The sequence below is a fragment of the Arvicola amphibius genome, chromosome 3, assembly GCF_903992535.2.
Source record: "Arvicola amphibius chromosome 3, mArvAmp1.2, whole genome shotgun sequence".
Lineage (NCBI taxonomy): Eukaryota > Metazoa > Chordata > Mammalia > Rodentia > Cricetidae > Arvicola > Arvicola amphibius.
Genome location: NC_052049.1, coordinates 105,868,731 through 105,940,819, shown reverse-complemented (window position 1 = coordinate 105,940,819; position 72,089 = coordinate 105,868,731). Strand labels below are relative to the sequence as shown.

General features: G+C 35.9%; 4 protein-coding genes and 2 pseudogenes across 4 annotated transcripts; all 6 read right to left on the bottom strand.

Annotated features, from left to right (window-relative positions):
- Positions 1 to 2,240: 2,240 nt before the first annotated feature.
- Positions 2,241 to 3,189, bottom strand: LOC119810040 (annotated as a pseudogene).
- Positions 3,190 to 11,703: 8,514 nt separating this feature from the next.
- LOC119809800 (olfactory receptor 147) lies at positions 11,704 to 12,678 on the bottom strand. Its single transcript, XM_038322937.1, has one exon. The coding sequence runs from the start codon at positions 12,652 to 12,654 to the stop codon at positions 11,704 to 11,706; it is 951 nt and encodes a 316-aa protein (XP_038178865.1). The 5' UTR covers positions 12,655 to 12,678.
- Positions 12,679 to 23,270: 10,592 nt separating this feature from the next.
- LOC119810032 lies at positions 23,271 to 25,085 on the bottom strand (annotated as a pseudogene).
- Positions 25,086 to 38,674: 13,589 nt separating this feature from the next.
- On the bottom strand, positions 38,675 to 39,631 carry LOC119810192 (olfactory receptor 143-like). Its single transcript, XM_038323554.1, has one exon. It carries the CDS (start codon positions 39,623 to 39,625, stop codon positions 38,675 to 38,677), a length of 951 nt encoding a protein of 316 aa, XP_038179482.1. The 5' UTR covers positions 39,626 to 39,631.
- Positions 39,632 to 48,794: 9,163 nt separating this feature from the next.
- On the bottom strand, positions 48,795 to 49,745 carry LOC119810052 (olfactory receptor 143-like). The gene has a single exon (XM_038323352.1). It carries the CDS (start codon positions 49,743 to 49,745, stop codon positions 48,795 to 48,797), a length of 951 nt encoding a protein of 316 aa, XP_038179280.1.
- An 18,247-nt stretch (positions 49,746 to 67,992) lies between these two features.
- Positions 67,993 to 68,949, bottom strand: LOC119810143 (olfactory receptor 143-like). Its single transcript, XM_038323483.1, has one exon. It carries the CDS (start codon positions 68,941 to 68,943, stop codon positions 67,993 to 67,995), a length of 951 nt encoding a protein of 316 aa, XP_038179411.1. The 5' UTR covers positions 68,944 to 68,949.
- Positions 68,950 to 72,089: the final 3,140 nt, after the last annotated feature.

The window sequence follows — 72,089 nt, the reverse complement described above, 5'->3', positions numbered from 1 at the left end:
GTGTGTGTGTGTGTGTGTGTGTGTGTGTGTGTGTGTGTGTAATTCAATACTACTACTGAAAACACCAGGTCAGAATATAGCAGGTTGGGTGCTGGAAACACTGGAATTGTTTTCTTTACAGGGTCAGTTTCTACACAGGGTTTCATTATTGACAGCTTCTCTACTTGCTTTAGGAATAACTACCTTTCAACTGTATATGAATATACTGAATTCATAATTCCTCCAATTATAAAGATATCAAAATAAATTAGATCAGAACTAATACTATAAACCTGATTTTTAAATAATCCCCACATTAATAACCCTGTATCTATTTGTTGATGTTAGTTTACTACAAAGAAGTAGTTCAACTGAGATTTATTAATACTAACCATCCTTAATAAAGCAAAACAAAAATGATACTTAATTTTCTTGAAACACCAATGTCATTTATGTTTGAGTTAATATCCTATTTTGTATCATTAAAAGAAAATAAAGTTGCCAACTATATACTGAAATTGCATCCACTTATACTTAATTTAATGAATCGAGTCAAAAGTTATTATTAACTTTTAAATACTCCGCCATAACTAATAATTAAACAAAGCTACTACATACATGAATTTGAATGTAGAAGTCATTATTTTATTTTAAAAATAATATTTTTCTTTGAAAGTTTTGTATATACAGTCATAATATGTGTATTAATCATATCCACCCAGCATTACTTTTCTCTACATTCTCCTGGTGACCCTGCTCAATACTCCCCCAACTTCGTGTCTTCCTTTTTATTGTTATTAAGTCAAACACGTGAATATTAGGGAAATAGCTGGCCCTGCATGCAGAAAACAGCAACTCTGTATTATTATGGGCACATTGTATAACAAACTTCACCACAAATTAGCACTTAAATGCTTACTGTATCTGGGGAGTGTGTACACAATTAACATAGATAGGACTTCCATGCAGTAAAAACAATGTAATATGAAATGAAATAGCCCTTCGCGTGATTAATGTCATAGGAAGTGTTATTGTCTTTGAGCAGCACTCATCTTTTCCCTTACAGATACTTAAGACATCAGCTTTACTTCTAAGTTATTTTCCATAGATCGTACATATTTCTAAATTTGTGTCTTTACACATTATGTGGAGCTGAATTCATGTCTTTTTTCCTTCTATATGCATCAAAGTTTTCATTGCCTGTCAGATTTTGTGCCATCTACAACTTTTGCTGGAAATGTCCTCTCTGTGGCTGTCACTTTGTGCTCAATGACTTGTCAGCTCACAAACCACTGCTTAGTCAAGCCCATCCTGATCACTAATTCTGAAGAAATAACAGGGGCTCTCTATACCACTGATTTCAGAAAGACTCTAATATAATCTGAATTATTTTTGCCATATACACCTATAAAACACAAATAATACAATTGAAATATTCACCTGCTAATTAATCAGTATTATAAAATTAAATTTTTCAAAGAACTTTTCTTCAGAGCATTGCTAGAATGAGTAGCTAGACATTTCGTCAGTGAACACACAGCCTACCAGCATATCCACCGTGTTTCTGAAATCAGAATTGTGCACTCAGAGTTAGGTTCCTTTCCTTTTGTACACTGAATTGCTATTTAGTATCCTGTCCTTGGGAATTAGAATAAGGAAATTTGACTTTACTTTGCCAAATTCCCTTGAACTGAAAGTGGGTAGAAAATCATATTGACTGGGACATTCATGCTTTTCCTCTTCGCTTAGAGAAAGAAAGAAATCTCTCCCAACAGAAGCTTGTTTAACACTGAACAGAGAATTTCTAAGTTAAGAAAGATTAACTCTTAGACGTCTGAATTAGTTCATGTCCATCACATCTCTACAGAATTCTAGATGTTTCCAGTTTAGAAAAAAAAAAAAAAGGAAAACCTTGTCATTTCTCAATTTATTAACTCAGAACTTCTACTTAAATCTATACAAACCATATATAGTTGTATATGTCCACTTAAAATTCTAGCACTCAGGAGGCTGAGAATAAAGAATCACGAGTTTGAGAAAAATTATATAATGAGACAGAAAGAAATTAAAAATTAGAAAAAACTGAAAGTAAGCTAGAGAATCAAAAACTGAAGTACTCACTTTACTATTTCAGAAAGTATAAAGGACTCAGTCTTTGCTTCACATGTCTTGATCTGTGAACTGATTTGAACAATTAATTTTCTATATTATTAAATAATTGGAATTTCCTTACAATTGCATCTATAAAAAATAGTTTCTATTTATATAAGCATGCTTTTCCTCAAAGTCTTACTCAGTGCAACATGGACATCCTTGTTCCTCAAACTGTAGATGAAAGGGTTCAGCATTGGACCAACAATGGTATAGAAAACAGTGGACACTTTATCTTCACCCAGAGACCCAACAGGAGAAGGCTTAAGATACATGAATGCTGAGGCTCCAAAGAAAATAGAAACAGCTATTATGTGAGAACTACAGGTACTAAAAGCCTTGGACCTGCTCTCTGTGGAACGGATGTGGGAAATGTTGGAAATGATCAATGTATAAGTAAAGATGATCAAACTAGGTCCTATCACATTGACACCCACAACAATGAAAACCACCAGCTCATTGATGTAGGTACTTGTGCAAGAGAGCTTCAGGAGAGGGGGTATGTCACACATGTAGTGATTGATGATGTTGCCATCACAAAAGGAGAGTCTCAGCATGCACACTGTATGCGCCATGGCACCAACAAACCCCATTGTATAAACACTCATTGTCATTGTGAAACAGACCTGATGGGACATGGTGACCTTATAAAGCAGTGGCTTACAGATGGCCACATATCTGTCATAGGCCATGGCTGTCAAAATACAGCATTCATCAATAACAAAGAAGGCGAAAAAAAAAGAGCTGAGTCATACACTCTGCATGGGAGATAGTATTCTGCTTCACAAAACTCACTAACATTTTGGGGGTTATGACAGAGGAGTAGCAGAAATCAATGAAGGAAAGGTTGAAGAGAAAGTAGTACATGGGAGTGTGCAGGTGAGGGTTCAGAACAATCAGAACAATCAAGCCCAGGTTTCCCACCATGGAGACCACATAGATTCCCAAGAAGAGGAAGAAGAGGGGCAGCTGGAGCTCTGGCTGCTGTGTCAAGCCCAGCAGGATAAACTCATTCACTGTGGTAGAATCATTGCTGGAGGCCATTCCTTGTCAGGTCATCCCTATGAAAAGGTAAGAAATGGGAACATTAAGATAATACCCTACCTTTTTCCAGTACAGCCACTGTAATAATACTTAGAATGGAAAATTATTCTCAAATACACCCTTCTGGGTACTTTCCTTTTCCACTGACATTTTGATATGTTTTCCTTATAATACTAAGGGAATGTATAATAATGGGTCAGGAAGACAGTAAATCACTTGCCTCCAATCCTGATAATCTTAGTTCTATCCCCAGGATCCATAACTGGGAAGGAGAGAGCCCATTCCAGCAAATTGTTTTCTGACCTTCACAAGCAAGCTATGTAATGTGTGTACCCACACATATAAACACATTACCAAATACTAAAATATATTAATATCCTTAAGGATTAATAGTGAATAAATTTATATTTGTGTATTAAATATATATTTTTGAGGATAAGGAGCAGACTGCTCTAGTCACTCTGCTTCCCTTCTACCTTGGTAGTCTAGCTCCTTCCTCACATTCCATGGTTGTTTGGATGAGGACATGAGGCATATCAAAGATTCCTTGGCTTCCTTAGAGGAAATTTCTAAAAAACAAACAAAAACAATCACCTTTTTGCATAGAGACTGCAGGAGTGGACCTTTTTAAGTCTCCTTTCACAACAGTGATCAGGTGTTCCAATAGCTCTGCTCATCTGGCCAATTTAGTGGCATACGATGCAGACCATCTTAATGCTAATCTTTTAGTATGGAATGAATACTGGACTGTGAGATTCAGAACACACTGTTTGCTCTCCAATGTTCTGAGAAATCATTAGCTAGAGATCATAACTAATGGAGAGGCTTTGCCCAGAGGGTCTTCTCTATCCTTGGGGAGATAAATAAGATCTACTGATGCCAAAAGAGCCACCTGTCACTATGACCCAAGAGGTTTCTATGACCATGAAAATCCTAGGGACCTGATTAAAAATGGAAAGACCCATGCTTCTCCAGTTTTTTCTCTGGGGAAACACTATGGAGAATTAGCTGCCCTGTATTACATACCTATTCACTGCAGTGATATTGCCTGTATGGAAATACACCATTGTATATCCATTTGAATTTCTTGTCAAACAGAATATCTCAGAGAATAAGAAATTAAGTAAAACATAGTCTATGTCAAAAGAAGTCATCCTATCTTCTGGCACTACCTGAAAGCTATAGTGTGTGTGTTTGTGTGTGTGTGTGTGTGTGTGTGTGTGTGTGTGTGCGTGTGTGTGTGCAAATATGCTCATGTACTTGAACACTTGATTCCAATTGGTAGTGCTGTTTAGGGAAGTTATGGAACCTTTTTTTAAAAATTTCATTCTATTTTTATTTTTTGTTATCAATATATTCTGACTACAGCTTCTGCTCCCTCTAGACCTCTTAGTCCCCTCCGCCTGTCTCTATTCTCTCCCATACCCACTCTTTCTCTGTTTTCCTTCAGAAAAGAGCTTCTTGATTCAGTGTTGGACTTCATGTCCACTTCCCCTTCTCAGTGTTGGGATTTTGACCAGTTTAAATTTGTTCAAGTCCTTTTCTCGGGTATGTAATCTGTCTCTGTAAGCTTGGAAGCATCAGTCCTCTTGTGTCCAGAACGCATTCTTTCCTTGGAGCCATCCACTACCTCTGATTATTACAAGCTTTCTGCCTCCTCTTTCACATAGATCCCTGAAGCTTGAGAGGACAACTGGGTCTCTCTCGAGGAGAGATGAGAAGATACCAGTTACCTTCCTTAACCTGCCAGGAAGGTCCTATTTCTAAAGGTACCACTTGCTTCTGTCATTGAACATAGGGAAATTGAGCTGCTGCCCAGATAGTAGCTTCAGCCCCTACTGACTAGTGTTGTGGTGTCAGAAGGTGCTTTGCATACTACAGAGAAGCAAAGTCATCAACATCTCCAAGTTACAAACCATGTGATCTACAGCAGTGACTTGCCTGCATGATATACCGCTGCCATAGGAGCACAAATTTCCGTGTGAATTTGAGCATGAGTCAGAGTTAAATGTAATAGCATGTAAAAAATGCAAAATTCAGGGAAAGCTCAAAGTTTAACTTTTTATTTTATTTTAATATTTTTATCCTTTTTAGCTGGATAGTTTCTCTTCCCTCTACTCCTCTCAGTTCCTCCCTACCTGCTCTCCCATCCAGATCTATTCTATTTCTGTTTCTCATTAGAAAGAACTGGAGATAACAATCAAACATAACCAAATAAAATACAATAAGATCAAACAAAAAACATCATATTGAAGTTGAACAAGACAAGAGAAAAATAAAAGAACCCCAAGAAAATGTACAACAATCAGAGATCCACTTGTTTACACATTCAAGAATCCCCAAGATACTAAACTGAAAACTATAGTATACATGCAGAGGACATTGTTCAGATTGATGAAGGTCCCATGCTTGCTGTTTTAGTCTCTCTGAATTCATAATAGCTTTGCTCAATTGTTTTAGATGGGCTATTGTCCTGGTGTCCCCAGTCCCTCTGTATTTCCTATTCCAGTGTCCTGACCCATGCGTAAGTCAACGGAGACCCTAGAGGGGGAGTGAGAATGGAAAGGGACAAGAGACACAAGAGATGGAGACAAGTCATGAATATGATCAACTCTCATTTATTCAAGGTAATAAGCAAGGTAAATATAGGGTAAAGGAAATGAGGAAGTTCTTCTTGTGTAAATCTCTAATTAGGCAACTTACTAGCCAACCTAACCATGGTATAATGACCAGGCAGAAAGTCCCTATCTGCAACATGCAGAAAAGTCAGAATGTTCAGAACACAGGAATAATGGAGCAATAACTCCTGGCAGGGTGAGTATTTGACAGATCAGAAGAGTAGGACAATCCAAGTGCAACAGGGTGGGAAAAACTGATCCAGGGAGCAAAAAGCCTCCCACACCCGAGTTTTCCATGGAGTTCCCTTACTTCCAAGGAGAAAGATTTGGTGGAGATATACCATTTAGAGCGATGTGTTTCAGTGTTACTCTGTGTGTAATATCTAGTAGCACAATTGTTAAGAGAATAACCAAGTACTTTTTAAAATTGAATTTCAGGGTTACTCCATGAATCTTTGTATATTTTAGTCACCAATTCTCTGCAAGATGTTTATTTGGCAAAGATTTTTTTCCTGCTTTATTGGCTATCTTACTCAGTTAGATAGAGAGTTTCCAATTTCCAGAGCACAACTTTAAAAAATCACTTGCAGTACCTATAAATTGAATTGTGTACCACTGCTGGAGCTACATAGGAGAAAGTATTAATCTGGTGGGTTGACCTGCGGAACACTAGTTGTCACCTGCTGTATACCCCCACAGCAACTCTCACCACTCCACCCTTTTTCCTCTAGCAGTTTCAGGTTTACTGCTGTGTATTTCCAGGAAATAATGTATACATCAAAAAAACCTCAAGGATCATTCAACATAATACCACAAAGGGCAGTATAATTTTCTAGGTTTCTGTATAAATTGTGTTTCTAATAGAGAGAAGTAAGGTAAAGTACTAATGATTAATTTATACATTCAATGTCCAAGAACTAGACATAGAAGTATAGTATGAGAGAAAATGTGTAAATAAAGTAAAGCTTCAAAGAAGTCAAAAACCAATATGAATGCAATGGTATACTAGGAAAATCAAATTTTAAGACATGCAAAACCATCCTAATTAAGTGTTTAGGTTTGCAGCATCTATCATTTTCAAAACAGTCCTGAACAGCATGCACCAATGGGTAAGAATTGTTTCATTAAAAGAAGTGAGGAAAGGAAATATGTTGTACACAGCCAGTTAGAAAACTTCAAAGTGACAGGGAAGAAGTTATGTATAGGTATGTGCATATAAATGCTGCTAGTGATATATGGACTTCAAATTTTTACAGTGTGGTTTGTTTTAAAGGAATGCTGCATATGCATTGCTCTTTATCAAATGCCAGTTGACCATCTACTGAGTCAATTTATTCAATCTATATTTTTCATATTAATCATTTTACAAATAGTAAAGTATGGAGGCTCTTGTAGTATAGTTTTTAAGTTAGGTAATGAAAATTCACCACTGTTCTTTTCTATTTTTGCTTGAGGATTTTGTACATATATATACTGTATTTACCTCCTTTCTATTCCTCTTTTCCACTTCTAATTTCTTCCTTGTCACCTCTCTAACTCATGACCTTTTCATCTATATTAAATATATATATATGTAATATTATACAATATAAATCTCATTAAGTCCAATAACTAGCATTGACCTTACTTGTATGTATTTAGGGATGACTCTTAGGATTTTAGCCTCATTCCTGAAAAAAAAAAGTTCACTTCCCCATTGACTGCCTATAGCTCTTCATCTAGGAGAGAGACCTTGTTAAAATTTTCTCCATCCATGTTGACATGTTGACTGTTATGGTTTATGTAAGTCTTATGCAGTCATCCATGTTGTCTAGAGTAAAAGGGAGAAAAAGCCCTATCCCTTATAGAAGGAACTTATAAAATCCTTTTGGGCTCTCCTTAGTGATGATCCTTGAGCCTCTGGTATAGGGTTTGTGTTATTAGCCTCATTTATGTCTAGACAGTGCATGGTTACTTTTTCTTTGCATTTACACAGGCTGGGAAATTTACCTTATACTCTTCATTTACTGCAAAAAGAATCATCAAACATATAAGTATAAGGATGAATATTTAGGAGGCAGTGGGATTTACATAGCAAAGAAAAGAGCCATTTTCAAAAGTATATTATGGATTGAGGCCAATCAATTTTGAAGTAGAAAAAATTCTTTGAAGTTGACAGAAACTCAAATTATAAACAATTAGATAAAATTCATGATATTCTTCTATTCTCATGGAAGTTTTGCCTCACAAATTCTGTCATGTATTATAGTATTTGTGTTTCTATCAACAAGGTAAGGATCAAGATTCTAGCCTTATTGCTTTTATTATAAATACAATTTAAAAATGAGTAAATATATTCTTTTTTTGGGGTGGGGGGGGAGGAAAGGGTTTATTTCAGCTTACAAGTCCAGGTCGAAATTCAGCACTGAAGGAAGTCAGGGCAGGAACTCAAGGCGGGAACTAAAGTAGGGGCATGGAAACAGCTGCTTTTTTTGGCTTGATCCTCATGGCTTTTTCCTCATGGCTTGTTCAGCCTGTTTTCTCAAAGAACCTAGGGCCATCAGCACAGGGGTAGAAATACTCCTCACTATGGAATAGGTCCATTCACATCGATCTTTAATAAAACAAAAACCGCTGCCCCTCAGTTCTAAAGGCAATCTGATGGAGGCATTTTCTCATTTCTCATTAAGGTTCCTCTTCCCAGACATAAACAAACAAGCAAAAAACAACCTGGACAACTGAGCCCCACTGTTTACACACACACACACACATACACACACACACACTACTGTTAAACCATAACCTTTCCTTTTTGGGCCTCAAGATAACATGTTAATAATAATGATGATAGCCGGGCGATGGTGGCGCACGCCTTTAATCCCAGCACTCGGGAGGCAGAGGCAGGCGGATCTCTGTGAGTTCGAGACCAGCCTGGTCTACAGAGCTAGTTCCAGGGCAGGCTCCAAAGCCACAGAGAAACCCTGTCTTGAAAAATGCTTAGAATGCAAAAAGAAAATGTTCAAGTTGAAAGACATAGGTCTATCATCACTCTATACAGGATTCTGAGGTAGAAAACATCAACATTAATGCCAGTCTAGGTTACAGAGCAAAGCTCTGTCTGGGAAAATATTTCACATTATGGTTGTTAGAATGGTGCTTTTGTGGGACTCCAAATGGTGGGAGTGGAGGCATCTCTGACTCTTTTACCTTCATTGGGATCCTTTTCCTTCCACAACATTGCCTCATCCAGCCCTGATATTAGATTTTGTGCCTATTCATATTATATCTTATTATGCCATGGTCAGTTCATACCCTTTGAAGGCCTGCTCTTGTCTAAAGGCAAATAGAGGAGCTGTGTATTTTGGGGAGAGGGGAGGTAGGAGGGGTGTATTATATGAAAGAAAAAAATTAGAAATAAATAAGATAACACTTGACCAAAACAAACAAGTAAAAAGGTCTCATATTTATCTTCCAGGTATGCAAAATATAATGTTTGGAATGAAAACTGTGCTAACTCTAAATACACATGTTTCCAGCTTAATAATAAGGCAAATGGAAATTGGAATTACTCCCAGATAAGATAGAGCTTTGAGGAAAGTATCTGTGGTCTTGGCTAGACAGCCAACTCTCTAGGCCCAAGCTCTGAGATTCCATTCTGCACCGAACAGAATGGCAAAGATCCAAAACACTGATGACAGCTTATGCTGGAGAGGATGTGACGTAAGGAGAACCCTCCTCCATTGCTGGAGGAATTGCAAACTTCTGCAGTCACTTTGGAAATCAATATGGTGATTTCTCAGAAAATTTAAAAAAACATTCTACCACAAGACCCAGCAATGCCAATTTGGGGTATATACCCAAAAGGTAGCTCAATCATACCACAAGGACATGTGCTCAATTATATTCATAGCAGCATTTTTTGTAATAGCCAAAACAAGGAAACAAACTTAGATGCCCATCAACTGAAGAATGGCTAAAAAAAAAAAAATGTGGTACATTTACATAATGGAGTGCTATTCAGTGCTAAACAATAATGACAGTTTGAAATTTGCAAGCAAATGTATAGATCTAGAGAGAACCATATTGAATGAGGTAACCCAGACCCAGAAAGAAAAATATAATATGATATGTACTCACTCATAAATAGTTTTTAGACATAAAGCAAAGGAAAAGCAGCCTACAATCCACAACACTTAGAACCTAGACAACAAAGAGTACCCTAAGGGAGACGTACATGGACATAAATAGGATGGGGAAAAAGACCAGACCTCCTGAGCAAATTGGTAGAATGGGGTCATGGGTGAGGGTAGAATGAGAGAGGGGAAGAAGGGAGGGCAGCAGAGAAAAATGTATAGCTCAATAAAAACAATGAAAAAGAAATTGTAATTAAAATTATTATTACTATTTTTTTTTTTTTTTGGTTTTTCGAGACACGGTTTCTCTGTGGCTTTGGAGCCTGTCCTGGAACTAGCTCTTGTAGACCAGGCTGGTCTCGAACTCACAGAGATCCGCCTGCCTCTGCCTCCCGAGTGCTGGGATTAAAGGCGTGCGCCACCACCGCCCGGCTATTATTACTATTTTTAAATTATTCACTGACCTGCCTACTTATGTCTTATAAACTTTTAAAGATCATATTACTTTTATGGCAAAAATCAGAGATTATGATATATTCAGCATATAGCATATTAATAAAAGTATTCCATTTGGGGACAGGGAGATGGCTTAGTATGTTGAAGTGTTTGCCACCAGAGCCTAATGACCTATATGGATCTTCAGAACCCATACATACCTGGACTTAGTGTTGACATAGCTATAATCCCATGTACCTGTGGAAGGTGCAGACTAGAAAATCCGTAGAAGTTCATGTCCTTTCAAGTCTGGATTACCTGACATTGAATGTAGTTTGCTCTGAACAACTTGGGAAGATGATTGTAACACCTACTTTTGGACCTCTAGTCTTCAAACACACTTAAAAAATTTAAATATGTATAAAAACAGCCAAATTTTAAAATATCCCAAGAAATACAAGTTATTTTTATTATTATTAGATATGACTTTAAGTAAAACATTATATATATATATATGTGTGTGTATATATATACGTATATATATATATACATACATACATATATATACATATATATATTTGTGCTAAAACATAATCAGGCCTTGTTCTTAAATGTGCATGACAATGTTCTTATTTTTCTTACAATCTACATTAATTAGGAGTTATGTATGCAAATAATGAGTTTTTCTGATATTATTTGTAAATGAAAAGTAAAATTCTACATATTTTGTTTATGAATAACAATGATAATTGCATAGACATCCACTGTGTGGTGATTAAATTGAAGAAAATACACATCATCTGACATTGCAATTTCTTTTTAGCATGAACATGCAAAATCTATTGCTTTATAAATTTAAAATATAAAAATATAAAAAATATAAAACATAGTCTCAATGAGAAGCAATGAATTCAAATACAATATTCCAACTAAAACCATACAAATCAAAAACCTTTTTGTCATCTCCTACCCAGCTTCCCAACATTACCATAACCATATTATACAATAAAATGAGAATGCACCCGTTGTTTGCCTTTTTTAGTTTTAGATATGAAAGATTTCAATGTTTAGTAACATAATATTTGTTGTGCTTTTATAGGTGAGAAATAGCCAATAGCCTAGAATAAGAAATAGCAATGAAAAATACCCGTGTACATTTTTTTTCATAAAAATGTTACCAACTATTTGGAGTTCCTGTTAGATTTACCCGAGTTACAGAAACAAAAATGAAATTATCCAAATAAGATATTACAAAAACAAGTCTACAAAATTACACATATTTTTATAGGCAAATTCTCATTCACAAACAAAAACAATAGCAAAAAATTTAGCCTTCCAAATTCATACAGAAAGATTGTTTCTAATTAAAATATGTTTTTCTTCTGAAACCTAATCATTGATTTTCTTAACGCCACTTTGACGTCCTTGTTCCTAAAACTGTAAATCAGGGGGTTGAGCATGGGCCCAACATTAGTGTAGAAAACTGAAGATATTTTTCCTTGTTCCATAGATCCAGAAGAATATTTAAGATACATGAATGCAGCTGATCCAAAGAAAAGAGAAATTGCCATGATGTGAGAGCTACAGGTACTGAAGGCTTTTGATCTTCCTTGCGTGGATTTGATGTTTAAAATGCTGGCCAGGATGAAAATGTAGGAAATGAGAATGGTAAGACTGGGGACTGTGATGTTAATACCTACAACTATGAGTACTACGACCTCATTGACATAGGTGCTGGTGCAAGAAAGTTGAAGGAGGGGCAGAATGTCACACAAGTAATGGTTGATGACGTTGGCTTTGCAGAAGATCAATCTGAGCATGCATCCTGTGTGGGCAGAGGCTCCAGCAAACCCCATCCCATAAGCAGCAAAAGATATCACAGAACAGACCTGAGGGGACATGGTGACCTTATATAGCAATGGGTTACATATAGCCATATAGCGATCATAGGCCATTGAGGTCAACATGTAGCATTCAGAGATGACAAAAAAGAGAAAGAGAAACAGCTGAGTCATGCACCCTCTGTAAGAGATGGTATTCTTCTCACAGACAAAGTTCATCAACATTTTGGGACTGAAGACAGAAGAGTAACAGAGATCAATGAAGGAGAGGTTGAAGAGGAAATAGTACATGGGGGTGTGCAGGTGAGGATTGAGGCCAATCAGAGTGATCAAGCCAAAGTTTCCAATCACCGTGACAATGTAGATTATAAGAAACACATAAAAGAGAGGTAGCTGGACTTCTGGACGATCTGTCAAACCAGCAAGAACAAATTCACTCACCAAGGAGCCATTTTCAGCCAGCATGCTTATCATTGAAAATCTAGGAGTGAAGAAAATTTTAATAGTGAACAAACCAGCTGTTTCCACGCTTTCAACAGTAGCAGAATTTAAAAAAATTGGCAAAAGTTCTCTTTTGTCATATGAATATATTATCATACTCTCAAATTATGGCAAATTTGAATTACTCTTGCCTATGTTATCTTTATAATCTGGTTATTATAATAATATTCTTCTACCCATGCTTCAGCCTATGGACATAGATTGTCTGACCTGCATGCCTGTCTTGCATACACCTCACATGCATATAACACCTATTTATATAATTAACTTATTTTGTTTAACATGATGATCTCCAGTTCCATCCATATTCAAACAATTAATATAATTGTAATACTGCTTATTAATTAAGTAATTAAACCTACATTATGTATGATGTCTCATGAACTTTACACATTGATAAACTTAGCTGATGTGATGTATCATACAAAATGCATGCCCTCTTCTGGTTTATCAATTCCCATCCATTAGTTCCGTTAGACAATCTAGTTTTTCTGTAATAAACAAGAGAATTTCTGTAGGACATCATTCACACAAATACTCCTTATGAAAAGAAATTACTTACAGTCTGTAAGATTTCCATGGTGCTTGTTATAAGACTCTATGAAGTTAACAATTGATATAAGATATGAAGACTATCCACAGAAGCTTAATATTTTCACTAATTATATTCTTCCATGTCCCTTCACATTCTTTTCTACTCTATCCTAGATTCACAGAGGATGCAAAAAGGTTTACTTTCAAAAGTCTGTAAAAGCATGGAAGAGAAAATAGTAACTAATATAGGTGAGGGTTTCATTAGTAATATTTTAATACCCACACTGTATTTTATGATATATAAACTATTTATATGCATAGTACATAAGTATTTTGTTTAAAACAGAATAAATACTCCCATACTAAGAAAGCTTTGTATTTCATGTGGTACCTGGACCTCTTCTGCACATCTTATTATTAAACTGAAGAGGAAGCCAACACAACAAAGAGAAAATACAAGCAGAAAGACAGTAGAGTTTGAGTCCTGCCCTACTGATTTGTTCCTGTTGTTTTTGACATTCAGTGCAATAATTATTCTCCTTTTTACCCACAAGAGGAATTGGAAACATGAATAAAGAATGAACTCACTCTTTCTTGTTTCCAAATAGATTTCTATATATGTCACTCCACTACTATCCTGAAGGTAGAATTGGCATCAAAATTGGACAGATGTCATCATAAAGTTCTGCATGACAAAAGTGTCATAGCACAGTTCTCGCAACCTGAAGGTTATAGATGTCACTGTGAGATATGCATAACACTTTTAGGTAGTCATTTTCCCAAATGCAGTAAAGAAAAGCCACAGACATCCCTCCAGAGCCGCTATATCAATAGAGAACATGGCCTGCTTATAATTCTTTTGGACCTGATTAGAAATCCAGGAACAGGTATCCCTTAAGGCACACTCTATGGAGATCAACAAAGAAAAGAAAAAAACAAATCTATGTTTTAATCCCAATTTGTCACAGCAGGCATAAACTTTTCACCAGGGATTGTCTAGTCCACTGGGCATAGACTTAAAAAGATGAAAATACAATTTATATCATTAAAATTTTCAATGGCATGAATCTATTGTCTAATCTAGTTGTAGTTAATAAATCTGTATATAGTTGAAGTAAATTTTGTTATGCTCAATTTTAGTAATTTTATTATATATGAATTATAGTAAGTAAGGGTTGCATCTAATTAACTTTGAACATATTCTTCTCATACTAATCTCTTTATTTCACATATTTCCATTCCTTTCCTCTTCTACAACCCTACTAGTACCCATTTTATATTTCAGAATAGATCTCACATATAAAAGAAAACATATAACACTTACTATATATATTTAGATTATTTTGTTTAGCATGATGATCCCCAGTTTCATCCATTTTCAAACAAATAAAATAATTACAATACTATTTATGACTTAAGTAATTAAACATACATTGTTTAAGATGTATCATGACTTTTTACATGCTTCAATTGATGGGCAATTCACTTGATGTGTTGAATTACACATATATCATATAAAAATGGAAATTTATTTTTAGACCTTTCTATTTTAAAAATATATAAAAATGGAATGGATCTTTACTTCATAGTAGTTTGTCTTCTATTGTTTAGAGTAAACTTTACACACAATAGAATAAAATTAAATCCCAAAATAAATTGATAGTTATGAGCACTCATTTCAAGAGAACATGACTTCATCATTTTCACACATACATGGAGATACACTTAAGAAAAAAGGTAAAATTTTAGATAAAAATTAATGTGTTTAATATAATTTAATGTAAAACTTTTAATTTAAAATTATTTTACACAATAAGTGTAGTAGGTGTTTGCATTTCATTAAGAATTTCGAAGAAGAAAAAAGAATTTTTGATGACTGAATAGACTATGACACATGTATATTGTACTTCATGAAATCATATTGGAAAGATTCAATGGGAAAGAGAAAAGCATCACATGGTAAAGGTATTCAGGATGGGCAGTAGTGCCCTGACTCCTTGGGTTGATAAAAGATAAGAAAAAAAATGTGTAGGTGATGTTTCTCTGTGTCCCAAGAGCCAGTTGCAAACAACCACTCAGACACTTATCATTAATTTGAAATGCTGGAGTGAGAGCTCAGGCTTGTTAGTATCTAACACATTTTAAATTAACACATATTTTTTATTTATTCTTTGCAATGTGGCAGTGTCTTCTTTCAACACAGCATACTCATAATGCTTCTTTCTGCCTCTCTTCAGACTCCCCAGACTCCACCATTCTTCTTCTCAAAATTCTCTCTGCCCCCCAAATCCTGCCTAGGCCTTGGCCTATCAGGTTTTTGTTAACAACAACAGAAAAAAAAAATAATCTTATTTACAGTGCACAAAGATAGCTCCACAGCATTACCATTTTTGTCTAATTAAAAAAGGAAGCTTTAATTTTAACATATTAAAATTATATACAACAAAAACATTTCTCAAGTAAGAATTACAGTTACAGAGCTACAGTACAGAAAATAGCCTGGTATTGGCAAAAAAACAGACAGAAGGACTAATGTAACTGAATTGAAGACCTGTATATTAATCCACACATCTTCAAACACTTGATTTTTCACAAAGAAGCAAAAAATATAAAATGAAAAAAGGAAAGCATATTTAATAAATGGTGCTAGCATAACTGGATGTCAAAATGTAGAAGAATGAAAATAGATCCATATCTATCACCATGCACAAAACTCAAGTCCAAATGGATCAAAAATATCAACATAAAGCCAGCCATACTGAACCTTATAGAAGAAAATGTGGAAAGTTTGAACTCATTGACATAGGAGACCACTTCCTAAATATAGTCCCAGCAGCACAAACTCTGAAACAATTAATACATGGGATCTCCTGAAACTGAGAAGATTCTCTAAAGCAAAGGGCACAATAAACAAGAAAAATGACAGCCTACAAAATAGGAAAAGATCTTCACTAACCCTACTTCAGACAGAGTTCTGATCTCCAAAATATACAAAGAACTCAAGAAACTGATCATCAAAAGAACAAACAATACAATAAAAAATGGAGTACAGACCTAAACAGAGGAATCTAAAATGGGAAGTAATAAAGACAACATCATATGAGTAAATTGGGAACATGGGGACCTTGGGAGAGGGTTGAAAGGCAGGGAAGAGATAGGGAGGGGAGGAGAGAAAAATATAGAGCTCAATAAAAATCAATAAAATGAATTATAGCTAAAATATCCAGTCTATTTATATTTTATTAGAGAAAATACTCTATTATTTATCTTTATTTGTGAGTTTTAAGTTTTATATCTAACTTACTTTTTAATCATAACTAAAGAAAACTTTAAGTCTAAGCATTTAGTCTTTATTTCCATAAAAGATTCCAACAGGGTTAAATGTTACCTAAGGACAAGATAGTTGACTGACTACACAGTCACCCAAATTTCTTCTGTAACTTTGGGGCTTCCAATTTTGGCCTACAGGGAATTTTGAAGGACTGTCTTAACTTGCCTTAGCTAGTTTTGGCAGTCATTTTCTTTTATGTTCAGCTGGCAAGTTTTCTATTCTTGTGTGACAAAAATACTTGGTCCTTGTTTTGTAACAAGTGTTTGTATAAGAGTAATATTTCAAACCAGGGCTAGAATATGACAGATGGCTCTATTGTCAGTAGCATTTTCAAGTCAAGAGAGTTTAAACTCTCTCATATTAAAAGAATATGAAACTAAAAGATTCATTTGGTTACAAGAGAAGACAAGTTGGGACACCATCTCTCCTATTATTTGGAGACGTCATTAGGATTGTGTTATATATTTTAGGAAGTGTCAATTCTAATTGTTTCTCCTCACATTCCCTTCTCCTATGCACCTGATTTTGCTGTTCCAACCTCCCTGCTTTCAGACCAGCTATAAAACATATTATCTTCCCCTCCCAGGAAGGTCAATGTGGTAAACCCCATCAGTCTTTTGTTGTATACCTAACATCTTTCACTCTATGTATTGTAGCTTGGTCATCATTTATTTAAGGACTAAAATCCACATATTGATGAATGCATACCATATTTGTCTTTCTGGGTCTAGGATATCTTACATAGGATGGATTTTTCAAGTTCTATCCATTCACCTGCAAGTTTCATGATGTCATTTTGTAAATGTACCACATATTTTGTTGATTCTTATGTTGAGGGACATTTGGGATTTTATTTCCAATTTCAGTCTACTGTAGAAATAGCAACAATGAATACAGGTGAGCAAGTATCCTTGTGATACGGTACTTTAGATATATGCTCAAGAGTGGTATAGGTGAATCTTGAGGGAGATTAATTTCCTACAGTTGGAAGATTAAGTCTTCTAGAAATGACACACCCATGATACTCCAACAACATTTATGCTTAAACTATAACTAAACAAAGAAAGCATCGTACAAATAGACCTGGTAATGTAGATCATAGAAATCTCACAAGGCCCTACAACTAGACAGCAAAATGCTGACAATGAAAAACTTAGTCTTCACCTCGGATAAACTGCCTAACTGTTTACTGAATACTAAGTTATCTATCCTGAAACATACAAGCAACACTAATCACACACAAGAGGATATATAAATGATCATGTAACATACCCAAATTTTGGGACACAATAGAAGCAGTGTTAAGAGGAAAGTTCACAGCACTAAATGCCTACATAAGCTGGAAAATCCCACACTAGTGAATTAACAGAACATTTGAAAACTTTAGAACAAAAGGAAGCAAACTCACCTAAGAGAACAAGATGGCAGGAAATAATCAAATTGAGAGCTGAAGTCAACAAAATAGAAACAAAGAAAACAATACAAAGAATCAATGAGACAAAGATCTGGTTCTTCAAGACAATCAACAAAAGAGACAAACCTTTATCAAAACTAACCAAAAAACAGAGAGAGGATATCCAAATTAGTAAGATCAGAAATTAAAAGGGGGACATAACAACAGACACAGAGAAAAATACAGAGAATCATCAGGTCATATTTTGAAAACCTGTACTCCAAAACATTGGAAAACTTAAAGGAAATGAACAACTTTCTGGATAAATATCACTTACCAAAATTAAATCAAGTACAGATAAGCAAGGTAAACAGACCTATAACTGCTAAAGAACTAGAAAGAATCATCAAAAGACTCCCAACCAAAAAAAAAAAAAAAAAGCCAAGGACCAGATGACTTCAGCTCAGAATTCTACAAGACTTTCAACAAAGAACTAATACTAATACTCCTCAAATTATTCCACACAAAAGAAACAGAAGGAACATTGCCAAACTCTTTTTATGAGGCTACAATTACCCTGATACCTATACCACAGAAAGACATTACTATGAAAGAGAATTACAGACCAATCTCACTCATGAACATTGATGCAAAAATACTCAATAAAATACTGGCAAATAGAATCCAAGAACATATCAGAACCATTATCCACCATGATCAAGTTGGCTTCATCCCAGAGATGCAGGCATAGTTCAACATACAAAAGTCTGTCAGTGCAATCCACCATATAAAAAATGAAAAATATAAACTCTGGGCCATTATATAAAAAAAGAAAAAAACCTGAAAAATAAATACCACATGATCATCTCATTAGATGCTGAAAAAGCTTTTGACAAAATCCAACATCCCTTCATGATAAAGGTCTTGGAGAGAGCGGGGTTACAATGAACATACCTAAACATAATAAAATTAATATACAACAAGCCAACAGCCAACATCAAACTATATGGAGAGAAACTTCCAGCAATTCCACTGAAATCAGGACAAGACAAGTTGTCCACTCTCTCCAATCTATTCAATATAGTTCTTGAGGTCTTAGCTAGAGCAATAAGACATCAAAATGAGAACAATGGGATACAAATTGGAAACAAAGAAGATAAACTCTCACTGTTTGCTGTAGATGTGATAGTTTACATAAGCGACCCCAAAAGTTCTACCAAGGAACTTCTACAACTCATAAACACCTTCAGTAATGCAGCAGGATACAAGATTAACTAAAAAAATCTGTAGCCCTCCTGTACACAGATGATAAAGGAGCTGAGAAAGAAATCAGAGAAACAATCCCTTTCACAATAGCCACAAATAGCATAAAATATCTCAGAATAAGTATTATTTAAAAAGTGGAAGACTTGTATTACAAGAACTTTAAATCTTTAAAGAAAGAAATTGAAGAAGACACCAGAAAGTGGAAAGACCTCCCATCAAATCTGGAGATTGCTTTTGGTAAGATCGCCATTTTTTCTATGCTAATTCTGCCTACTCAAGAGCATGGGAGACCTTAGTAACTTTGGAGCATAGGGACCTTGGCATGATGGTTGAAGGGCGAAGGGACAGGCAGGGAGGGGAGCAGAGAAAAATGTAGAGCTCAATAAAAATCAATTTAAAAAAGAGAAAAAAAACAGCCAACCACTGACTCAATCTCAATCTGAAAATGGCAATTCTGCCTCCAGGCATCTCAGAATGGAACTGTACTTGAGAGCTGTTTCCTCACATTTTATAACCCTCTCTAGGACTGATCTTTAAGGTGTGTACCCTTGGGATTAAAGGCATGCACTGCCTGTTTCTATGGCAAATGAGTGTAACTACTGGGATTAAATTTTTGTGCTATTGCAGCCTGGTCTGTAAAGCTGACCAGTATGATTGTTTTACTCTCTGAATATCAGGCAAGTTTTATTTATTACAATATAAGTGAAATACCACTACAAGTACTAATACATTAAATTTCTGAGATCTCTAGCTTCATGTTCTCTTGATAGCTCAACCCAGAAATATGGTTGTTTATGCAACAATACTTATTTTTTATTATTCAAAGTCATTAAGCTTTTATCACAAACATGATTTAATATGAGTTTACTAAGTTTTTACCAGATTTTAGAACAGAGTTTTCCAAAGTATATATTTAGAAATTTGAGATAAATAAGTGAAGAAACAGTGATGGAAGAATAGATAAAAAATATATCCAGACTCTGTATACATTTCTAATAAAGATTTTTATGCCACAACCAGTCATTAATTGTAAATAAGCTTTAACATTATTTTACCACTAATTGACTTACTATGTTAAATTTTAAAAATTATGTCATATTCAATAATTTTAGTAATAAATTTAATTAAATATGGTTTTAATATCAATAGTAAACTTTAATTTTCTACATCAATAAAAACTATTACACTTTTAAAGTAAACCTTTTATTCTTAAGTGACAGCTCAACGAATAAAGCACTAAAGAACTTGCTATGTAAGTAAGATTGAGAAAGGAAGATCAACCTGAGAATTCACATAACAGTATCCATAGGTGGGTACCTTAATCTGTTTGTAATCTAAGTGTGTCCTTAGAGCAAGCTGACTGTCTAGACTAGATAAATTGGTGAGCTTGGCTATCAATTGAATGATCCTAACTCACTGTATAAGTGGATAGTGATGGAGAAAAACTCAGGCACCCGCATGCATATACATACTATGTGTATGCACACATTCTTATAAACACCACACACACGTGCAGGTGGAATAAACAAATAAATAAATAAATAAAGCCATTTATCTCATAAACTAAGCCAAGTTATACTCTGTTTTGTTCTCCAACAGACTAAGCTGCTAACTAGAAAAGAATTCTCAAATGATGCTTTGTATCTTGAACTTACGATTCCATGTTTGCTTTGTATTTAAGTGCATTTTAGGTCTGGGTTTTACACAACTGACTCTGTGTCCTTAAGAAACATTGTATATCTACCAAAGTATGTCTATATGAATAGGTTTCACAAATTTAATCATACACATGCTACAAAGAATGAATCAAAAATACAAAAACATAGCATATCCATGAGAGTCAATGGTAGAAAAATTTGATGATCATAAAAATGTTATAATAAGTCAAAATTGCATAACTCTAGTATCAATAGTTTTATTCAGATTGATTGAATGAATTAACTAGTATAAGGATTTCTCAACCTATATATCCAAACAAATATTTTAGAACTTTTCAAGTATCATGCGCTTCATAAATTAAAGAATCACAGTTTAAAGATCTATTTTACTCCATACAGGAAATAATCACTGTTTTTATATCATTGCCTCTGAACTGAATAATTCTCTCCTTGTGGTAAGGGTGAAGCTGCTGATATTCAATAAGCACACAGTATTTACAAAGTTCTGACTCGAGAATATGTCACCAGTAAATGGTCTTTGAAGAAAAACATACTCTATGTAGAACTGAGAGCTTCTCAATGATTGCACTTTAGTGAGTCATTGACCATGATGGCTATGACTTAACAGTGATGGGACTTTACTGAGCCATTGACCACAGCTAGGTCTTCTTAGTGATGCAGCTACATCCAAGTATTCTATACTCCTGTCAGATACTGAACAACTCTAGCAAACTCATTATTTCACTAGGCTTGATTTGTGGACAATCATTTCTTGGGTCTGAGATTGGTACACTAAGTAGAATAACTAAAACTTTAAACTTGTGTCACCAGAAAAATCTTAACATGTTCATGAAGGACTATCTATTCTTAAGGATTTGAGTCCTGTAAAAATGTTCAAAGGAAAATAGTGTGTACTATTAACTATTTTTTTCTGCTCTGGCTAAGTCATTTTTCTGTACTAATGAATATGTGACATGTATCAGGATCCTTAAATATGCATTTAAGTAACTGAACATGAGTCATCAGAAAAGCTTACTCAATCTCTTCAGTCTCAAAAACCTAGAAAAATTATCACTAATGATAAAAATATGAAACTATTTATTACTCTTTTTCCCATGCCTGTGTCACTTTAATTTGAGGTTTCTGTAGGAACATGTACACTTTTCTAACTGGATCTGAAATCTTTGCATCATCTCTATATAAGGCATCATGACTGAGTCTATTTTCTGACACAATCCTAATTTCTACAGTCACTGTGAAACAACTCTCTAGAAAGTCTGTCTGCTTTTTTCACAATTTTCAGCCCTTGCGTTTCTTAACCAAATGCAATGAGTATAAATCTAGTCTCATGAATAAGCTGAATGGCCTTAAAAAGTCACATAATTATTTTCTCTTTCAGATAATAGAATCATGTAAAAACAACAAAATAGATATCTATATTATTTTTTGCCCTGAGAAGCAAACTCAATCAAAAGCAAGGATGTATTTTATTCCTAAACTTCAAGTCTAACTGTGGTTTAGTTTTTAAAGGAATAAAATAGATTTTTACAAAACTACATCTGTCATATATATATATATATATATATGTGTGTGTGTGTGTGTGTGTGTGTGTGTGTGTATGCATATACATATACAGACACATACAGTGTCACATAAATGGTGCTTTGTTTTGTAGCATGATTGTGGGTCTGCCACTTTAAAAACAATTATAGACCAATCCATGTATCAAAGAAGGACAGCGAAAATTTCAGTTCTATTCAAAACCAAATGTCATATTTTCTGTATCTTGTGGGGGTCAATTAAAAAGAATAGATTGAATGCATACTCAGTCTTTAAAGAACCATATTTTATTTAAGTATAGTACAGAATTTCATTACAGATATGACACTTCAAGTCTAGAAAAATATAATCTCTCAGAAATACCTCAAATAATATTGAAATTTCGAGATCTAGGCTGTACCTACATTTTTGCCCTCTCATCTCATTTTACTAATTTAGTTAATAAAATCTCTGCTGTTTCAGGAAACAAGCAAAGAAAACCAAAATTGTCTCAGAAGAGGAAGAAGTAGGGCATTGAGAGCACACTTTATGAGTTTCCATCAGGAGAAGGCTCAAACAAAAAGCCATAGGTTTTGTTGTTATTAGGAATAGAAAGACCAGGAAAAGAGGGTCTTGTTCTGAGGTAGATAATGACCAACATCGTGGAGTTTTATAATTAAGCTGGAAACAAGTCAAGTGGGAAAAATAGACACCAGAATTACATCTCATAGTGGCAGAATGAGGGGTTATAAGAAATCTCCAGACTTCAGAGAGATGAAACAAAAGCAGAAGAAATATATTGAGAAAGACAAAAAGAGAAGAACAAGGCAAAGCAGTACAGCAGGATTAAGGAAGGTAGAATGTTCACTCAACTTGTGATTCTCTTCATGGTTTTCTTCACAGCATCTTTGACATCTTTGTTTATGAGGCTGTAAAGAAGAGGATTCAGCATGGGAACCAGAAGAGTGTAAAACACTGAGAAAAATTTACCTTGGCCCACAGTCTCAGCAGAAGATGGCTTGACATAAGCTAGTAGCCCAGATCCATAGAAGAGACTAACAGTCATGATGTGAGACCCACAAGTGCCCAAGGCTTTGGACCAACCCTTACGTGATGACATATGAATGATATTGAAAAGTATCAGAGCATATGAGACTAAAATAATGATGCTAGATAAAATGAGAATTGTTCCAACTACAGCAGAACTCACAAGCTCATTGACATAGGTGCTACTGCAGGAGAGCTGGAGGAGAGGGAAGATGTCACACATGTAGTGGTTGATGATGTTAGAATCACAAAAGCTGAGCCTGATCATAAATCCTGTGTGAACCATGGTCCCAGCAAAACCCATCAGGTAAGAGCCAAACATCAGGAGACAGCAGATCTTAGGGGACATGACAGTTGTGTACTGGAGACGCTGACAGATGGCCATATAGCGATCATAGGCCATGGCTGTCAACACATAAACTCATGGTTGGCAAAAAAAAAAAAAGCAGAAGAAAAATAGCTGACTCATGCATCCTGTAAAAGAAATGGTGTTCTTCTTTAAAACAAAACACATCAACATTTTGGGAGTGAAAACAAATGAATAACAGAAATCAATGCATGAGAGATTGAAAATGAAAAAGTACATGGGAGTGTGAAGATGTGAATTGAGACAAATGATTCATTAAGCTCAGGTTTCCCACCACAGTGGCTGTGTAGTTTATCAAGAAGACAAAGAGGGGCAACTGGAGCCCTGGTTGAACTGACATATAGTTATCCTCCTGGATATTGGAAGTAGACAAGATTGCCGGACAAAAAATGGGAACTTGGGGGTGGGGTGGGATGGGGGTGGGGGGATGGGGAGAGAAAAGTGTGAAGTGGAGGATGGGAAGAGCTTGGGGGAATAGGATGGTTGGGATATAGGAAGGGTGGATATGGGAACAAGGAATTATATATCTTACTTAAGGGAGCCATTCTAGGGTTGGCAGATACTTGACTCTAGAGGGGTTCCCAGGTGTCCAGGAAGATGCCCCCAGCTAGTCCTTGGGCAGCTGAGGAGAGGGTGCCAAAAATGTCCAGATCCTATTGTCATACTCATGAATATCTTGCATATCACCATAGAACCTTCACCTGGCATTGGATGGAGAAAATGACAGAGCCCCACATAGGAGCACCGGACTGAGCTCCCAAGGTCCTGATGAGGAGCAAAAGGAGGGAGATCATGAACAAGGAAGTCAGGACCGTGAGGAGTGCGTTTACCCATTGAGATGGTGGGACAGATCTAATGGGAGACCACCAAGTCCAGTTGGAATGGGACTGATGGAACAAGGGACCAAACCGAACTCTCTGAATGTGGCTGACGGTTGAGGAGGACTGAGAACCCAAGGACAACGGCAATGAGCATGAACTCTACAGCATGGATGGGCTCACTGTGAGCCTTGTCAGTTGGGTTGCTCACCTTCCTGGACTTAGGGGGAGCTGGGAGGACCTTGGACTTAACATAGTGAGGGGAACCCTGATGGCTCTTTGGCTTGGAGAGGGGTGGAGTGGGGGTATGGGTGGAAGGGAGGGGAGGGAAGTGGGAGGTGGAGGTGAGGACATGGAAATTTTTAATAAAAAAAATGAGAAAAAAAAGAATGAACTCAGTCACTGAAGAGTTACTTTTCATAGTCATTTGCTTCATTAGTTGCATCTGTAATAAAAGGAGTAGAAAAAATGACATTTACCAGTAACCCATCTTTGATTCCAGGGGAAAAACTGGAGTGGCTGCTTCCTAATTTGGGGGTTTAGTGAACATACAGCAGGACATACAAATAACACAACTGTTCTTCTTAGTTCCTGAAAAAGCCCCATTTCCTCTTTCCTCACACCCATTTTATTTCCATATATCCAGTAGATATGTATGTAGACCCTCGATGTCTCTGAGCATTTTTCCCCCTGGTTTTCCTAGAGTTTAACAGTAATTAGGGCAGCAAAGAGAAGTATGTAAGTAAATTTAGTAATTTGTCAAGCAAAAATTATTTTTGCTTACCTTTGTTTTCTGGAGCCTTCTCTGCTACCAGAACTCATGATGTTTTTCTCTTTACTGTCCTTAGAGGGTGCAGTTAACAGCAATAAAGCAGGTTATAATCATCAGCAAGACAAACCTGTGCTCCTCTAGAAGTAGTATGGGAAACATAACATAATCTATATTTGAGAAAAATCACCAGAAATTTATTTTCACATATACAAAAGAAAATTATTATCTTCTATGAATCTCTAAAGGATGAGTTGACTTAAAAAGAATATGCATCTTAAGATCAAGATTCCTTAGAAAATTTATTGGAAATACAGGAAATTATTCTCTTTGCTACAGGATTTCTTCCCACATTGGATGAGCTCTTGAAGGTAGAAGTAGCTGAGCTTATGTTTGTATCCAGTGTCATAACTAGTGCTGGATGCGTAGAGATAATGTCATTTCCCAGAAGGGGTACTTGAGATTCAGGGCAGAGTTTTGATTGGTCCCCTTTCTCATTCTCCTCATTATACTTCGAAGAACTCGGAAAGAAGAATGTCTAGGAACAAAGCCACTTAACATATGTAACTTTCTTATGAATATAGTAGCAAATATTAGATCAATGAACAACACTGTAGAAAACTTTCCTACAAGGAGGATTTCAGGCCAATATAAATTTAAATCCAGATTTCCCACTTTGTAACACAAAACTGCAGATTTCTCTGACAGTTTTTTATTTATAATTGTATAATAGCCTCATAAAAATGATTTGGTATATTGTTAGTGTAGAATTCTCCCCTGAATAAATAAATCTGTGGTTCAATTTCAGTACTGCAAAACATTATAAAGTAATATTGTTGAATAAAAGAGCTATCTCACTGTGTGATTCAGTGTTTTACAAAAGGTATTAGAACTCTACTGGTTATATGAAAAGGGGCTGATAAGTTTTATCTACCCTTTATTCTATATTCTACTCAGATAAATGAACTTTCTCAGTTTTGGCGCTATTGAAATTTGAATTGGATATCATATATGGGGTCATACCTTGAAGTATAGCAGTAAAAAGTATCCTTGAAACCCATCCTTTTCTCATTAATATTTCCGCCCAATAATAAGATATCTCAGTTGTCACCAAAAGTGCATCTAGATCTATTGAAGACATTCTATAGGACTAAGAAAAAAACTGGGTAGCAAAGAATGGTGCACCATTAGGGTGAATACTTTGAATATAATTATGATTTTATGATAATAAAAATCAAATTTTACAAAAAAATACCAAGCCCTTTTTTTCCTGGATAAGCTTAAAATGTCAATTTGAAACAGTAAACATTAGAAATTCAAAGATTAACCCACTGTATATAATAATTTATCTGGTTCCTGTACTATCTTTCTACCTGTAGATTGATCAATTAATCATTGTCTATTTTTGCTTTTGAGATGATAAAGTTATTTACTCAACCTTAGTTTCCAACCAAGACTTACTATTTTATATTTGCTATAAATACCACTAGTACACCAATTATTTGTATATCTAATTTCCTTTTTAATTAATATTAAATACACATTTTACTTGCATACTTTGGATCAAAACTCTGGATATCCCACTAATGCAGAAAGTGCTCTTACCCACTGACTATATTCCCAGTACTGACTCACTTATTAATGATAATTTTCTGATTTTTTGAGTGTATAAAATAAGTTCCCTTTTTCTTTTTAAATATATTTCCTGATTATAGTTTTCTTTACCTCAACTCCCTCCCAGGTCTTTCCCACCCCCCTACACCTCTGAATCCACTCCCTTTCTGTCTTGCAATAGAAAAGAGCACACTTCTAAGAGACAATAACCAATTATAACAAAAGATATACAAGAAGAACATCGCATTGAAGTTGGATAATGCAAACCAACAGAAGAAGAAAGAACCTCAAATATCGTCATGAGAATCAATGAGCCATTCTTTCACACATCCAGGAATTTCATACTAAACTGGCAGCTAGAACATGTATGCAGAAGATCTCGGGCAGATCTGTGTTGTTGCTTTGCTTGCTGACTTAGTCTCTCTTAGTTCATGTAAACTTTGCTCAGTAGATTTAGCGGGCCGTGTTCTGCCATCCAGCATCTTCTCTGGCTCTTTCACTCTTTCTGGTTTGCATTTATGAAATTCGTTGAGCTCCAATTAGAGAAATTTGATGGAGATGTCACTTATCGAACTGTATCCCCCAAGGTCTCACTCTGTGAACTGACTGACTGTTGGTATCTTCATTTGTTCCTGTCTGCTGCAGTAAGAAGTCTTTTAGGTGGTAGAACATCGTTAAGAGTTATTTTATTTTATTTTATTTTACTTTATTTTTATTTGACTTTACCCTAGGCCTCTGAGCTCTCTAATCCCCAGTTCATCGTCAGACAAACAGTATTGGGTATGAGTTCCAACTGATGAAGTAGACCTTAAATCAAAACCAAAATTAGTTATTTACTCCAACTAACATTGCACTGCCATTTCCCTGGCATATATTTCAGTTAGAATGGATTGTAGATCAAAGGTTTGTGACTAAATTGGTATCTAGGTTTATTGTTTGTTAGCGAGCAGAGTACCTTCCCATACTAAAGACACTAGCAACTATGGCTGAAAACTATGGCCACAAGCTCTCCTTCTTCATATTGAAAGAGTTGCATTTGTGCTGTCTTCAACAATGGAGCTTTTCTGTTCATTTTGTGGAGGGTAAACTTTTGTTGTGGCCACAACTTGATTTGTTTTGAGATTTCCATGGGTCCTTTTTGGCCAAACCACAGTTGTGTGTGATCCAGTCCTACAACAGAAAACTTTGTTTGGTACCAAGAAATAGCCAGTTGTAATTCTATCTCCCTCATTATTTGGAGCCTTCACTATAATCTCCTTCACTTACTTTTTTAGAAATTGTCTACTGCACTAGGTTTCCATACTACTCATTAAATGTTTCTCAATTCCAGCTGACTCTCCCCCACATTCCTTCCTTCAAGCACATCTCCCCTTCTCCTAAGCCTCACCCTACAATTCCTGATGACCTAGACCGCATATAAATCCATACTATTTCTTCCTCCCCAAAAGATCTGCATGGCACCCCTTTGCCTCCTCTATACCTAACCTCTATGGGTCTGTGGATTGTAGTTCAGTTATACTTGATTTAATAGCTAATACCCAAATAAAAAAATGCATAGCATATTTATCTTTCTGAGTCTAGGTCAATCTCAGTTGTAGTAATTTTTTCTAGGTGAAACCATTTGCTAGCAAATTTCATGGTGCCATTTTTTAACTGCTGAGTAATAGTCCATTTTGTAAATGCATCATATTTTCTTTATCCATTCTTCTGTTGAGAGACATCTAGACTGTTTTCATTTCTGGCTACTATGAATCAATAACAATGCAATAAACATGGTTGAGCAAGTATCCCTGTGGTAGGATGATTTATCCCTTGGGTGTATGCTAAAGGGTGGTATAGCTGAATCTTGATGTAGATAAATTCCTAAATTTGTGAGAACCACCATACTGACTTCTGATGTGGCTTTACAAGTTTGAACTCCCAGAAAAGATAGACGAGTGTTCCTCTTGTTCTACATTCTGAACAGCATGATCTTTCACTTGGGATATTGATCTTAGCCATTCTGATAGGTGCAAAATGGAATCTCAAATTAGCTTTGAATTGCTTTTCTCTGATGACTAAGAATATTGAACATTTTGTTAAGTGTTTATCAGGCATTTGAGTTTCTTCCATTGGGGAATTCTGTTTAGATATGTACTCCAATTTTAACTGGATATTTGGTTTTTGGTATCTAGTTTCTTGAGTTCTTTATATATTTTGGATTTTAGTCCTCTCCGTGATATGGATTGGATAAAAGTCTTTTCCCACTCTGTAGGCTACCACTTTGTCCTAATGACTGTGTTCTTGGCCTTACTTTTCAGTTTCATTTATTAATTGTTGATTTTAGTGTTTGTGCTATCTTCATTCTGCTCATAAAGTCTTTCCTGTGCCAATGAGTTCAAAGCAATTCAACACTTTCTCATATAAGATTCAGTACATATTGTTTTAATGTTAAGATCTTTGATATATGTGGAGCTGAGTATTGAGATGAATAATAAGTATTGATCTATTTGCATTTTTCTACATGTAGGCATCCAGTTTCACCAGCATCATTTGTTGTAAATGTTGTCTTATTTCAGTGTGTATTTCTGACTTATTTATCAAAAATCAGGTAGATATGTATGAGGATTTGTGTCAAATCTTTAACTCTATCCTATTGATCAACATGTCTGTTTTATGATAATATGCTGTGCTTTTTATTATTGTAGCTCTCCGATACAACTTAAAATCTGGAATGAAGAGACATTTAACCATTCTTTTATTACTCAGGATTGTTTTAGTTATCCTGGGTTCTTTGACTGCCCAGATAAAGCCAAGAATTTTCCTTTCAATTTCAATGAATAATTGTGTTGGAATTCTGAATCTGTAAATTGGATTTTGTTTTGTACTGGGAGCAATTTTTTTTTGTCTTTCCTTTTTTAAAGATTGCTATTTTTACTGTTAATACTACCAGTTCATGAGTATGGGAGATCATTCTATTTCTTAATGTCTTCTTCAGCAACTTCAATTTTTATCATACACAACTTTTCTTGCTTTGTTAGACTTATCCAACAGATTTTATATTTCTGGGGACTATTGTGAAAGATATTGTTTGCCTGATTTCTTTCTCAGTAAGTTTGCCATCTTTATATAAAAGGGATACTGAGTTTTGTAAGTTAATTTTGTGTCCAGCTACCTTTATGAAAGTGTCTGTCAGCTGTAGGAGTTCCCATTGGAATTTTTAAGATTTTATGTATATTATCATATTATTTGAAAATATGAATACTTTGACTTCTTCCTTTACAATTTGTATCTCCTTATGCTCCTTCATTTGTCTTATTGTTCAAGTTAAGTCTTCAGTTACTATATTGAATAAACATGGAGAGAGTGAACAACATTGACTTATTCCTGATTTTAGAGGAATTATTTGAGTTTTCTCTCTATTTACATTGATGTTGGGATGAGTTTGCCATAAACTGTATTCTGTCTAAGTACATCCCTTTACCCCTAAACAATTCCAGGTTTTGTTTTGTTTAGCTTTGTTTTTAATCATGAGTGTTAGATTTTACCAGAGGGCTTTACTGTATCTGATGAGATTATCTTTTTTTTCAGTTCTTTTTTGAAAGTCTGGTAGAACTGTCCTGTAAAACCATCTGGCCCTTGGCTTTCTTTGTTTGGGAGACTTTTAATGACTGCCTCTATTTCACTATGGGTTATAGCTTTATTTAAACTGTTTATCTGATCTTGATTTTACTTTGGTAAGATGTACCTGTGGAGAAAATTATCCATTTCTTTTATATTTTCCAATGTATTGAACAACAGGTTTTTATACTTATAGTCTTATGATTCTCTGGATTTCCTCAGTGTCTGTTTTTATGCCCCTTTTTCTGATTTTATTAATTTGGATATTCTCTATCTATCTTTTAGTTAGTTTGGATAAGAGTTTGTCTATCTTGTTGATTTTTTCTTTGTTTCATTGATAGTTTATACTTTTCCTTTGTTTCTATTTTACTGATATCTGCCCTCAGTTTGATTATATCTTGCTGTCTACTCTTCTTGCATGTTGTTTATTCTTTTTGTTCTAGAGTTTTCAGATGTCATATTAAGTTGATACTATGAGATATCTTCAGTTTTTATATGTTGGCAGCTAGTGCTATGAACTTTCCTACTAAACCCCCTTTTACTGTGTTCCATGAATTTGAGTATGCTGTGTGTTCATTTTCATTGTATTCTGGAAATTCTTTATATCTGTTATTACCCATTTTTTATTCAACAGAGAGTTTTTCATTTTCCACAAGTTTCTAAACTTTCTGTGGTTTCTGTTCTTTTTGTATGCAGTTTTAATCTGTGTATTTTTTATAGAATGCAGGGACTTATTTCAATTTATTATAACTTCTAAGATTTGCCTGTTTCTGAATATGGGCAATTTTGGAGAAAGTTCCAGAAAATACAAAGAAGAAGGCATATTCTTTTGTGTTTAGATGAAATAGTGTATAAATATCTGCTAGGTTCTTTTAGGTAATGACATCTATCTCCAACATTTTTCTGTTTCGTTTTTATCCGAACCACCTATCTACTGGTGATAGTAGGGTTTTGAACACTACCATTCTCAGTGTGTAAGGGTCAATACGCAACTAAAATTATAGTAGTGTGTCTTTTATAAACTAGACTGCCCTTGTTTGGGTGTCATAGATGTTAAGAATTGTAATATCCCATGTGGGAATTTTCTCTTTGATGAGAATGTAGTATCCTCTCCTTTCTCTACTGATTAATCTTGGTTTAAATTCTATTTTATTAGATATCAAAATGGCTATACCAGATCGCTGTTAGACTTTCTTGCTTAGAATATCTTTTACTAACCTTCTAGCCTGAGGTGATATATGTTCTTGACGCTGAGGTGCATCTCTTGGATGCCACACTATAGATCCAGTTTTCACATCCATTCTCTTAGTCTTTGTCTTTTGGGGGGAATTTGGTCCATTGATTTCAAAAGTTGTCAGTGCTTGATGATTACTGATTCTTGTTATTTTGTTGGTGTTGGTGGTAGTGGTGTGTGTGTATGTGTGTAGATGTGTATTTTTCTTCTTTTGATTTTAATGGCATGAGATTATTTATTCCCTGCATTTTCAAGGCTGTAGTTAAGATCCTTAGGTTTATCTTTTCCTTCTAATAACTTCTGTAAGGCTGCATTTGTAGAGCAATATTTTTTAAAATTGACTTTATTGTGGAATTTATTTATTTATTTATTTATTTATGGTTTTTTTGAGAAAGGGTTTCTTTGTATAGTTTTGGAGTCTGTAGACCAGGATGGCCTTGAAAAGATATCCATCTATCTGCCTCTACCTCCTGAGTGTTGGGATTAAAAGCATGTGCTACCACAGTCCAGCTCTATATTATTTTGTTTCTATGATGACTGAGAATTTTGCTGGATATAGCAGTCTGGACTGATATCTGTGGTCTCTTCTTTTTTCAGTACATTTGTCCAAGCACCTCTGACATTTCTAAGTCAGGTATAAGTATAATAGGTCTTTATTTATATGTTATTTAGTCTTTTTCCCTTGTGGACAGAGCCTAGCAGCTGACTTAAAACTGGTGTATATCAGGGGAATCATACTATTTAATTAAAACAAAACATCAAGGGTGCCTTCGGCAGGGTAGACAGAATGTTATTTCTGCTCAAAGCTATGAATGTTGAAGTGAAGAAATTCAATTAAGAGTGGGTAAAAGGTAGGAGTGTTACTCTCTTAGTGTAGTCAAATACCTCATCATCTAATTAATAAACTTTAAGCTCCATTTACCATAATGATATCCAAATTCCACTTTCTACTAATTTTTCCTTTCTCTTTGTTATTCCATTGCTCTTATATCAATTCTTTGTCTTACCCTTCCTAGTTTCTGTACATTACTGCCCTTACTAATATCGTAGTATACAGCATACTCTCTACATTCCATAGCATTAATAATATAAATGCATGGTTATCTTAATTATTACTGAACACTTTAATTATGGGCTTATTTCTTACTATTTCTGCTTCTAAAATTAGCTTTCTATTCTCAGGAATGTGCTGGAGATTACATGATAAAGCCTAACTATATGGGGTGAGAAGCTACCTGCTAAGTCATTCTAGCAAACTGGGAGGGAATGACACAGCAATCCCAATACAACTAGTCTTACTTGAACGTTAAATACTTCATGAAAGAATATAGATAATGAAAAGAATCAAAGAAATAATATACTCCTAGGTGAGAAAATATCCAACACACTAGCATAAGTCAAAATAATTAAGACAACATAATTCTTATTGCTGCTTTGTGTGATATATCAATCACAGGTTTGTGTTTTTCAACACTTGGACACTGTAACTAGCAGTGTTATTTTGGAATGTTGTAGAATGCTTGGGAAATACAGACTTGTTAGAAGAACTGAGGTCCTGTGAGCAGACTTTAAGTTTTATATCTGGCTCGGCTTCCTGACTGAAGATGCACTGTGACAAACCACCACACACTTCTGCCACCATGTCTTCTCTACTATCGTAGACTGAATCTGCTGGTACCAATTAAGTCCTGGCCTTCAGCTGCTCTTCCCTGTCTAGAGCCTTCTAGTTGAAGTAACTAGAAGCTGTGCCTAGCTTAGAGGATCAGAGGATGGGATTTTCATCTGTTGGCCATTGACTGCAGGGTATTTAAGCCTCCATGGTTCTATTAAAGAAGGGCTTTTGGTACCAGTGTTGGAAGGTCTGCGTGTCGACCTGTCTCTGCGTGTGTATTCTCAACCTCCAGCCCCTGTCCGAAGCTCGCGAAATGGGTTCTAGCGCACAGAGCACAGACATGGGCAGCGGCACGTGGCATGAATCCTCTTGAAATTTAACCTGAAATAAACTCACCCTCTTTCAGATTGCTTCTTGTTAGCATTTGGCCACTGAATAGGTAAACTTCAGTTCCAGTGAGAGACGCTGTCTGAAAAAGTAATATGGAAGGGATGGGTGGATATAGCAGTACAGTACCTTTGTTGCTCTTGAAGAAGACCCAAATTCAATCTCCAGTACCCACATGGAGTCTCACAGTTGCCTGTAAATCCAGTTCCAGGATATCTGACAACCTTTTCTGAACACCATGGGCAGTAGGTACAGACAAGGTGAACAGACATATGCAGAAAATACACCCATACACAGAAAATAATATATTAAAAAATATTTGAATAAAAACAGCATTAGTAAAGTGTTAAAGACCCAATCCAGATTAGTTTAGGGACCTAGGACAGAGATGTAAAATAAGTAACAAGAAAGAACCTAAACAAGACCTGCACAACAATGGTAGGAACAGTTTACATGACAATGTGGATAGGGGAAACCTCACAAGATCCACCCCTAGATGAAGAGCTATAGGCAATAAATAGATTCTGAGAAAAGAACTCAATCTTCTCCAAGGATGAGCTTTCTGATAGACTATCTGATTCTGAACAGTTGCCCTAAAAGTATATAAATAAATAACTCTAAATAAATGAAGTATATATCAAATATATAATATTGCTATGTATGAATATATTAAATTAAAGTAGAGGTCACAAATTTGAGACAGAGGTGTGGAAACAGGGCAACTTTGAAGAAGGAGAGTAAGTTAAAAATGATGCAAATATAATAATGAAATATCACATTATCTAAATAAATAAATAATAGAAAAATATGAAAAGATATCCTCCCAGAGCCTCTATCTAATACAGTGTACATTCACTTTCTCACAAGAAAAATATCCAGATCATACCAGTAACTCCATTCAATGCATAGAAATAAAAATATATAATCACATTTCATGTTGAAAGAGGAAAATATAGTAGAGTAGTATTATTCTTGTTCTACTCTAAAACTATTATAGAAAGAAAAATAAAGAAAAGGAAAAGTCCTTCACTTCTTTGGTTAGAGATACTCCCAGATATCTTATGCTATTTGTGGCTATTGGGAAAGGTGATACTTCTCTGATTTCCCTCTCTGCTTCCTTATCCTTTGTGTATAGGAGGGCGACTGATTTTTTGGAGTTGATCTTGTAACCTGCCACGTTACTGAAGGAGTTTATCAGCTGTAGGAGTTCTTTGGTGGAGTTTTTGGGTTCGCTTATGTACACTATCATATCATCTGCAAATAATGAAAGTTTAACTTCTTCCTTTCCAATTCGAATCCCCTTGATCCCCTTGTTTTGTCTTATTGCTATTGCTAGAACTTCAAGTACTATATTGAAGAGATAAGGAGAGAGTGGACAGCCTTGTCGCGTTCCTGAATTTAGTGGGATGGCCTTGAGTTTCTCTCCATTTAATATGATATTAGCTGTCGGCTTGCTGTAAATAGCTTTTATTATATTTAGGAATGACCCCTGTATCCCTAATCTCTCCAAGACCTTTATCATAAAGGGGTGCTGAAATTTGTCAAATGCTTTTTCTGCATCTAATGAGACGATCATATGGTTTTTATCATTCAGTTTATATATATGATGGATTACATTGATAGATTTTCATATGTTGAACCAGCCCTGCATCTCTGGGATGAAGCCTACTTGATCATAGTGGATAATTTTTCTAATGTGTTCTTGGATTCTGTTTGCCAGTATTTTATTGAGAATTTTTGCATTGATGTTCATGAGAGAGATCGGCCTGTAATTCTCTTTCTTGGTTAAGTCTTTGTGTGGTTTAGGTATCAGGGTAATTGTAGCTTCATAAAAGGAATTTGGCAATGACTGTTCTGTTTCTATATTATGAAATACCTTAAGGAGTATAGGTATTAGGTCTTCTTGGAAGTTCTGGTAGAATTCTGCATTGAACCCATCAGGTCCTGGGCTCTTTTTGGTAGGGAGGTTTCTGATAACAGTTTCTAATTCTTCGTGACTAACAGGACTATTTAGAGCATTTACCTGGTCCTGGTTTAACTTTGGTATATGGTATTTATCTAAAAAACTGTCCATTTCTTTTACATTTTCCAATTTTGTGGCATACAGGCTTTTGTAGTAAGATCTAATGATTCTCTGAATTTCCTCTGTGTCTGTGGTTATGTCCCCCTTTTCATTTCTGATCTTATTAATTTGCGTGTTCTCCCTCTGCCGTTTGATTAGTTTGGCTAAGGGTTTGTCAATCTTGTTGATTTTCTCCAAGAACCAGCTTCTTGTTTCATTGAAGGATTTATTTGACAAGAACTTTAAGTCTTTGAAGAAAGAAATTGAAGAGGATACCAGAAAATGGAAGGATCTCCCCTGCTCGTGGATTGGGAGGATCAACATAGTAAAAATGGCAATTCTACCCAAAGCAATCTATAGATTCAATGCAATCCCAATCAAGGCCCCATCAAAATTCTTCACAGATCTTGAGAGGACAATAATCAACTTTATATGGAAAAACAAGAAACCCAGGATAGCCAAAAAAATCTTATACAATAAAAGTACTTCTGGAGGCATTACCATCCCTGACTTCAAAGTCTTTTACAGAGCTACAGTATTGAAAACAGCTTGGTATTGGCATAAAAACAGAGAAGTTGACCAATGGAATCGTATAGAAGACCCGGATCTAAAACCACAAACCTACGAACACCTGATTTTTGATAAAGGAGCCAAAAGTACACATTGGAAGAAGGAGGGCATCTTCAACAAATGGTGCTGGCATAACTGGATGTCAACCTGTAGAAGAATGAAAGTAGATCCATATCTATCACCATGCACAAAACTCAAGTCCAAGTGGATTAAAGACCTCAATATCAATCTGAACACACTGAGCTTGATAGAGGAGAAAGTGGGAAGTACTCTACAACAAATGGGCAAAGGAGACCATTTCCTACGAGTAACCCAGATGCACAGACATTAAGGGCAACATTGAATAAATGGGACCTCCTGAAGCTGAGCAGCTTCTGTAAAGCAAAGGACATTGTCACTAAGACAAAAAGGCAGCCTACTGACTGGGAAAAGATCTTCACCAACCCTGCAACTGACAAAGGTCTGATCTGTAAAATATATAAGGAACTCAAGAGACTAGACTTTAAAATGCTAATTAACCCAATTAAAAAATGGGGCACTGAACTGAACAGAGAATTCTCAACAGAAGAAGTTCAAATGGCCAAAAGACACTTAAGGTCATGCTCAACCTCCCTAGCTATCAGGGAAATGCAAATCAAAACAACTTTGAGATATCATCTTACACCTGTCAGATTGGCTAAAATCCAAAACACCAATAATAACCTTTGCTGGAGAGGTTGTGGGGTAAGGGGTACACTCATCCATTGCTGGTAGGAATGCACACTTGTGCAACCACTTTGGAAAGCAGTATGGTGCTTTCTCAGGAAATTCGGGATCAACCTACCCCAGGACCCAGCAATTCCACTATTGGGAATCTACCCAAGAGATGCCCAATCATACTACAAAGGCATTTGCTCAACTATGTTCATAGCAGCATTATTTGTAATAGCCAGATCCTGGAAACAACCTAGATGCCCTTCAGTGGAAGAATGGATGAAGAAACTGTGGAATATATACATGCTAGAATACTACTCAGCGGTAAAAAACAATGACATCTTGAATTTTGCAGGCAAATGGATGGAAATAGAAAACACTATTCTGAGTGAGGTAACCCAGACCCAAAAAGATGAACATGGGTTGTACTCACTCATAATCTGTTTCTAGCCATAATTAAAGGACATCGAGCCTATAATTTGGGATCCTTGAGAAGATAATAAGAAGGTGAACCCCCCAAAAAAGATATAGTAATCCTCCTGGATATTGGAAGTAGACACGATCACCAGGCAAAAATTGGGAACTTGAGGGTTGGGCGAGACGGGGCCAAGGGAAGATGGGGAGAGAAAAGCATGAAGGTGAGAATGGGGGGAGCTCGGAGGAATGGGATGCTTGGGATACAGGAAGGGTGGATATGGGAGCAGGGAAGCATATATCTTAATTTAGGGAGCCATCTGAGGGTTGTCAAGAGACTTGACCCTAGAGGGGTTCCCAGGTTTCCAGGGAGACTCCCCCAGTTAGTTCCTTGGACAGCTGAGTAGAGGGAGCCTGAAAAGGCCAGTTCATATAGCCATACTGATGAATTTCTTGCATATCACCATAGAACCTCCACCTGGCGATAGATGAAGAAAATGACTGAGCCCCACATTGGAGCACCGGACTGAGCTCCCAAGGTCCTGATGAGGAGCAGAAGGAGAGAGAACATGAGAAAGAAAGTCAGGACCGTGAAGGGTGCGTTCACCCATGGAGACGGTGGGACAGAACTAATGGGAGATCACCAACTCCAGTTGGATTGGGACTGATGGAACATGAGACCAAACCAGACTCTCTGAATGTGGCCGACGGTGGAGGCTGACAGAGAAGCCAAGGACAAAGGCGCTGATCTTTGACTCTTCTGCATGGACCGGCTCTGTGGGAGCCGTCTCAGCTTGGTCGATCACCTTCCTGGACCTGGGGGCAGTTGGGAGGACCTTGGTCTTAACATAGAGTAGGGAACCCCGATGGCTCCTTGGCCTGAAAAGGGAGGGAGCGAGGGTATGGGGGGAGGGGAGGGGAGGGAAGGGGGAGGAAGAGGGGAGGAGATGGAAATTTTTTAAATTAAAAAAAAGAAAAAAAAGAAAAGGAAAAGTATATCATAGAAGGAGGTTGATAGGGCTGAAAAGTAAAGAGAAAGAGCTAAACTGGAGACATAGAGGATGTCAACATCCCAGAGAGTTCACTTAGACTGTGATTCTCTTCAATGTTCTCTTCATGGCAAGTTTGACATCCTTGTTCCTGAGGCTGTAAATGAGTGGGTTCAGCAAAGGCAGAACAAAAGTGTAAACTACTGAAAAAAATTTCCTCTGAACCACAGATTCTGCAGATGATGGCATGATATGAGCTAGCAGACCAAATCCATAGAACAGGGCAACAGTTATTATGTGTGAACTACATGTGTTCATGGCTTTAGACCAATCTTTAGATGATGACAAATGAATAATATTAACAAGAATCAAAGCATAGGAGGACATAATGATGATGCCAGAACCAACAATAACTACAGCCACGGAAACAGAACTCACAAGCTCATTGGTATGACTGTTCCCACAGGAGAGCTCCAGGAGTGGGAATGTATCACACATGTAGTGGTTGATGACTTTTGAATCACAAAACCTGAGCCTGATAATACATCCTGTGTGCACAATGGCACTAGAGAGTCCCATCAAGTATGAAGCAAGCATTAACAGGGAACAAGCCTCAGGAGACATGACTACTGTGTACAGCAGGGGCCTACAGATGGCCACATACCTATCATAGGCCATGGCTGTCAGCACAAAGCACTCAGAATTAACAAAAAGGCAGAAGAAAAATAGTTGAGCCATACATCCTCTGAAGGAGATGGTGTTGATTTCTGAGACAAAGCTCATCAGTGTTTTTGGGGTAAAAACAGAAGAATAACAGAAGTCAATGAGGGACAAGTTGAGGATAAAAAAGTACATTGGTGTGTGAAGATGAGAATTCAGACAGATGAGACTCATTAAACTCAAGTTTCCCACCACAGTGGCTGTGTAGTTCACAAAGAACAGGAGAAACAGGGGCAGCTGGAGCTCTGGTTGGTCTGTTAATCCTATAAAAACTAACTCAGTCACTGAAGAGTCATTTTCCATATCCATTTGCTTCACATGAGGCATCTGTAGGAAAATCAATCAGAACCAGGTGACCTTAGCAAGGATCTTTGCATCATGATGTCAGAGAAACAGCTGGAGTTCATTGATTCTGATCTCAGGATTATCTAAAGACATAGCAAGACATCCAAAGAACATGGCTACCACTTTTTCTCAAAATCCTCCCCACAATGAGTGACTCAGTCCTGAGGTAATGCTGATAGGAATGTTGCTGAACATTTCCCCTTTCTTTAGCCTCCACTAATGTTTTGGACTAAAAGAAGCAGTCCAGTGACTTGCTCTGTATTTTATGATTTATATTGCTTTGTAGTTCAAAGGAAATTATCCATACATGGATGATTCAGGGCTTACCATTTTTCAGGATGCTTCACTGCTGCTGAAGCACAAGGATCCTTCTTTCCCAATATCTTTAAGAGTCTGAGTTTCTGATGATAAATTTGTTAACACTCATCAGAATCAGAGCAGATCCAGACCTTATCAAACCATACACTCGGGAAATGACATAATTTGTAACTTGAGAATTTATCTAGATTTTTATTACTTACATGACAGAAAAAATTATAAGAAGTTGTAAACATCATTGCATTCAAATTACAGTCTACTGAATGGATCAGCACAGAAAATATTCTCACCTTTATGATTTCCTCCCAGGTTGCATGAACCCCAGGATGATAGAAGTTTCTCAGTCTATTTACAATAGAAATCATAAATCTAATGTTGAATCTTTGGGGATTTAAAGTCTACTCAATTTGGAGTTTCCCTCTAGGAGTACCTAGTTCTCAAGGCAGAGTTGTATGTTTTCCTTTGGGAATTTTCACTGTGTATGAACAAGTCTACTAGAGGAAAATATAATATATAATATAATATAATATTCTGCCATATCTGAGGGTTTCCTATAATACCTTCAGCTTAATATACAATACTTTAACAATCAACAGAGGAAATTTTGTAAAAAATAGATTAAATAAAGATAAGGCACTTTAAGTTCTTTGAGTTTAAATCCATGTTGTGAGCTTTATTATTATGAAGCCAAGGTTTTTTTTATTATTTTATTTTATTATTATTTTTTTTTTTTGGTTTTTCAAGACAGAGTTTCTCTGTGGCTTTGGAGCCTGTCCTGGAACTAGCTCTTGTAGACCAGGCTGGCCTTGAACTCACAGAGATCCGTCTGCCTCTGCCTCCTGAGTGCTGGGATTAAAGGCGTGTGCCACCACCGCCCAGCTCCCAAAGGTTATTTAACTTCTCCTAAATTTATTTATATTTATATCTCCATAATCATCTGTGTAGCTATGAAATATGGTTCATAAAAGATAGATTAGTGTACACATCAGTAGTCCTCTAAGTTTCAACAAAATGGATCTCATTTTATAATGAAGAAGACAGAATCTTCAAGAAATGTTGATGGCAAAACTGGATATCCACATATAGAATGTGGAACTAGATCCCCATCTCTTCCTCTGCAAAAGCCAATTCAAAAAGATACTAAAGCCCTTAGAATGAGACCTGACATTTTGAAATCACAAGTGAAAATGCTTCAAGAGCTGAACACAGTCAGTAATATTCTGAATAAGACTCTGATAGCACAGAAAACAATAGAATTGATAAATGAAATTACGTAAAACAAAAATGCTTCTGTGCAAGAAAAATAGTTAATGGATTAAAGACACAGCATTCAGAATGAAAGAAAAATGATTGGCAGCTATTTATCTGATAGTATACAAATATTCAAATATGTAAAGAATAAAAATCCTAAAAAATGCATAACAAGTCTCTCAGCAAATGGACAAGTGTGAGTTGGGAATGAAATAATTTGAAAGGGTGCTTGTCTAGAAAACACAAGACCCTTATTTTGATTCCTATTGTTGCAGACAGTAAACAAGCAAAATAGCAAAATGAGCAAATAAATTGAAAAGCCAGTCCTTAATAAAGAATTGTAAATTGCTAAGAAATATTTGAAAAAAATATTTGCACTCCTTAGCCATCAGGAAAAATGCAAATCAAAACTACATTGAAGCCATACATGGAGTCTCATGTCTCTAAACCTGGAAAAAGGTGGATTTCTCTGACTTTTGTGCCAGATTGCTATCTATAAATTTTGGACTACAGGAAAAGAAAAAAAAGAGAATAAAAAACTACATTGGAATTCTATCTCACTTCATTTGGAAAGTCTATCAATAAGAAAATGAATAACAACTGGATAGGTTGTTGAAATAACTCTTATATGGAACTGGTGGAAATGAAAAGCAGTTTAGACACTATCGAATTGAGTCTGGAGGTTGGTCCAGGAAGTCTGAAGATAGAGATCCCATGTCACTCCTGGCATCCAATTGAATAGCCATGTTTATTAAATTCTTCATCGTAGGGAACCAGTACAGAAGTACAGGACTGAATAAACAGATAAAGAAAATAGATTGTGAATGCACGATAGATCTAAATTCTGAAAAGTGAAAGAAACAGCATGGAAATGCAGATGAAGTCAAGTGAAGTGCTAGATTCAGAGAGATACGTTTTTTTTTTTTTTTTTGTTTGTTTTTTTTTTTTCTGTTTTGTGCAGATGCCAGATTCAAGAGAGAGTGGTGAGGGTGTAAAGATGGTGAAAGTACTATATTTATACCCATTAAAATTCCATACTTAAGACAATTAGTTTACACAGTCAATATATGTTAACAGAGAACCTCGAGAAGAAACACTCTTTGCCAACAGGATTCTCCAAGGTTTGAAAATGGCATGCATCATCCATACAACACCACACCATCATTTTGAAGGATTTCATGGCCCTGGAACTTCACTGTGTTTTGACTATTCTTTCTCTGCTCCTCCTAATTCCTAGCAATCACTGATCTTTGTATGTCTCCAGGTTAGCTAATCCACATAGTAGTTTACCTGGACTCACTTGGTAGTTCTTACCTGGACTCACCTGTGTAGACTGGGTTTTTCACTTAGTAATATGTGCTTAAGCCTTCTCCACACTTTCTCAAGGCCTAGTAGCTAATTTCTTCCAATTGCCTTTTATGGAATGTACTACAGTTAGTTTATATACCCACCTTTGGAAAAATAGCTTGGCGTTTTTGGCAAGCATGAGAAAACCTGCTACATTCACAAGCAAGTTTTCTTTTTTTATCTTACTCTCAAACCTGTCAAGACAAGTATCAAGGAACAAATAAACTGTGAAATTAGAAGAGAATTTGTTTCTTTAATTTTTTTATTTTTTTGTGTTAGTATTTGGTTTGATTTGGTTTGGTATGATTTGGTTTGGAATTTTTGGAGAAGGAGAATAATAAAGTCGGATAAATGATAAGGTGGAAAGGATCTGGGAGGAATTTCAGGAGGATATAAACATGGTCAAAATATATTGTATGAAGAAAAGCTTTTTAATTAAAAAAATAAATCTTGTTTGCTTCCAATTTCCAGGAGGATCTCTACATATTTTTCTTTGGGTTCACCTTATTAGATAGCGTCTCTGGGATCATTAACTATAGACTCAATGTCTGGGTTATCTCACTCAGAAAATTCAAAATGTCATTATTTTTTTACCACTGAGTAGTATGCTAAAGTGTAGAGGTGCGACACTTTCTTTATCCATTCTTCCTTTGAGGGGCACCTAGGTTGTTTCCAGGTTCTGGCTATTACAAATAGTGCTGCTATGAAAATAGTTGAACAAATACTTTTGTAGTATGATTGGGCATCTTTTGGGTATATTCCTAAGAGTGGTATTCCTGGATCTTGAAGTAGGTTGACTCCCAATTTTCTGAGAGACTGCTAAACTGATTTGCAAACTGGTTGCACAAGTTTGCATTCCCACCAGCAAAGGATGAGTGTTCCCCTTACTCCACATCCTCTCGAGCATAAGCTATCATTGGTGTTTTTTTTTTTTTTATTTTAGCCATTCTGACAGGTGTGAGATGGTATCTCAAAGTTGTTTTGATTTGCATTTCCCAGATATCTCCTGGAAATTGGAAGCAAACAAGATCACCAGGCAAAAATTGGGAGCATGGGGTGAGAGGGAGGGTAGAGGGAAGGGATGAGGGTGAGAGAGAGGAGAGAAGGGGAAGGTTGGGAAGAGCTTGGGGGAGTGGGATGGTTGAGATGGAGGAAGGACAGATATGGGAGCAGGGAAGCAGCTATCTTAATTGAGGAAGCCATTTTGGAGTTGGCAAGAGGCTTGGCTCTGGAGGGGTTCGCAGGAGTCCATGGGGATGACCACAGCTATGACCCTGGGCAGGGGAGGAGAAGGTGCCTCAACTGGCCTTGCCCTGTAGTCAGACTGATGACTGTTTTGAATAGCACCATAGAACCTTTGTCCAGCGTTGGATGGGGACAGAAGCAGAGACCCACATCAGAGCACTGGATTGAGCCCCCAAGGTCCAGTTGAATAACAGAAGGAGGAAGAAGATGAGCAAGGAAGTCAGGACCATGAGGGGTTGGTTCACCCACTGAGACGGTGTGCCTGAGCTAATGGGAGCTTACCAGCTCCAGCTGGACTGGGAATGAATGAGCATGGGATCAAACCAGACCCTCTGAATATGGTTGACAGTTGGCACAGATAGAGGACCAATGATAATGGCACTGGGATTTGTCTCTACTGCATGTACTGGCTTTTTGGGATCCTATTCTCTTTGTATACATACCTTCCTAAAAGCCAGGAGGTGGTGGCGCACGCCTTTAATCCCAGCACTCGGGAGGCAGAGGCAGGCGGATCTCTGATTTCGAGACCAGCCTGGTCTACAAGAGCTAGTTCCAGGATAGGCTCTAGAAACTACAGGGAAACCCTGTCTCGAAAAAAAAAAAAAAAAAAAAAAAAGCAAAACAAAATACATACCTTCCTAAGCCTGGATGTAGGGGGGAGGGCCTTGGACTTCCCACAGGGCAGGGTGCCTTGCCCTCTTTTAGGACTGGAGGGGGTTGGGGGAAAGGTATGGGGGGGAGCAAGAGGGAAGTGGGAGGAAGGGAGGAAGGGGCAATTTTGATTGGTATTATTTATAAAGTAATTTTAAAAAGAAAGAAAAAATTAAATCATTACAATGTCTTCCAGAATGTCTCTCATTTTAAATTCTCATTAAAAACAAATGAAAATTCTCATTATGCTAGATCCTTTAAAATGTTAGGGAATTTTTGTGTCAGAATTTTTTTAATGTTAGTCAACCCAATAGATATAATATATTGCTATATTACATTTGAAATTTTGCCTATGCCTTACTCTTTTGTTTTTTGGTGATTTTGGTTTTAATATTATTTACTTACCATAGATAGATGTTTCTCTTCCAATACACATTTTAAAATTATTACCTGTCATTCTGATATATATATATATATATATATATATATATATATATATATATATATATATAATTTTTCTTGAGGGAAGGGTTTTTGTTTGTTTTTTGTTTTTATTTTTTTCTGAGATAAGATTCCTCTATGTAACAGCCATACCTGTCCTGGAATTAGTTTTGTAGACAAGGCTGGCATCAAGCTCACAAAGATTCTTATGCCTCTGCTTCCAGGGTACTGGGATGGAAAGCATGTACCACATGTCCAAGTATTTTATATTTGTTTATTGACACAGAAATAGAAAAAGAAGACAGAGAGATAGAATCATGTAAAAATTAACATGTTATTTCTTCCTATAGAAATGTTTGACCTTTGATTCATGTCAAATATTGCAAGAAAATGGTATTTACCATTTGCATTACCAGTCAGGATGACCAAGCCTGAAACTTCATTTGTGTTCTTTATAGCTCAATGTTTTAATGAGCAATTTCAATTTATACACATGGCTAATTTTACCTCAAATTTCATAAAATGTAATTCTGAATTTATTTAAGACATTATGCAAGGGAGTAAGAAAATTCATTATAAGAAAAAAGAAGTTAAAATATATCCATATTTTAAATGAACAGAACATAACAAAAAGAGTAATGATGCTGTATAGAGAAGTGATAGAATTTAAAATAGAATCCATGTTCCCAGAGTGAAATATCTATATACAGGCCATATATATATATATATATATATATATATATATATATATATATATCAGGATATTGCCATTGTTCTTGCTTGCCCAGCAGATCTAGATAGTAAAATACCTATACTAACTACATAACAAACATGGACACATCATAAAAAAATCAAGTTGCCTGAGCTGGAGGTTCTCATTGTTGTCTATTATTTATGCTACCAGAAAATGCAGAATAATCATTTGCAAAAGAAAATTTATTAAGTTTAACTTAGCTATACATTGTGTGTGCTGTTATACTGACCTTCCATAAAAGAGATAACCAGTGATATACTGTTTGACTGATGTTTCCTTGGATTACATTATATACTCTACTAAACTAGATACTTAACTTCTAATCAAAATATGTACCTATTTCTGTACTTATGCTCCACATCTTGGTTGTGTTTAGACAACAGATTGAAGCTTTTATTTTTATTCATTTATTTACTATTTCAAACATGATTTTACCTTGTAGCTCAGGTAGTCTGAAAATTCAAGATTCTCATACCTCTCCCTCTGTAGTACTGGGATTACAAACATACTCTACATTTCTGGTTTATTAGCAGTGTTCCTGCCACATTTTCTTTCTGTTGTTTTGTCTTTTATTTTTGTTTGTTTGTTGCTGTTCACATTGCTTTGCTTCTGAGATAAGATATATCTGTATCATCCAGCCAGGCCTGGGATTCACTACGTGTGCCAGGCTTACCTTCAAATTGTTATCCTTCTGCCTGCTTTACTTAATTCTTATATGATGTGCATGTGACACCATAGTTGGCTTTGTGTGTGTGTGTGTGTGTGCGTGTATGTGTGTGTGTGTGTGTCTGTCTGTCTGTGTGTTTACTGTTCTAGCTGGCAATATTAACCTGAGAGAGTGGAGCTTAAAAATTAGGCAGACAAAACTCGCATGTAATAGCCAACTATTTTACAGACCATCAAGCAATTTATATTGAAAGTTAAAAAGAATCACGTTAATAGGGTGTTCAAAAACAAGGAAAAACTACACATGACCAAACCATGTGTAGTTTGAATAACAGCAGCTGAAATAAACTCACTCCTATCCACTACACCTGGGACAAGCACAAAAGCACATTCCAAACATTCCAAGAAAATTCTGTGTTACTGAAGAAATTGTCGTCACAAGACTCTTTTTTTTTTTGAGTTTTCTTACAAGCACTCAGAATTCCCATTGCACTACTCTCTTCTCAGACTGTGTTCCAATGTGCTTGTGCATTTGTGCATGTATGTGTGTGTTTATGAACTGTTATGTGTATTTTCCCATAGATGAATGAATAAAAACTATAAAAAATATTCTCTATTGGGAAGTGCTAAAACTAAATAAAAGTTTTTTAGCAACAAAATATTATATTTATATAAGGTAGAATACAAAGACATCAGTCGAGGCAGAGACGACATTTTAAAAATGAAAATGGTAATCTTTAATGCATTAGTTTTTATTTCATTATGAAGTTTGTTTACCACCCTAGCCCACATTTTAGGTAACCTTAGAAGGAAACAAAATGAAGTATGAATGATGAGTATTGAACAAATAAGAATTCTGAATCAGAAGCCTACATTATTTTTATGTGGCCTGGTTATTATTGGAAAGTAATTGTTCAATTCTATATACCTCATGATGAGGCATTAACAACTTTGTTCTGAGATAACTTTCCAAGAATGTGATAATCTTGATAAAATGGAGATAGTGTCCTTTCAGACAAAGAATGGTTTTGGTTGGTTAATTAAGGGGAAAATCAAGAAATTTCAAATGGTTGAAAATTTGAGATGCATTTAAAATAATCCCATACATTGAGGGTGCCTAGGTAATATCTGTGACATATACAGCACTGTGCAACATCCTTCAGTTTCCTTCACACTGACTCTATGAGGTTTTAGAGAAGAAAAGAGAAGTTCATGCTCTCTATTGTGAATGATTAAGTTGTTTGAGCTGAATCCATGTGTTTTGTGACTTCTGTGAACAGTGAAAAACAGTGGCAGGCTCAATTGTAAACTTGCAAATGACCAAAGAGGGCATTGGCCCAGCTTAAACTGTTGTTACAAACAGTTGTGAGCTATCTTGTGGGAGCTGAAAAACCAAATCTAGGTCTTCTGTAAGAACTGCTTGTGCTTTTATCCACTTAGACATCCTTTCTATCCCCACACCCATACATCTCTTCATAAGATACGCAACTGTTACCAAGTTATGCTCTGCTTCATTCGTTGTATGGCCTTACAAAAGTCACACAATCATTCATTTACATAAAAGATGTATGGAGAGATGCAGAGAGACAGAAATGAGAAGTAGAAGTTTCATTTGCTCTTTGGAGTTGAAATCAAAAAGAACAGCTTGCATCGACTATATTCCTAAGCCTTAAGCCAGGCAGGTTTTGCTTTTAATGAGTAAGTTGTCTCCTCCTTTTGATTTTTATTTTTTACATCATAGTATCCAGATGAGGCAACAGAGAAAATGATTAAACATTAACATGACCATTTGTTCTTTCTTCTGTAGTCAAGACAACAAAAGGTTCTTAAGAATGATGTCAAAGACACAGTTCCAGATTCGGGGAAAATAAAACAACAATTTCAGTGAAATTCATAACAAATATATATGTTTTAATATAAGGATTGATGGATTTGACACAGCATGCAGAGAAGTAGGCCTAATACATACTTAAATAACTATAAAAAATGAAACCTTATTCCAATAAATTATGTACTTTCATCACAGGTTTGGAGCCTAAAGCCAAAATGAGAAACATGCTCAAAAAGACACTGAAAAATTCTTGATACTTTGGCAGTTCTGCACAACCACAATTTTTACCATCTTTACATTTTTAAAAGTACATCTATAGGTGATATACTGTCAAATAAAAAATAGTTCTAAAAATGGTTTCCAAAAAGTGAGAAATTTATTACATATAGTGCATAGGTAGATTGTACAGCCAAACAGGGTATTAGTCTGCCATAGACAATGAACAGCAGCTTGAATCTAAGTGTATTAAGATCCAAAACAGACACAAAAAGATTTACAGTTCATGTTAAAGAAAAAAAAATGGATAGAATAAATTGTATTGATGTCGTAGGCATAGGAATGCAATGGAAAAAAAAAAGGAAGACACATAATGGAAAACACACAGAAAACCAGTGGCAACAGAGCTATAAGAATTGCCACTGGTTTAATTAACTGGTGATTCTCTTCAAGGTTTTCTTCACAGCATCTTTGACATCTTTGTTCCGGAGACTGTAAATGAGAGGATTCAGCATGGGCACCAAAAATGTATAAAACACTGAGAAAAATTTTTCCTGGCCCACAGTCTCAGCAGATGATGGCTTGACATAAGCAAGCAGCCCAGATCCATAGAAGAGACTAACAGTTATGATGTGAGACCCACAAGTGCCTAAGGCTTTAGACCAACCCTTACCTGATGACATATGAATGATATTGAAAAGGATTAAAGCATAGGAGACTAAGATAATGAGGCTACACAAAATGATACCTGTACCCACCACAGCAGTACTCACGAGTTCATTGACATAAGTGTCACTGCAGGAGATACGAAGGACAGGGAAGATGTCACACATGTAATGATTAATGATGTTGTTATTACAAAAGTTAAGCCTAATCATTAAGCCTGTGAGGACCATGGCACTAGAAAACCCTATTACATATGAACCAAACGTCAACAGACAACAGATCCTAGGCAACATGATAACCTTGTACAGTAAGGGCTTACAGATGGCCACATAACGATCATAGGCCATGACAGTCAGCACATAACTTTCAGAGTTGACAAAAAAGCAGAAGAAAAACAGTTGAGTCATACATCCTGTAAAAGGAATGATATTCTTCTCCAAAATAAAACTCACTAGCATTTTGGGGGTAAAAACAAATGAGTAACAAAAATCAATAAAGGACAAATTGAAAAGGAAGAAGTACATGGGAGTGTGAAGATGTGAATTCAGGAAGATAAGACTCATTAAGCTCAAATTACCCACCACTATAGCTGTATAGTTCACCAAGAACAGGAAAAACAGGGGCAACTGGAGTTCGGGTTGGTCTGTTAGTCCCATAAGAATAAACTCAGACACTGAGGAGTCATTTTCTGTAGCCATTTGCTTCATGTGTGCCATCTGTAAGAATAGAATGTGATACTACCAAGTATTTAGTATTTGCCTCCAGAGGGATAAACTGAAATTATTGGTTTATAAACTTAAATTAATGAAAAACAGAACAAGCCGTGCAAAGACCCTCAACTATTCATATTGATTTCTGAAGAGCTCCATTTTGATGTTTATCATACCCATAATGCATGTGTCTGTCAAGAAGCATGCAAACACTCTAATTTTTAATGTAATTCTTTCGTTTACTTGGTCTTTAATGAAGCTAAAACTGTGAAAGAACAATACATAAGAACTTTCATGCAGTATACCTAATTTATATACTTTTGCAATTCAAGGTACATAATTGATACAAATATGATTTTGTGCTTACCTTCATTCACCTGGAGCCCTCTTTCCTTTTGGAGCTCTTAGAGCCTTCCTTTTTTCTTTCTTTACTGAGAGTTCCAGGTACCCCAAAATAAAAAAATGTTATAGACATTAGCAAAAATGTGTAGATGAACTCCTAGAACAGTAACCCAGAAAATTTTTGCTTGAGAATTTCTTCACAAATTTGTTCCCACATACACAAAATAAAACACAATCTTATGTATGTCTCCAAAGCATTACTTCACTCAAATGAGAAAATTCATTAAAATCACGGGTTGTTATTCTCATCTTTATGATGTCCTCCCTGCTGGATTTGTGCCTTGAGAGTGTTAATTAGTGAGTTTGTGCTTGTGTTCTGTGCCAGAGAACTAACATTAAATCTTTTGAGATTCAAAGTTCCCCTCAGTTTATGATCTTCCACCAGAGACCCCTAATTCCTTTGACAGAGTTGTAAGCATTTCTCTTTTTCTTTCTTCTATGCTTTGTACAACTCTACAAGAAGTCTGTCCAGGGACGTGCTGACTGCCATTTGTAGCTTTCCTCTGGTCATCTCTTTTTGCACTAATGAACATTAGATCTATGGTTTAACAGTGTGCAAAAAAGTTCTACAAAAGCTTTGAAAGGAGAGGAACAGTCTCCCAAATCAGCCTGAGTTTATGCTCACTCCTCTCCACTCCCTGGCTATGAAGGTCTAGGCTTCTCTGAGACTTGTTTATATATAATTATATCTGCATATTTTTATGTAAGCCTATAAAATAAACTCAGTTCAACAGAGCTTGAGGTATGGACCAATGGTACTGTTCTTTCTTATAAAAGTCTATTGGGGTATATTCTGACAAAAAAACAATAAAAAATTAAATAAAATTAAAGAGGTATCTTTTGTGGTTTTGATAAATAGATGACGCACATGATGTGCTAGAACTGTAATAGATACAATAACTGCAGTGATGAGTGTTCCTTGTTTCATCCTTTTTCTCATTCTTGTTCAGATCCATGAAGTTTCTATCCTGGTCACATTTGAATAAAATACATTTTTAGTGTGGTGTTGCTGCCCTTTGTAAAAAAAAAAAATAACAACATGCATGGCCACTTTATATTCCATGTATATCTCTCCTCTCCATCACCCACATATTTCACTTGTAGTCAATGAAACTTCTTTGGACATTATCAATTGTTCTGTTGATCACCATGGAGATTCGAAAGAGAGACTCTGGCACGGTAAGTACGTTGAATAAAGAACACTGGAAGAGTGAATAAAAACTTGTCAACAATAATCCATTCGCTTTCAAACAGTCAAGAATGAAAATGGAGGAGCAGATAGATTGAACTAAAACATTGGTTAGTACAGTAAAAAACTAGCAAATTCTCTACCAATTGTTTGCATCATTTAGACTCCTCTCAGAAGCAAATGAGAATTTCTAAAACTTTTAGTGTTATATCCATTTAAATATTCAGCATTGTCGTCATTATTCATTTTAATTATTTAAACAGATGCTTACTAATATGTTCTTTGATTTTTCAAGTCCTTATCTTTTAATAAAATTGTTTGAATATTTAGTAGCAATTTATAAATAACATGAAAGGTATGTCCAAAACCTGAATTTTATATGAAAATATTTACTTTTTTCCTTTGCCTTGTTTTATAGTAAACTTCTTTGTCAAATAATATTTCAAATAATATTTGAAAGTTTCGTTAATTTTTATAAAAGCATTGATAAAGCCAATCCACTACTACTTCCCTCCAAAACCCTTAATATCCTAACTCATCTTCCTTCCAGCTTTGCATTTTCTTCTTTATTGTCATTAATAACCCCTGAATCTGGTTAGTGCTGTGTATATACATATGTATATGTGGCTATTGAGTAGGGTATTAGCAATCTATCAGTATTCAGTTTCTAAAGGAAAGTATACTTACTCCTTCAACTGCCATCAATTGCCAATAGTTCCTCAGATATGAGTGTGATCTCAGGGGTACTTTCCCCCTTCCCAAACACTGATATGAAAATAATTACTTAAATTTCATTCATTGTAGAAACAACAAAATTATTTGTGAACAAATTTCAAAAATAAATGGTACCCTACGTATTTGGCTCACAGCAATATAACAAAGTTGATGTAATCACAAATATAAAGGGAGATTTACTAAAATTTATTTTCTGGCCAATAGACAAAGTGTTTAGTTAATACTTTCAAATATATGTATACACACACACACGCACACACACACACACACACACACACATATATTTAAAGAGCTATGCAGCAAGAAGGATGTTGTATAATAGTTATCTCAGGGCAGAAGAAATGTGATAGTTTTCCCCATATCTTAAAACAGTATGCTTTTATCATTTCACCTACTTCTTTATTTGGTGTTCATATCGTTTTCCGTTTTTTCATTATATACACATTTTTATATTTTGGGTGGGGGTAGTTTTGTATTCCTGCATAAACAAGCCATGGTTCATGTGTGAAGAACAGAGAACAACTCATAGATGTGAGATATCTCAAGGAGGACACTAAGAGAGACATACACAGATCTAATCTACAAAAGGGAAGAGAAAAAGGACAGGATCTTGCGAGTAAATCAGAGGCACGGGGATCATGGTGAGAGAGTAGAAGGGGAGGAGCAAAGAAGAGAGGGGAGCAGAGAAAAATATATAGCTCAATAAAAAAATAATAAAATAAAAAGACATTACAAAAACAATCTCTTAAATCCAAAGGATAAGGGTTCAAAAAGACAAAGGCAGAGGCAAAACAAATATGACTCAAAGTCAGCATCTGGTAACCCTAGTCATTTGCAGACCTAAGAAGAGCATGTGGAAATTCTTTGTACTCTCTTCAACAATTCCTTATATGTCTAAAGTTGTTCTGAAGTGTAAAGTAGGTAAAACATCTTACAATTAGCTACATTTAGCAATTACATAGTTTACACATATTTCAAAACCTCAGATGAATGAGAAGTATGATTCTGTCAGATTCAAAATTAATATTTTAATATTTAACAGTAAAATATAAAAATTTTAAAAAGGAAAAGAAATATAGAGACCGGTGCCTTGGGACTCACAGAGCCTCCAGGAATCTGGACCATGTGTGGATGTCTCCCAGGTAATGTGATACAGCACCAGGTTGGGAAAAAGTGATTATTAGGAAATACAAATTCATATGACTGGAAAAAGATTAAAGGAAGAAAACTAGTTTGAGCTTGTCGAGCTCTGTTAAGGGAATTTTTGTCTCTTAAAATGAGATAAAAGCTAAAATCCCATTAATCTCAGAAGGTGCAAGGAAAATATTGCTGTAAAGGCTGCATTGTACAGCACAGAGAGGACATTTGGCAGATGAAACTTGGTCCCAGACCCTGGAACCCATCAGACTTTGTTGGATCCTAACGAGCAACTGTTTCAGACTCCTCGCTTTAGGGAGTATTGCTTAATTTCTAAATAGTTGAAAAGTTTATCTTTTTAATAAACAAACAGATAAAAAACTACCCTAAAGAATAAAATTCAATAGTTTTCTATATTATATTATTTTAAAAATAACTTTCACATTTTTGTATATTTTCAAAACTTTCCTGTTGTGGAGTATTAGTTAAAGATGTATTACATTTGTTCTGCTGTGTTATAATTATTTGGTGATGTAAAGATGTGCTGCATTCTTCTGTGTTGCATTTGTTTAATTCTATGAAGCTGTGTTACTTTGCCTGTCTAAAGCACATGATTGGTCTAATAAAGAGCTTAACAGTCAATAGCTAGGCAGGAAAAAGAATAGGTGGGGCTGGCAGGCAGAGAGAAAAAATAGGAGGAAAACTCTGGAAAGAAAGATTGGGAAGAGAGAGAGAGAGAGAGAGAGAGAGAGAGAGAGAGAGAGAGAGAGAGAGAGAGAGAGAGAGAGAGAGAGGATAGAGAGAGAGAGAGGGAGAGGGAGGGAGGGAGGGGAGAAGGGAGGGAGGGAGGAGGGAGGGGGAGAAGGGAGAAGGGAGGGGGGGGGGGTTGTCGGAGGGCGAAGCTTTGTCTGTGTCGTGTTTTGTGCTCCTTTCTTTCTTTTTTTCTTTCTTGGGAGGTTTTTGATGCCGGGGGGCCAGTCACACATTCACAGAGATCAGAAGCAGTTGCAGTCAGCCTCTGCCACAATGATAAAAACACAACCATCTCCTACACAGTTTGCACCCCAGGAGAGAACTGTGGGAAGAGGACTCAGCCACAAGACATTTGGTCCCATGTATTGGCAAAGTAGAGAGCAGAGGTTCTTCAGTCCATACAATGGTTCTTCTCTAAACAGCAAAGGAGCAAACAGGTAGGAGGCGAAGCCCGGAAAATGGGCAATGAGTCAAGTAAACCTCCTGAAACTGACTGACCCTCCTGGTGCCTCTCAGGAAAAAGCAGAAGAAAAGCCACCCCCTGTACCCACCATAGCCACCAAGCCTGTTATAAATGGGCCAATCAAACCTCAGGCAATCAAAACTGAAGAAAAAAAAAAAAACCTTAAAAACTGGTTTATTGCCCGGCTATCGTGTCTACTTCCAATATCCAGGAGGATTACTATATGTTTTTCTTTGGGTTCACCTTCTTATTATCTTCTCAAGGATCCTGAATTATAGGCTCTATGTCCTTTAATTATGGCTAGAAACCGATTATGAGTGAGTACATCCCATGTTCATCTTTTTGGGTCTGGGTTACCTCACTCAGAATAGTGTTTTCTATTTCCATTCATTTGCATGCAAAATTCAAGATGTCATTGTTTTTTACCGCTGAGTAGTATTCTAGCATGTATATATTCCACAGTTTCTTCATCCATTCTTCCACTGAAGGGCATCTAGGTTGTTTTCAGGATCTGGCTATTACAAATAATTGGGAACTTGAGGGAGGGGGGTATGGGTGGAAAGGAGGGGAGGGAAGGGGGAGGAGGAGGGGAGGAGATGGAAATGTTTAAATACAAAAAAAAAACATATTAAAAATGGTTTATTGTGGGGCATTGGGGGATGGGTAGGCAGGGAAAATGTAGTCAAACAATGCCAGCGGACACGGGAATAAAATGGTCTGTGACATTATCCTGTATACAGCTTGAAGATGCACAAGGGGAACAGAGCATTTTTCCCTGATAGAGCTGACACACCTTAAGATGAGGCTTACAGGCTTGTACCTACTATGTAACATTTGCTTGGTTGATATGCATTTTCAGTATACAAGTAAGTACACACAATCTGTAAGTGCAGTTTAGAGTTATGTAGCTTTATGATTAAATGAAACACTACAAACAGGAGGAAAATGATACCATAGAGTGGCTCAGGTGGGAACTTGGTGGTTCCATTGATATATCAGTCATGATTCTATTGCTCCTTTCTGTTCTTTGGATGTGTATGTGGCATTTCTAGGCTTGAAAGTAAAATTATGCTAACTGGTGGTGGATAGAGGAGCCTTATTTTTTTTTTATTACAGAAGCTTGTTAGTTTTGTAACATGGTGATTTGGTTGAATTAATAAAGTACAGTAGTAACTGATCTCCCCTTCTACCTGGATGACAGAACAGATGATTAAATGTTGATGTTAGCATCTTTGAGTATATTCAAATGAGAAACCTTTGCCTGCTGCTTCTCTTTAAAATGATGCTGTGTTTTGATTGTGGTCTGTAGTTCTGAAGCACTACTTGGCATCTCCTTCTTTGGTGGTCTCCCCATTCAAACATAACAGATTTGATAAAGTGTTGGTAAGGTGAGGTCTGACTTGTCTCCACTAGGTCATATGAACCCAGTGGTTATAGGGTTTTGTTTTAGAGGTATTCGTTTTTTAAATAAAGGTTTCTAGCTGACGTTAATGGAAAGAATGAATCCTTAGAACTGTGCCACTAGAGAAAGAAAATCCTAAGAGTGTGTTTCTTTACAGATCTGTGTTATACCATCCTTTGGGCCCTCTGCAACAAAAGTAGAAGCAAGTCTCAAATAATGCCCTTTGAATCTTATTGTAGTATTGTAGTATTGTAGTATTGTAGTATTGTAGATGTAGGACAGTACTGTATCACACCTCTGTGAAAGTAAAATAGCTTGTACCTGCTTTATGATACATAATAGTGACCGTGCTTTATCAGGGCTGTTTTTAATGATGTTGTCTAGAATGCTTACTTTCCAGATGATGACTGAGAAGTTAATTTAAAAGAAAAATGGTCCCAAGTACCACAAGAGTAACAGAACTGTGTTGTTTTCTGGGATTTTGTTTTCTTCTGTTTTTTTAATGGAGTGTGCTGGATGTTTCTACAATTTTGTTCAAATGACCTCAGAACCTGAAAAAGCTGTTGTTGCTATTAATGTATAACATACTGCTATTATTAGCATATTGCTATTATATTTGGATACTTCAGCTGTGCTGTTAACTTTGGAAAAATGTATCCAAATTTACCATGTTGAGTTGGTATTGTACAGGAATTAACAGCCATATTGTTCTAAAAATGTTGAACTTTTTTTCCATTTGTTCAGGGATAATGCACTGTATTAAATATGTAAGGTCTTATTTATGTGGGTTTGATTACAAAAACTAATAAAGTTTTCTCTAAATAAACAAAACAAAGTGAAATGTCTTTTTCTACCAAGTAGGTCAGGTCACAGGGATCAAACTCAGATTGTTAACTTTTATGGCAAATGATATTAAGTACTAAGCCATTTCTCAGACATTAGTGACATTGTAAAGATCAAATAAAAAGACAGAAAAATAATACAAACAATTAAGGGCCATCATCAGGAGAATATGTTTGAGGGTTACTTATGTAGACTTTCTTCACTACCCATCTTGTGCTGAGATGCTCGTAAAGATGGAAGAAAGATGGCATGAAGAAACCAGAGAAAACATGTTCATTGGTTACTAAGGAAATAATGGATTAAATTTTCTAACACTAGATTCTTTTAGTTATATATCTAATACTTTAAATAAATTTAAGTGTGGCTAAGACTATTCTTGGTTGTCAACTTGACTACATCTGGAATATCTAAAACCAGCAAAATGGTTGTGCCATTTTTTTTTTTTTTTGAGTAACTGGATCATTTGAACAGCATGACACACCTTCGGGTGAAAACCCATTTTCTGTCTCTTAGTTTGTATTAATTGTGATTCAGCTATTGCTTATATTCTTAGTGGGGGTCATCCTTGTGGATTCCTAGGAATTTCGCTAACATCTGGTTTCTGACTAACCCCATAATGTTTCTCTCTTTCAAGGTATCTCTTTTTTTTTGCTCTCCCTCTCTGTCCTTCCAAGTTGACCTTCCTGATCAATCATGGTATTCCCCCCCTTCTCTTTCCCCACTCACCTACCACCCTCCACTCTCCTCTAATGCTGTCAGTTTACTAAGGAGATCTTGTCTATTTGCCCTGCCCAATGCGATTCGTGTATATATCTCTCTTAGAGTTCTCCTCATTTCCTATCTTCTTTGGGGCTGTGAACTGTAGGCTGGTTATACTTTTCTTTATGTCTACTATAAATAGGCTGAGAAAGAAATCAGAGAAATATCACAATACGCATAAGACAATAATAAGACAGAAAACATAAAAAGTATTGGGAGGGCATTCCAGTAACTGAAAACCTGAAATTCCACCCACATTTATTTTCCACAGCTTTTATACCCAATGTAAGTAGGGAGAGAAGGTAAAAAAAAGACTTTATTAATGTGTTACAAAATAATAACTCATAAAGTCAATGGCTTTATCCCTCTGAGACATCATCACTAGGATTCTGTTGTCTAGGTAGCGAAGGTGCTCTAGATCATGTATGCTGAAGACCGCCCTTCCCTATGTGTGACCTCTTAGTAAGTAAAGAAGGATATTTTGCATATCCTGACCACATGTTGGGATGGTGTATACTGACTAGAATGAGCTATCTTAATTTCAAAAGAATCAAGCAGTCACCTCCTGAGTTAGGACTTGCAAGTATGCCTAAATCCCTAAAGTCTCTGACCATGAGACAAGGTGGAAATGAGCCTGCAGTTTTTAGCCTCCACACTGGGACATCACAGTCCATTCTTGACTGGTCTAAAAATTAAGATTATAATGACCCTTATCCTTTCTTTACAGCATAATTTTGGAATCAAGGACTGTCCACTGAAATTTATTATTCCAGCAGAAAATTTTCACAGATTTACGTTTAAAAACTTGCTGCCACTATGGGAACAGTGACAGGACAATCCAGGTCTTTATAACCTGTTTGCCCCCTGAAGGAAACTCTTTCAGCTTGTGTAAAAATACCCTTTGTTCTTTGAATGGGAAAGATACAAATCTCCATAAATGTTTTTTTATTTACTGTATCACATCCTGATTGTATTTTGAATAATTTTATTTCTCAAGTGGATGATTATACCCATGTTTGACCATACACTTTCTTTGTAATGTTGCAAATTGCATGTAAATGATCCATGGTTTGATGATAAAGGATTACAAACAATTAAAAAAATCAAAAAAGTTTTATATAGATAAAAACATGATTGGATTGGTTATAGCACATCTCAGTTCTTGTTATGCTTACTACTTCTGCAGTTGCTTCAGTGGCTTTGTCTCAGTCTATTCAAAATATGGGGTTTGTTCATCTATTATCTAAAATGTTTCTGTGACATTAAAACCACAAAAGATATAGTTGTATAAATAAAATATTAATTAAATGCCTTAAGTGATATGATACAACCTTTAAGGGATGAGTTCCAAAGCCTAAAACCCAGAGTACAGTTAAAATGCCATGCTAATTATGAACGGATTTGTGCTACATCTTCTGTATATAATGAGAGTGTTACTCAATGAGAAAGAGTTAAAACACATCTTAAAAGAACCTAGAATGATTCTAATCAAATCCTTAGAATTTTAAAATTACATTGAGAGATCATGAATATAATGAAGGCTAAACTAAATTTTAATGCAAAAAGATGGCTAAAGATATTTTGAAGAAATTTGAAAAGGCCGTACCATTACGGTCAGCATTTACTTTACTTCTTACCAGTATTGCAGTTATTGGATCTTGTGTTCTATGAGTGTGATTTGTTTAACTATATTTTTCAAGCTGATATTAACCTCACTGTGAAAATTGGACTTGAAACTTCACGGATTAAAACTCTGCATGCTTCCCAAAACTTATGATACTAGAGACTGGCAGTCAAAGATGGCTGTCTTCTTTGTCTCCTTTCAATCTAAGACAGAGTATGAATGATGGAATTCATGCACCCATGACCAGTAATACTTGAAAAATGCCTAAATAAGATGCAGTCATCTAATGAACACTAAAGGATCTCATAAAATAAAATAAAAAAGGGGAACTGTGGTAGCCCACAAATGACTCAGATTCCATTTAGAATTCATTCTTTTAAGTTCAAGCTTGCCTGATCTGCTTGCTCTAGTATCCTTGAGGGCTGAGAAGGTTAAGTTTAAGCTCATGGGAAAGAACATTTGTCCATGAAAATAAAATAAAAAATAAAACCAGTATCTAGTAGAAAGAATACTGTTAATGCCAAACCTTAAAAACATCAAGATTAGAAGTTAAAACTGCCTGTGAGCATCAAATACATGATAGACAGAAAAAAAATGCTTCTCAAAAACAGGAATGGTCTTAGGGTTAGATACAGACTGTAGGTCTGTGCTGGGCTTTGCTCTGCTTTAATATATAAGTAGGGATTGAAATAAACTTGTGGCTGTATAAAGTAAGTTGGCAGGTACCCTGTTTTCCATCTCAATTTTTTCAATCTGTCTTTTCCTTGATACTTGTGCCCCCACCCAGATACCACATGATTTTGTTGGAGTAGACTCCAACAAGGTACAGAGGAATTAAAAAAAAAAAATCTATGTCAACCTCTGATTACACATGCATGTGCAAACACATATAAGTGAACCCATACATATGTATATTCAAATATGTACACATGCACTCAATAGAAGTTTTTAAATCTAGTATATTTGTAGTTAAGCATTTTGAGTGTTGCTTGTAGAGTTCATTATAGTAAAGGATAAATTTCTAAGGTCATAAACACAATTCTCTAGAAGTATGAATAAAACCTTATTTTAGTATTTAGAAACTTTTTAAAAGCTTTCTTGGGTTTTTTTGTGGACATAGGTGCTCAGTGTTTGGGCTCCATATGTAAGCAAAGTTTCTCTATGTCCTAGCAGCTGCTCCCAAATTACTACTCAAAGATTTAATTTTATATATTCAACTGTCAGCAAGGCCCCATTGCTGAAGACAACACCCAAACAACTCACTGTACATGTACTGGTCAACCTGGTATCTATCTAGAATCTTTACCCGTATGTTCTAGAGGTACTTTAAAACCTACTTAAAGAGAAACACAAACACCAATCCTGCCATAAATCTTTAATCTGCACTGTTGTCCTAACTGCAAAATATGCTAAGACAATGTTGGCACAAATTTTTGGAAATAACTAACCTGTGTCTTTTTTTATTCAAGACTTATTTCCTGAGATGGAACCCATGTGCAACACTGCTTGGTGATCAAGAAACAGAGAGTAGATACCATGAGACCTAGAATAAAATCAAATAGTATTGGGGGAAAAATCACCAAAAATGGTAAATGACTTCTAATGGTATTTTGGTATACTCATAGATCAGTGCATTATTTACTCATTGTCAGAGAGACTTTTTCCTTCAGCAGACAGGAACAAATATGCCCACAGTCAGTCATTAAACAAAGAAAGTAAAAAATATTGGAACACTCAGTTCTAAATGGGATATCATCATCAAATCCTTCTTTTCAGAGCTTAGGGAATCTAATTGAAGAGGAAGCAGAGAAGGGTATAAATTCCAGAGGGAATGGAGGATACTAGGAGAACAAGGCCCTCTCAATAAGCCAAGTAAATCTGACGAGACCGAAGCAACTAGCATATGACCTTCACACGACTGTACCAGCTACTCTGCACAATGTTATATGACTTCAAGTAATTTAACATTTTTATGGGAAACCTGAGTGTGTGAAAGAGGGAGGTTTCTGAGTCTTGTGTCTTCTCTTGGGTTCTTTTCCTTCTATTTGTTAGCCATATCCAAATTTGATGTGATGGTTTTGTTTTGTTTTATTATATTTTATTTTTTATGTTTTGTTGTTATCATTTAGAAAACTGTTCTTCTCTAATGGGAGGCAGAAAGGGTAGGTGGAAAGAAACTTGGAGGAGTAGAGGTAGAGGAAACTGTAATAAATATATATTGTGTGAGAAAATATTTTTAAGTAGTTTCTTAGTTTGTATTTTTGTGACATTTATGAAAAATTGTGTAACTTTATTATTTGCCATCAAGAGTCATCAGCAAACAAAAAATCATTTTTTTCCATCTCCAACTAAAGTAACTCTGTAAGTTCTTTAGGGCAGCAAGATATCTGTATGTGATTTTTCTCTGGAACAAATTCTATAGACCTGCCTTCTACAAATCAGCCTCAAGTTAACAGACACTTGTAGGATGCTTTTCCTAGTGAGACTGTGCTGTCATTCAAAGCATTTTCTTTCTTTTTTTGTTATTAATTTTTTTATTTTTTATAAAACTATCTTTTTTTCTTTATACATACCAATCCCAGTTCCTACTCCCTTCTCTCTTCCCACTGCCTCTATTTCCCCCATTCCACCACCCATTCAGTTCTCAGAGAGGGTAAGCCTTTCCATGGGGAGTCAATGAAGTCTAGCACATTGCTTCCAGGCAGGACCAAAGCCCTTCCCACTATACCTAGGCTGATCAAGGTATCCCTCCAAAGGGAATAGGATCCAAATATCCAGTACAAGCAGTGCAGATAAACCCTGGTCTCACTGCCAGTGATCCCACAATCTTCCCCAGCAATACAACTGTCATCCACATTCAGAAGACCTAGTTTGGTCCTATGCTGGTTCCCTTCCTGTAAGGCTGGAATGGGGTAAGGCCAATGTAAGTTCCTATTAGCTCTCTTAAGTTGTTTCAGTAAGTATCCCCAACATAGTCTTGACCTCTTTGCTCATATTCTCACTCCTCCCATGCTTTGACTGGCCTTTGGAAGTTTAACCTCTTGCTCCACTAAGAACCTCTATACCTGCTTCCATCAGTTGCTCAAGGAAGGTTCTATGATGACATTTAGGATAGTCATCAATCTGACTACAAGCCAAGATCAGTTCAGGCACTCCCTCCACTATTGCTTAGGATCTTAGCTGGAGTCATCCTTATTTATTTTGGGAATTTCTCTAGTGCCAGGTTTCTTAATATCACCATAATGGCCCCCTCAATGAAGATATCATTTTCCTTGCTCTCTGGCTCTGTCCTTCCCCCATCTTGCCCAACCCATTTCCTCAAGTTCTCCTCCCTGCTTCCCTTCTCTACTTCCCCTCCACCCCCATGCTCTCAATTTTCTCAGGAGATCTTGTCTATTTCCCCTTCCCAGGGGGGATCTATATATGTTTCTCTTAGGGTTCTCCCTGTTACTTAGCTTCCCTGGGGTTTTGGACTATAGACTACAAAATCTACATAGTATATTGCTGTAACACTTTGTTTCTACCCAGAAGTTGTAATTAAGTCAATATTGTTGAAGACACCATACATTATGGACACAATACATGGAATGATAGATCAGGATTTTTTTGGTATTTTTTTTCTCATTTTTTTATTAAAAATTTCCATCTCCTCCCCTGCTCCTCCCCCTTCCCTCCCCTCCCTTCCACCCATACCCCCACTCCGCCCCTCTCCAAGCCAAAGAGCCATCAGGGTTCCCTTCACTATGTTAAGTCCAAAGTCCTCCCAGCTCCCCCTAAGTCTAGGAAGGTGAGCAACCAAACTGACAAGGCTCACAGTGAGCCCGTCTATGCTGTAGATTTCATGCTCATCGACATTGTCCTTGGTTTCTCAGTCCTCCTCCACCATCAGTCACATTCAGAGAGTCCGGTTTGGTCCCCTGTTCCATCAGTCCCATTCCAACTGGACTTGGTGGTCTCCCGTTAGATCTGTCCCACCGTCTCAATGGGTACACGCACTCCTCACGGTCCTGACTTCCTTGCTCATGATCTCTCTCCTTTTGCTCCTCATCAGGACCTTGGGAACTCAATCCGGTGCTTCTATGTGGGGCTCTGTCATTTTCTCCATCCAATGCATTTGTTCAACTATGTTCATAGTAGCATTATTTGTAATATCCAGAACCTAGATCAGGATTTAATATAAAAACCTCCCTCTAAGGATTAGCTTTCAGAGTGACACAAAGTTCCATTTGAATTGCCATGTCAAGGAAGTAAAGGAAACAATAGTATACTTATCCTTGTACCCACAAATAGTAATAGCTTTGATAACTCATCAAGGAAGCTTTTCTTCGCAACAAACTAAGACCATTATAAAAAAGTGAAAGTGATCAAAAAGCATACAACAATTGATAACAGATAACAATTTATAAATCTACAAAACAACTCCTGCACCTAAGACTCAGGTATCATCAGGAAAGAACAGGCAGTAAGAAAACCATAAAATTTGTTGGAAGATTATGTCTTCTAGAAATACGACACCTATAATACTCCAACAACATGTATGCCCAAACAAGAACTGAACAAAGAAAATACCACATAAATAGACATGCTAATGTGGAAGGGAGATATCTCACAATACCCCACCCCTAGACAAAGAATCTTGACAGTGAAAGAATTAGACTTCACCAGAGTTAAAGTACCTAACTTGTTATTAAATACCAGGTTGTTTATCCTGAATACATTCAAAAGTAACAATAAACAGAGAAGTAGGATAGATTCCTACATGTACATACACACATTGCGTGTGTGTGTGTGTGTGTGTGTGTGTGTGTGTGTGTGTGCATAGATAGAGATAGAGATAGCTGTCAGGCTATGGAAGGACTCTGCTTCAACTTTTATACTGAAGCAAGGAGTGTCATGTTATTTCATTCTTCTTCCAAACATAGTCATGATTTTCTTATAAGCCAGACTCGCTTAGTTTTGACCCCCTCAGATCCCTTTCTAAGCTGCCATCAGCCAGGATAACTAGCTTGAAATTCCAACTAAACCATCATATTCATCTGGCCTGGGATCAACTGAGATACATGTGAGAGTTTTGAAATTCTCTGCTGATGTCTATTCATGAAAGAAAAGAATTTGAGCACTGCAGAAAGAAGTACCACCAGTGTTTTACAGATGAGTCAAAGCTGCGAGCACATCCAGTGAAGAATCTATAAAGATTTAAATTCATTTGAGTGATACAGTGGACTAGGTGGTTCAACGGACACCATTTCATGAGCACCAATACGTTAAACTTCAGAAATTTCTAACTTCATGTTTTCTTTGGCAGTTTAATCCAGAGACATTGCTGTTTATCTTGACAGTACCTATTTTTTGCTCTTCAAAATAATTAAGCTTTTGTCTCAAAATGATTTAATATAATTTTAAAAAAAATAATGCCGGGTTTTAGAAAGAGTTTTCCAAAGTATATGTGTAGAAATTACAGATATATGTGTGACGAAACAGTAATGCAAGAATGGATAAGAAATATGTGTAGACTCTATCCAAATTTTTAACCAACTCTTTTACACCACAAGCAGCCAGTAATTGGCAAATAAGCTTTTTATAATTTTATCAATAATTGACTTACTATGTTAATTTTTAAAAACAATTTGTAGCTGGGATATAGAAAAAAACAAAACCTCCTCAGTAAATTGTAGCATGGAGACAATAGGAGAGGGTAGGGGGGAGTGGAGAAGAAGGAAGGGTGTGGAGAAAAATATATAGTTAATAAAAAATCTTTAAAAATAATATATAGTATGTATTTATTTTAGTAATAAACATTATTAAATATGAAATTGATTTAAATGCTAAATCATTTAATTTTCTACATCAATGAAAGAAATATTTTTTAAAGTAAGCCTATTATTCTGAGGTGATAGCTCAATTAATAAATCACTAAAACACTTACTATCTAAGATTGAGGACAAGAGCTCTATACAAGAGTATCTATATAACAATATCCATAAGTAGGTTCCTTGTTCTGCCTGTAATTGCAGCACTCAGAATATAGAGACAAAGAATCCTTGGAGCAAGCTGGCTATCTAGACTAGTTATATTGATAAACTTTGCAGTCAACTGAAGGATCATAGCTCAATGAATCAGTGGATAGTGATGGAGAAAGACTCAGGTATTCACATGCACATGTACACTACATGTGTGCACACATTCTTATAAACACCAGACACATGTGTAGATAGATTAAATAAATAAATAAACTCAATTTTCATTACAAACTCATCCAGGCTGTATTACAATTTGTTCTCCACCAGGTTAAGCTGCTGACTAGAAAAGAATACTCAAATGATTCTTTGTTTCTTGAACTTATGTTCATGTTTGAACCATGTTTATTTTGTAGTTAAGTAAATTTTCGGTTTGTTTTTACACAACTGACCATGTGTCCTTCAGAAACATTGTATGTCTACTAAAATATGTCTATCTGAGTAGATTTCAAACCATCTTGACAAATACAATTATTCACATGCCACAAAGAATGAAGCAGAGAAACAGAAAAACATAGCATATCCATGAGAAGTCAATGTTAAATGCATTTGATAATCATATAAATGTATAATAAATAAAAATTGCATAACTCTACTACCAATAGTTTTATTCATATTAATTGAAAGATTAACTAGTACAATGATTTCTCAGCCTATATATATATATATATATATATATATATATATATATATATATTGGTTTTTCGAGACAGGGTTTCTCTGCAGCTTTTTTAGAGCCTGGCCTGGAACTAGCTCTTGTAGACCAGGCTGGCCTCGAACTCACAGAGATCCGCCTGCCTCTGCCTCTCAAGTGCTGGGATTAAAGGCGTGTGCCACCACCGTCCGGCTCAGCCTATATATTCAAGCAAATATTTTAGAACTTTTCAAGTATTATGATATACAGAAATTAAAGAATCACAGTTTAAAAATCTCTCTTACTCCAAGTAAGAAATAACCACTCTTTTTATGCTATTGCTTTGGAACTGAATCAGTATCCCCTGATGGGAAGGGTAAGGCTGCTAATATTCAGTAAGCTTACAATATTCACAAAGCTTTGCCTCGAGAATGCATTACCAATAAATGGTCCCTGAAGAAAAGCAGACTCTGCATAAAACTGAGATATTCTCAATGATGAAACTTTAGTGAGTTATTGATCATGATGAGTAGGGCATATAAGTGATGGGACCTTAGTGAGTCATTGACCATGATGGCTACAGCTTATCACGATGGGACATAATGAGTCACTGCCATGATAGCTAAAGCTAATCAGTGATGCAGTTATAACTGAGGGTCTCATATTCTTGTCAAACCATGTGACCAACCACAACAAACTCATTGTTTCACTAGGTTTGACTTGTACTTAATCATTTCTTGAGTCTGTAGTTCGTCTGCTAAGTAGAATAACCAGAAGTTTATTCTTGTGTACCAAGAAAAAATTTTTTCATATACATAGAGGACCATGTGTTCTGAACTGATTCAGGTCCTGAAAGCTATATACAACAATTCATTATTCTTTCTGTCTTCTGGCAAGTCATTGTTGTCCACAAAAACGTGTGTGACATATAGCAGGCTCCTTAAATATATATTTAACAAGGGAAATATGACTCATCAGAAAAGTTTCCTCAACCTACTCATTCCAACAACCTAGAAAACGGAACCTAATCATGAAAAAGATGAAAATATTTGTTACTTCTATCCCATCCCTGCACCATTTTAATGAGAGGTTTCTGTAGAAATGTGTACATTTTTTTCAAATTGGATCTGAAATTTTTGCATAATCTCTATATACTAGGCATCAAGGCTGAAACTACTTTCTGTCAGAATCCCAACATCTGAAGTCACTATGAAACAATACTTTAGAGAGTTTGCCTCTTTTTCTCACAATTATAAGCCTTTGCATTTCTTCATCAAATGTACAATGGGTGTGAATCTAGTCTGATACATAAGCTGTGTGGCCTTAAAAATTTACATAAATATTTCCTTATTCAGATAACAGATACATGTAAAAATAGCAAAATAAATATACATATTATTTTTGAGAATTAAGTTCAAACAAAAGCATAGATTTACATAATTCCTAAACCTTAAACTCAACTGTGGTTTTAATTTTAGAGGAAAAATAGATTGTTTATGAAAAACTACATGATTAAGTTTACATACCACAGAGGCAATAGTGATCCTATTCTGTAGGCAGAAATGTGATTATGTCATTTTTTTAAAACCATCACAGACCAATCCATATATCAGAAGACAGTAACAATTTTAGTTCTATAGAAAACCAAATATCATATTTTTTGTGTATTATGGGGGTCGATTAGAAAGTCTAGGTTGATTACATCCTTGGAGAACTAATAATCACATGTTATTAAATTATAGCTTAGAATTTCATTATAGATGTGAGATTACAAGTCTAGAATAATAAAATCTTTCTGAAGGACATCAAATAATCTTGAAAATTTGACAACTATGCTGTATCTGTATTTTTATCCTCTCTTATCTCATCTAATTTAGTTAATGAAATCTCTGTTGTTTAGGAAGCAAGCAAAGAAAACCAAAATTGTATTAGAAATGAAGAAAGAAAAAAGTAGGACATAAAGAACACAGTGCATGAATTTACATCAAGAGAAGTTACACAACAAAAATCCTTATGTATTATTATCTTTAGGAACTGAAAGACAGAGGAACAGGATCTTTATCTGATATAGGCAATGACTAATATTTTGAAGCCATAATAAAACTAAAAACAGTTCAAATTGGAAAAAAATAGACACCAGAGTTATATCTAATAGTGACAGGTTGAGGAATTCCAGTAGAAATCTTCTCCAAACTCTAGGGAGAGGAGAAGAAAGCAGAAGAAATAAATTGAGAAAGACAAAGAAGACAGGACATGCCAAAGCATTGCATAGAGTTAAGGAATCATCACTGTTACTCAGCTTGTGATTCTCTTCATGGTTTTCTTCACAGTATCTTTGACATCTTTGTTCCTGAGGCTGTAAATGAGAGGATTCAGCATGGGGATCACAAGAGTATAAAACACTGAGAAAATTTTTCCCTGGCCCACATACTCAGCAGATGCTGGCTTGACATAAGCAAGCAGCCCAGATCCATAAAAGAGACTAACAGTTATGATATGAGACCCACAAGTGCCCATGGCTTTGGACCAAGCCCTACCTGATGACATATGAATGATATTGAAAAGGATCATAGCATATGATACCAAAATAATGACACTAGATAAAATGAGAATTGTTCCAACTACAGCAGAACTCACAAGCTCATTGACATAGGTGCTACTGCAGGAGAGCTGAAGGAGAGGGAAGATGTCACACATGTAGTGGTTGATGATGTTAGAATCACAAAAGCTGAGCCTGATCATAAATCCTGTGTGAACCATAGCCCCAGCAAAACCCATCAGGTAAGAGCCAAACATCAGCAGACAACATATCCTAGGGGACATGACAGTTGTGTACTGAAGGGGCTGACAGATGGCCACATAGCGATCATAGGCCATGGCTGTCAACACATAACACTCAGAGTTCACAAAAAAACAGAAGAAAAACAGCTGAGTCATGCATCCTTTAAAGGAGATGGTATTCTTCTCTGAAACAAAACTCATCAGCAATTTTGGAGTACAAACAAATGAATAACAGAAATCAATGCAGGAGAGATTGAAGATGAAAAAGTACATGGGAGTGTGAAGATGTGAATTTAGACAAATGAGATTCATTAAGCTCAGGTTTCCCACCACAGTGGCTATGTAGTTTAACAAGAAGAAGACGAACAGGGGCAACTGGAGCCCTGGTTGAACTGTTAATCCCATAAGAATGAACTCAGTCACTGAAGAGTTACTTTTTATAGCCATTTGCTTCACTGGTTGCATCTGTAATAAAAGGAGGAGAAAAGGACATTAACCAGTAACTAATCTTTGATTCCAGAGGAAGAACTGGAGTTACTGCTTCCTAACTTAGGGTTTAGTGAACATGCAGTAGGACATACAAACAACACAGCAAGACATACATAAAACACAACTGTTTTTCTTTGTTTCTGAGAAAGCATCATTTCCTCTTTTCTCACCCCCATTTTATTTCCATATATCCACAGGATATCCATATAGTACTCCAATGTCTCTGAACATTATTTCCTCTGTTTTCCTAGACATTCCCGAGAATTGGTGCAGAAAAGAGTAACATGTAAGTACCCTGTAGGGATTTGGCAAGGCAAAGATTATTTACTGCTCACCTTGATTTTTTTCAGTCCCTACCTGCTCTCAGAAATCATGATGTCTTGCTATTCACTGTCTTGAGAGGGCTATAGTTAACAATAATGATTTAGGTTATAGTCATCAATAAGACATGCCTCTTCTACCCTAGGAGTACTATGGGTGAACTAACATAATCTGTATTTGAGAAGTTCATCAGAAATTTATTTTCACATGTAGAAAAGAAAATCAATATTCCTATGAATCTCAAAAAATATCCCTTGACTTAAATAGGAATATGCATCTTAAAAACAAGATTCCTTAGAATATTCATTAGAAATCCAGGAAATTTTCTCTTTGCTACAGGACTTCTTCCCACATTGGATGAGCTCTTGAGGGTAGACATAGCTTAGGTTATGTTTGTATCCAGTGTCATAACTAGTGATGGAGGCTCTGAGATAATATCATTTCCCAGCAGGAGTACCTGATTATCCGGGCAGAGTACTTATTGGTCCCTTTTCTCATTATGCTCATTATACTTTGTACAATTCTGAAAGAGAAATATCCAGAGACATGGCCACTTGTCATTTGTAACTTTCTTACGTTTACAGTAATAAACATTAGACCAATGAGGTATGCTGTAGAAATGTTTAGTACAAGGAGGATTTTAGGTCAATATAAGTTTAAATCCAGATTTTGCAATTTGTAACTACAGAACTACAGATTGCTCTGACACTTGTTTACATATAATTTTAAGATAGACTCATAAAAATGATTTGATTTTGTATCAGTGTCAAATTCTTTCCTAGAACATGCAAATCTGTGTTTTACTTTTAGTATTGCAAAAATATATAGTCATAATGTTAAATAAAAGAGCTATCTCACCTGTGATTCAATAAAATGATTTTAAAAGGTATTAGATCTCTAATGGTTATATGGAAAGGGGCTGTTAAGTCTTAGCTACCCTTTATTCCACATTCTTGTTCAAATAAATTAACTTCCTCAATTTCAGCACTATTTAAATTTCAAGTAGATATTATCCTGTGGTACTGTTCTACGGAGTGGAACAGAAAAAAAAAATGGCTTTGGAGCTTTTCCCTTTCCTATTAATATCTACTTCCATGATCACAAGCAATCGTTATCAAAAAAGTATTTTTGTTTCTATTTTAAGACATTCCATGGGTACTACTAGGAATAAGAAAATTGTGCGCCAAAGTATGGTGCACCACTAGAGTGAATACTTTGAGATTAAGATGATACATAAAACCAAATTTTGTAAATATTTCCAAGCCATTTTTCCTGGATAAACTGTCAGTTTAATATAGTAAACCTTAAAAAATCAAAAGTTTAACCTATTATGTAAAGATAATTTGAATGGTTCATGGGCTAGCTATCTTTCTACCTATAGATTGATCAATTAATCATTATCTTTTTTGCTGTTGAAATAATAAATTATCTACACAACTTTAATTCCCACCTAAGAGATGATATTTTATTTGCTATAAATGTATTAGTACACAAATTTTGTATCTAACTTGTTTTTTTAAAATAATTATTACATCTATTCTTTTAACTTGGGTACTTTGGATCAAATCTCTGGATCTCACTCTTATGCAGCAAGTGTTTTTACCCACTGAGTTTATTTACTTATTAATTTTCTGTTGACTTTTTGATTTTATAGAATAAGATTTTTTCTTTTTAAATATATATCCAGATTATAGTTTACATTCCCTCAACTCATTCCTAGTTCCTTCTCACCTGCCCTGCCTTCCAAATGTACTTCCTTTCTGTCTCTCATTAGAAAAGAGCAGACTTCTAAGAGATAACAACCAAACATAACAAAAGTAGACATAACAAAATAAAAACAAGATACACCTTACATCAAAATTAGATATTACAAACTAACAAAAGAAAAAGAGCTTCAAAAATAGTCGTGAGAATCAGAAACCCATTCTTTCATACATGCAGGAGTTCCATGGAAATGCTAAAAGACACCTAGAACATGTATGTAGAAGACCTAGTGCAGACCTTTGTTGGCCCTGTGCTTGCTGTTTCAGTCTTTGTGAGTTCCTATGTACTTTGCTCAATAGATTTAGTGTACCTTGTTCTGCTTTCCAGTACCTAATCTGGCTCTTACTCTGTTTCTAGCTCTGCTTCTGTAGAATTGCTTGAGCTCCAAGTGAAGAAATTTGATGGAGATGTCACCTTTACACTTTTAGAACTGTTTGTCTCAAGGTCTCACGCTCTGTGTAATGACTGGCTGTTGGACTCTTTTTTGTTCCTATCTGCTGTAGCAAGAAGCCTTTCTGATGGTAGAAAATCATTCTTATTTTGTTTTACTTTTAATTTTACTTTCTTTTAATTTTATTTTTAACATCTTTACTTCTAGTACTCTGAGATATCTAATTCCCAGTTCTTGGTCAAATAAGCAGTACTAAGTATGGGTTCCAACTAATAAAGTGGATCTTAAATCAAATCAAACATTAATTGGTTACTTTTACAAGCTTTGAGCTACCATTGCCCTGGCATATTTTACAAGTAGGACAGATTGCAGATCAAATGCTTTGTTCCTGGGTTGATGTCTAGGGTTATATTTTGGTAGTCAGCAGAGTACCTTCCCATAGCAAACACATTAGAAACTATGGGTGAAGGTTCTATATGGGTACAAACTCTCCTCCATATTCACTGATTTGTACTTGTGTTATCTTAAACACTGGGGTCTTGCTGTCACTTTGTGCAGGGCAACCTATTGTGGTGGCAACAGCTTTGGTTGTTTGGGGATTTACATAGATCTTCTTTGGCCAGCAATGAAGTTGGATGTGATTCAG

Bases quoted from the DNA above. Each gene is read 5' to 3' on its own strand.
- LOC119810143 (XM_038323483.1), bottom strand. From the start codon at position 68,943: ATGCAACCAGTGAAGCAAATGGCTATAAAAAGTAACTCTTCAGTGACT.
- LOC119810052 (XM_038323352.1), bottom strand. From the start codon at position 49,745: ATGGCACACATGAAGCAAATGGCTACAGAAAATGACTCCTCAGTGTCT.
- LOC119809800 (XM_038322937.1), bottom strand. From the start codon at position 12,654: ATGATAAGCATGCTGGCTGAAAATGGCTCCTTGGTGAGTGAATTTGTT.
- LOC119810192 (XM_038323554.1), bottom strand. From the start codon at position 39,625: ATGCCTCATGTGAAGCAAATGGATATGGAAAATGACTCTTCAGTGACT.